The sequence below is a fragment of the Ranitomeya variabilis genome, chromosome 2 (assembly GCF_051348905.1).
Source record: "Ranitomeya variabilis isolate aRanVar5 chromosome 2, aRanVar5.hap1, whole genome shotgun sequence".
In the NCBI taxonomy this organism is placed as follows: domain Eukaryota; kingdom Metazoa; phylum Chordata; class Amphibia; order Anura; family Dendrobatidae; genus Ranitomeya; species Ranitomeya variabilis.
In genome coordinates this window covers 460,841,189-460,913,277 of record NC_135233.1, presented here as the reverse complement: position 1 = coordinate 460,913,277, position 72,089 = coordinate 460,841,189, and the positions used below count along the sequence as shown (strand labels likewise).

The 72,089-nt window shown below is 42.3% G+C and overlaps 2 protein-coding genes across 2 annotated transcripts; one reads left to right on the top strand and one right to left on the bottom strand.

Annotated features, from left to right (window-relative positions):
- The first annotated feature begins 16,781 nt into the window (after positions 1 to 16,781).
- On the top strand, positions 16,782 to 43,527 carry LOC143808957 (uncharacterized). Its single transcript, XM_077292133.1, has 11 exons — positions 16,782 to 17,045; positions 30,963 to 31,137; positions 32,433 to 32,588; positions 32,674 to 32,810; positions 37,215 to 37,354; positions 39,828 to 40,016; positions 40,104 to 40,193; positions 40,527 to 40,616; positions 40,746 to 40,868; positions 42,367 to 42,538; positions 43,505 to 43,527. Exons 1-11 carry the CDS (start codon positions 17,036 to 17,038, stop codon positions 43,525 to 43,527), a joined length of 1,305 nt encoding a protein of 434 aa, XP_077148248.1. The 5' UTR covers positions 16,782 to 17,035.
- Positions 43,528 to 44,098: 571 nt separating this feature from the next.
- Positions 44,099 to 71,284, bottom strand: LOC143806669 (uncharacterized). The gene is made up of 13 exons (XM_077287465.1): positions 71,179 to 71,284; positions 66,002 to 66,176; positions 64,552 to 64,707; positions 64,330 to 64,466; positions 50,696 to 50,835; positions 48,035 to 48,223; positions 47,858 to 47,947; positions 47,435 to 47,524; positions 46,742 to 46,864; positions 45,955 to 45,983; positions 45,653 to 45,755; positions 44,422 to 44,538; positions 44,099 to 44,325 (listed from the first exon to the last, which is right to left on the bottom strand). The coding sequence occupies exons 1-13, from the start codon at positions 71,186 to 71,188 to the stop codon at positions 44,200 to 44,202; spliced, it is 1,485 nt and encodes a 494-aa protein (XP_077143580.1). The 5' UTR covers positions 71,189 to 71,284; the 3' UTR covers positions 44,099 to 44,199.
- Between the last annotated feature and the right edge of the window lie 805 nt (positions 71,285 to 72,089).

Below are 72,089 nucleotides of genomic sequence, written 5' to 3'. Positions count from 1 at the left end.
ATTTACATACCTACTGATGCCCCACATGAAATCCATGTCACTCCAGCCTGGCACAAATGGGTTCTGGGCATCAGAACTGGCATCAAAGTGGGCAAATTGCACATTTTCACAGATTTGAATAAGTAACAGCTATTTTTAAGGGGTTAAATGCCTTTGTGCCACTAATCTAACACCTGATTTACATACCTACTGATGCCCCACATGAAATCCATGTCACTCCAGCCTGGCACAAATGGGTTCTGGGCATCAGAACTGGCATCAAAGTGGGCAAATTGCACATTTTCACAGATTTGAATAAGTAACAGCTATTTTTAAGGGGTTAAATGCCTTTGTGCCACTGATTTAACACCTGATTAACATACCTAATGATGCCCCACATGAAATGCATGTGAATACAGCCTGGCACAAATGGGTTCTGGGCATCAAAACTGGCATCAAAGTACTCAAATCACCAATTTTCATAGATTTGAATAAGTAACAGCTATTTTTGAGGGGTTAAATGCCTTTGTGCCACTGATATAACACCTGATTTACATACCTACTGATGCCCCACATGAAATCCATGTCACTCCAGCCTGGCACAAATGGGTTCTGGGCATCAAAACTGGCATCAAAGTGGGCAAATCGCCCATTTTCACAGATTTGAATAAGTAACAGCTATTTTTAAGGGGTTAAATGCCTTTGTGCCACTGATATAGCACCTGATTTACATACCTACTGATGCCCCACATGAAATTCATGTCACTCCAGCCTGGCACAAATGGGTTCTGGGCATCAAAACTGGCATCAAATTGGACAAATCACCCATTTTCACAGATTTGAATAAGTAACAGCTATTTTTAAGAGGTTAAATGCCTTTGTGCCACTGATATAGCACCTGATTTACATACCTACTGATGCCCCACATGAAATCCATGTCACTACAGCCTGGCACAAATGGGTTCTGGGCATCAAAACTGGCATCAAAGTGGACAAATCACCCATTTTCACAGATTTGAATAAGTAACAGCTATTTTTAAGAGGTTAAATGCCTTTGTGCCACTGATTTAACACCTGATTAACATACCTAATGATGCCCCACATGAAATGCATGTGAATACAGCCTGGCACAAATGGGTTCTGGGCATCAAAACTGGCATCAAAGTACTCAAATCACCAATTTTCATAGATTTGAATAAGTAACAGCTATTTTTGAGGGGTTAAATGCCTTTGTGCCACTGATATAACACCTGATTTACATACCTAGTGATGCCCCACATCAAAGTCAAATCACTTCAGCCTGGCACAAATGGGTTCTGGGCATCAAAACTGGCATCAAAGGGGGCAAATCGCCCATTTTCACAGATTTGAATAAGTAACAGCTATTTTTAAGAGGTTAAATGCCTTTGTGCCACTGATATAGCACCTGATTTACATACCTACTGATGCCCCACATGAAATCCATGTCACTTCAGCCTGGCACAAATGGGTTCTGGGCATCAAAACTGGCATCAAAGGGGGCAAATCGCCCATTTTCACAGATTTGAATAAGTAACAGCTATTTTTAAGGGGTTAAATGCCTTTGTGCCACTGATCTAACACCTGATTTACATAAGTACTGATGCCCCACATGAAATCCATGTCACTCCAGCCTGGCACAAATGGGTTCTGGGCATCAGAACTGGCATCAAAGTGGGCAAATCACCCATTTTCACAGATTTGAATAAGTAACAGCTATTTTTAAGGGGTTAAATGCCTTTGTGCCACTAATCTAACACCTGATTTACATATCTACTGGTGCCCCACATGAAATCCATGTCACTGCAGCCTGGCACAAATGGGTTCTGGGCATCAGAACTGGCATCAAAGTGGGCAAACAGCGCATTTTCACAGATTTGAATAAGTAACTGATGTTTTTAAGGGGTTAAATGCCTTTGGGCCACTGATCTGACACTTAAAATACACAGACAGTGATGCCCTGCATCAAACCCAGGTCCCTTCAGCCTGTCCCAAAAGGATTCTGGGCACCAGAACTGGCATCAAATTGGGCAAACAGCCCATTTTCACAGATTTGAATAAGTAACTGATGTTTTTAAGGGGTTAAATGCCTTTGGGCCAATGATCTGACACTTAAAATACACAGAAAGTGATGCCCTGCATCAAACCCAGGTCCCTTTAGCCTGGCCCAAATGGGTTCTGGGCACCAGAACTGGCATCAAAGTGGGCAAACAGCCCATTTTCACAGATTTGAATAAGTAACTGATGTTTTTAAGGGGTTAAATGCCTTTGGGCCAATGATCTGACACTTAAAATACACAGAAAGTGATGCCCTGCATCAAACCCAGGTCCCTTCAGCCTGGCCCAAATGGGTTCTGTGCACCAGAACTGGCATCAAAGTGGGCAAACAGCCCATTTTCACAGATTTGAATAAGTAACTGATGTTTTTAAGGGGTTAAATGCCTTTGGGCCACTAATACGACACTTAAAATACACAGACAGTGATGCCCTGCATCAAACCCAGGTCTCTCCAGCCTGGCCCAAATGGGTTCTGGGCACCAGAACTGGCATCAAAGTGGGCAAACAGCCCATTTTCACAGATTTGAATAAGTACGTGGTGTTTTTAAGGGGTTAAATTCCTTTGTGCCACTGATACCAGAGTGCATACATATAGAACAGGGAGCCCCACAATAAAACCAGGTCTCTTCAGCCTGGCCCTAATTAGTTCTTGGCATCAGAACTGTCATCAAACTGGGCAAACAGCCAATTTTAACAGATTTGAATAGGGACCTGCTGTTTTTAAGGGGTTAAATGGCTTTGGGCCACTGATCTGACACTTAAAATACACAAATAGCGATGCCCTGCATCAAACCCAGGTCCCTCCAGCCTAGCCCAAATGGGTTCTGGGCACCAGAATTAGCATCAAAGTGGGCAAATATAGTGGGTTGGTGTCGGGAATGCCTTGGTTACAGCATCAAAACCCTGTTATTAACTGGGTTACTGAGGAAATTGTTCAATGGTCCTTATCTAAGTCCTTGAAGTGTGTATCTGTGTTGTCTGTCGGTCTGGAAGCTATTCCGGAGTATCTGAAGGTCTTTGAAGACGTGTTCTCTGAAAGCGAGGCTGAGGTTCTACCGCCACATCCATCTTTTAATTGTGCCATCAATTTAATCTGTCTTGTCCTGAGCGGCTGGCCATGAAGGAGTATATTGCCGAGAGTCTTCGTAAGGGGCATATCCGCCCTTATGTTTCTCCTATGGCAGCTGGCTTTTTCTTTGTAAAGAAAAAAGATGGTGGTTTGAGTCCTTGCCTCAACTTTCGGGAACTCAACAAAATCACTGTGAGAAACACTTACCCACTTCCTCTCATTCCTGACTTGTGTAACCAGTTGTCTGGGGCCAAATGATTTTCAAAGTTGGATTTGTGGGGAGCCTATAATTGGATAAGTGTTTGAGAGGGAGACGAGTGGAAGACGGCGTTTCTCACGTGAGAAGTTCTTTTTGAGAATCTTTTTACGTCCTTCGGGCTAACAAACACCCCTGGCCATTTTTCAAAATTTTATTAATATTGTGTTTGCTGATCTGATCGGTCACTTTGCGATTATTTACCTTGACGACATCTTGGTTTACTCCCCTGACAGTGAAACCCATTTTCACTATTCGCGTACTGTCCTTCATAGACTCAGGGAAAAACTACTTTTTTCAAAATTTGAAATGTTAATTTTTTGTACAGGAGTTATCATTTTTGGGTTTGATTGTTTCCAATGAGGGGTTTCACATGGATCACAAGAAGGTGCAGGCTATTAGTGATTGGGTTCAGCCCCGTGACTTGAAGGGTTTGCAACTAGTGATGAGTGAGTATACTCGTTACTTGGGTTTTCCCGAGCACACTCGGGTGGTCTCCAAGTATTTATGTCTGATCAGAGATTTAGTTTTCCTTGCCGCAGCTGCATGATTTACAGCTACTAGACAGCTTGATTACATGTGGGGATTCCCTGGCAAACAGGCAACCCCCACATGTACTCAGGCTGGCTAGCAGCCATACATTATGCAGCTGCATCAACAAAAACTAAATCTCTGAGCAGTCACAAATACTCGGGAGACCACCCGAGCATGCTCGGGAAAGCCCGAGCAACGAGTATACTCGCTCATCACTATTTGCAACGCTTCTTGGGGTTTGCAAACTACTATCGAAAGTTCATCAAGTGTTTTTTGCAGGTAGTTAATAGTGATGAGCGAATATACTTGTTGCTCGGGAAATCTCCGAGTATTTGTGACTGCTCAGAGATTTAGTTTTTGTTGACGCAGCTGCATGATTTATGGCAATTATGGCACTTAGCCTCTCTCTTCCCACTGCCCTGTAGCGGTGGCAATGGGGTAATAGTTGGGTGGTTGATGTGACCTTTGAATTGTAAGGTCACATCAAGCCCGGCTTAGTAATGGAGAGGTGTCAATAAGACAGCTATCCATTACTAATCCTATAGATCTCCTGTAATGAATAAAAAAAAACAAAAAAACAATATACCTGTCCGTTGTTCTGTCCCACGCAGTAATCCATATCTGGGGAAAATACAGTTTGCAACCAGGACTGTGCTAAGATGCTACCAGCCCACCTGCAAACTACTGGGGAATGAGGAGATGCTGCCAGCGCAGCCTCAGTGACTAGCGGTGAAGTCACTGAGTCTACCCTCCCTGCTTGCCTGAGCCGCGCTGAACTCTGGAGCGTGGGAAAATGCCAGTTCATTTTCCCACGCTGCAGAGTTCATTGCAGTTCAAGCCGGAAGGGAGGGCAGACTATGTGACATCAGCACTAGTCTCTGTAGCTGCACTGGCAGCATCTCCTCATTCCCCAGTAGTTTGCAGCCATGGCGGTTGCATTTCAGCACCGCTCCTAGTTGCAAACTGTATTTTCCCCAGATATTGATTACTGCGTGGGACAGAACGACTGACAGGTATGGTATATTGTTGGGTTTTTGTTTTTGGTTTTTTTTAATTACAGGAGAACAAGGGCATTGTATGTATTAGCTGCATAATAAGGATGAAAAACTGTGTTTAGTGTTTTATTTCATTAAAAGACTTTATCCTGGCTGCGTCTTTATTGAACCTGTAACAACTATAGGATTAGCAATGGATAGGTGTCTTCTTGACACTTCTCCATTACTAAGCCGGGCTTGATGTGACCTTACAATATAAAGGTCACATCAACCCCCAAACTATTACCCCATATACCACCGATACAGGGCAGCGGGAAGAGAGAGGCTAAGTGCTGAAATTGGTGAATCTTAAAAATGCGACATTTCTGGGGAGGCTGAGAGCTAGTGTTTGTAGCCATGAGGGGTCAATATCCATGGCCCCTTCCTAGGCTATGAATATCAGCCCGCAGCTGTCTGCATAGCTTTTTCTGGAATTTAATTATAAGGGTACCCCATGTCATTTTTGGGGGGCCACCCTATTTTAATAGCCAGTAAACACTAAAAATACAGCTGTGGGCTCATATTCATAGCCTGGGGAGATCCATGGGTATTAACCCCTTCTTAGGCTATAAACATTGGCCTCCAGTCGCTGGCTTTCCCTCTCTGGATTGGAAAATTATGCGGGAGCCCGCAACATTTTTTCCCCCCAAAATAATCTTTTATTAATTACATACATGTCCTCTAATTTGCGCACACACACTATACTAATTGTATTGATCACTGACATATACAGTACATATCTAACTATTCTGCATCTACCTAGTGTATGTAAACCATGTCTTCTATCCTGTCGGCTCCAGCAGTGATTTTAGAGAGGCTGACAAATGAATTACCGGCTATTCTTCTATGTATCTCTCTCTGCAATATAAAGACTATATATATACATATATATACAGTGTGTATATATATATATATATATATATATATATATATATATATATATATATATATATATAACCATATGCAAGAAGAAAGAGAAGGCACTCACCGATCTAAATTTCCCAACTTTATTTCATCTTAATGTTAAAAAAATTCCATGGCCGGGGGAGTGAGGAGCGGAGTTCTTGTGAGCAGGGATAGACGACGTTCGTTTTTGGTCTTCTTGGCGTTAGATATAAATATATATATATATACACACACCCACTAGCTATTGAACCTGTTCTACGCCCGGGTGGCGAGCATTTATATTGGTATATGGTCTCCATCCTGGTATGCGCCTCTTCCATCCTGCCCCCTAATCTTGTCATGTGCTGCTACCATCTTGCACCCCCATCCTGTCATACGCTGCTCCCATCCTGCGCCCCCTTCCTGTCATGTGCAGCCCCATCCTGCGCCCTCATCCTGTTTTGTGCGCCTCCATCTTGTCATGTGCTACTCTTTTCCTGTGCCCTCATCCTGTCATGTGCTGCTCCCATCCTGCACCCCCATCCTGTCATGTGCTGCTTTCATCCTGCGCCCCATCCTGTCATGTGCTGCTCCCATTCTGCGCCCCCATTCTGTAATGTGCTGCTCCCATCCTGCGCCCCCATTCTGTCATGTGCTGCAACCATCCTGCGCCCCATTCTGTAATGTGCTGCACCCATTCTGCGCCCCCATTCTGTCATGTGCTGCTCCCATCGTTGATGGCCCCCATAAGATGCTCCATAGCATAATATGCCCCGTATGCTGATGCTGCGATTTAAAAAAAAAAAATGACAGACTCACCTCTCGTCGCTGGGCGCGGAGTGCCTAAGCAGGCGGGAACACCAGCGTACTATGGGGGTCAGGTGCTGGAGTCGCCGCTGGCTAAGGCCCCCGGTGTAACAGCGTGTCCCTCCCCCGGCCTGTGTCCCTGGACTGCTATGTAATCAGGCTTGAGTCAACAACCAGAAGGGGGAGCTTTCCCTCATGGAGGGATGGATCCCAGGACACAGAACAATAGACTCATGTGTTGGCTGATTCAATTGTGTGGTGACTTGCGAAGGGCTGGGATCGTATGCTGAGGCGAGATCCTGGTGCCCGTGTGTGTAGGATTAAAAGCTGCCACGTGGAATGGTGTTGTGTCCCTCATCTGCTGGATCCAGTAAACCCATCCCAGGATTATTTTTCTTTTCCCTGGCTTCGGATTGCCAGGTGGCGCCCCCGGATCTGCTCCCTTTGTGTGGACTCATTGTAGACTAATTACGGACGCTGCAGAATTACTTTGATTTGTGTTGTCCCAGTTCCCTGTTCCGATAAATTTTATTGGATTGATTACTGGCGTGGTGTCTCTTCCTGCTCTGTCGCATGCCCCGTCACACCCGGCACTTGCGATATTCACCTGTCCCTGTTCCACCGCCGCGCGCCACTCTGTCATCCGTGTCCTCTGGCTGTGACTGTTGAGGCAGGGGGCGCGCACTGACCACGTCATCGCGCCCTATGACCTGAACGTCACAGCCAGAGGATGCGGAAGACCCAGCGGTGGAACGGGGACAGGTGAATATAGCATGGCTCACCCTCCCCCTTCATACTCACCCCCCTGGTGCGTCTCTGCTTCTCCGTTGGAGATAGCGGTATGCGTTCAGTGCTTACTCATACCGCGATCTCCTGGGCCACAATCCTCCTCCCCGGATGCGTCACACTGTGGGATCCAGACTGTGCAGACGCGTCGCGCTTGCGCAGTCTATAAAGGCTTTGGACAGAGTGACGCTATCAGCGTTATAAAATATATATATATATATATATATATATATATATATATATATATATATATACACAATGGTGTTCAAAAGTCCTGCATAGGCGTGAAGAAAACTATATGTTTCATACTTCTGCATCTCTACAGTGAAACTGGTGGGACATATATGTTTTTGTAATCCCTCATCGTATGCCATACTCATTTTTGAATGTCCCAAGTGTATAAATTGTTATGGTATGCGCATTTTTGATAATTTTTTTTACAGCATAACCATACCTACACCAGTACAGTGTGTAGAATGGTGAACAGGTTTCTAAGTTCATTAACTTCCAATGCAAGTTCACACAGACTTAAATTTAACTTTTTAAGATTTATTATTTTTTATTTAATTCAGAGTCCTGAAAAGGGCCTTTAGAGTGCATCTTTAGCTTCTAATACTTTATTGGCCAGCCTTTGCTCTTGAGCACCAGCTTGCATCTCTGTGGCATTGAGTGAACAAGCTTCTGCAGATGTTCACGAGTGATGATGTGGTTCCAGGCCTGTATCAGAGCCTCAATCAACTCACTCTTGGTCCTTGGCTGTTTTCTAGATATCTCTAATGATACCTTGTGCCACAAATTTTCAATTGGATTGAGGTCCGGGGACTGAGCTGGCCAGTCAATAGTAGCCACCTTGTTCTTTTTTTTCCTTTCCGTTACTGTCTTAGCTCTGTGACAAGGAGCATTATCATCCTGGAAGATGTAATCCCCTGAAAAGAGGTGTTGAGCAGAAGGAAGTATTTTCTTATTAAGGATGTCTATGTATTTTTTTGCATTAACCATACCCTCCACAATATGAAGCCTTCCAACACCATTGGCTGTCATACAGCCCCAGACCATTACTTTCATCGGATGTTTCACAGAGAAGCTCAAACACTCTGGCTTGTACTCTTCATGTGGGAACCTTCTCACATAAGACTTGCCATCATTTCCTAAAATGCAAAAAGTGCTTTCATCACTAAATAGCACTTTTTCCCACTCCTCCTTCCTCCATTTTAAATATTTCAATGCCCACAGTTTTCGCCTTTGTCTTTGTATGGATGTCATCAATGGCTTCTTTCGGGCCTTGCACCCTCTCAATCCTGCTTCCAAACATCTCTTCCTAACAGTTGATGTTGCTACCTCAATATTGCACTTTTCTTGCCATTCTCGCAGAAGCTGAGGAGAGGTGAGTTTTCGATTGGCAAGGGATGTTCTTATGAGTACTCTATCCTCCCTTTTAGTTGACTTTCTGGGCCGACCAGATCTGGGCCTGTCCTGGGTAATTCCAAGCTGCTTATGTTTCTGCAAAATTCTTACGACTGTACTCTGATTACAGCCGACCTTCCTTGCTATCTGGGGGCCAGTATAACCCTCTTCATGTAGCACCACAACTCGCACACGATCCTCCGCTGACAAAAATCTGAAGGCTCCCATCATAAAACTCTACAGTATGATTCAGCTAGATAGACCAACAGATAAAACAAACAAACAAAGCAGCAGATGGGATGTAATGTGATTGGCTGCCATATCCAGGTTATGATTGGTCACAAGAACCTCATCTGTGATTGGCTAATTTTGGATCTGAAGCTGTACAATATTTAGTTGTGCTTTCAATTCCCATATTGTTGCAATAATATCAGGCAAAACTGCTTCAAAAGCTAAAAATATTACAGGGAGAGAATGCAAAATTGTATTCTGAACAAAACCATATATAATATGTCATATTAGCATTGAAGATATTTGACAGAAAACGTTTAAAACTTGAAAAATCAATTTATCCTATACCTATGCAGGACTTTTGAACACCACTGTATATATATATATACTGTATATATGTATACACACACACACACCACACATTTATTCTATGTGTATATCTCTATTCTATCGTAATCTAACCTGTCACTCTGATTAAAATGTACGTGGCTGATCATTTGCCGGCTTTTAATCTATCTATCTATCTAGAATATATATATATACATTTTGAAGAATATTACGTTTTAAAACTATGTGTAAATGATTAATAACATTTCTGTATGTAAAATCTCATGTTAAAATCGCACTGCAGTCGGATGTAGATCGGGTGTTAGGTGTGAAAAGTCAGATTGTACTCGCACAAAAAGCGCCTGACACTCACATGACACTTGCATTGCACTCGTCAGACTTTCCTAGTGTGTAAATCGCTCGTGTGTCTCCAGCCTGTGTATGTAATAGTGGTGTGAGATCAGTGGCCAAGGTCATTTAACCCCTTAAAATTCAGTTACTTATTCAAATCATTAAAATCAATGCCAACTTTGATGCCAATTCTCACGGCCAGAACCCATTTGGGAAAAGCTAAAGTGACATGAATTTCATGCAGGGCATCAAAATGCATGTAATAATGGTGTCAGATCAGTGGCCCAAAGTCATTTAACCTCTTAAAAAATCACTTACTTATTCAAATATGTGAAAATGGGCTGTCTGCCCACTTTGATGCCAGTTCTGATGCCCAGTACCCATTTGGGCCAGGCTAAAGGGACCTGAGTTTGATGCAGGGCATCACTATCTGTGAATTGTAATCGTCAGATCAGTGGCCCAAAGTCATTTAACCCCTTGAAAACACCAGTTGCTTATTCAAATCTGTGAAAATGGGCTGTTTGCCGACTTTGATGCCAATTCTGGTGCCCAAAACCCATTTGGGCCATGCTGAAGGGACCTGGGTTTGATGCAGGGCATCATTTTCTGTGTATCTTAAGTGTCAGATCAGGGGCCTAAAGGCATTTAACCCCTTAAAAACATCAGTTACTTATTCAAATCTGAAAGAATGGGCTGTTTGCCCACTTTGATGCCAATTCTGGTGCCCAGAACCCATTTGGGCCAGGCTGGAGAGACCTGGGTTTGATGCAGGGCATCACTGTCTGTGTATTTTAAGTGTTTTATCAGTGGCCCAAAGGCATTTAACCCCTTAAAAACATCAGTTACTTATTCAAATCCGTGAAAATGGGCTGTTTACCCACTTTGATGCCAGTTCTGATGCCCAGAACCCATTTGGGCCAGGCTGAAGAGACCTGTTTTTGATGTCGGGCTCCCTGTTTTATATGTATGCACTGTGGTATCAGTGGCCCAAAGGCATTTAACCCCTTAAAAACATCAGTTACTTATTCAAATCTGCGAAAATGGGCTGTTTGCCTAAATTGATGCCAGTTCTGATGCCCAGAAAACATTTGGGCCAGGCTGAAGGGACCTGGGTTTGATGCAGGGCATCACTTTCTGTGTATTTTAAGTGTCAGATCAGTGGCCCAAAGGCAATTAACCCCTTAAAAACATCAGTTACTTATTCAAATCTGTGAAAATGGGCAATTTGCCCATTTTGATGCCAGTTCTGATGCCCAGAACCCATTTGTGCCAGGCTGGAGTGACATGGATTTCATGTGGGGCATCAGTAGGTATGTAAATGAGGTGTTATATCACTGGCACAAAGGCATTTAACCCCTTAAAAATAGCTGTTACTTATTCAAATCTGTGAAAATGGGCGATTTGCCCACTTTGATGCCAGTTTTGATGCCCAGAACCCATTTGTGCCAGGCTGGAGTGACATGGATTTCATGTGGGGCATCAGTAGGTATGTAAATCAGGTGTTAGATTAGTGGCACAAAGGCATTTAACCCCTTAAAAATAGCTGTTACTTATTCAAATCTGTGAAAATGTGCAATTTGCCCACTTTGATGCCAGTTCTGATGCCCAGAACCCATTTGTGCCAGGTTGCAGTGACATGGATTTCATGTGGGGCATCAGTAGGTATGTAAATCAGGTGTTAGATTAGTGGCACAAAGGCATTTAACCCCTCAAAAATAGCTGTTACTTATTCAAATCTATGAAAATTGGTGATTTGCTCACTTTGATGCCAGTTTTGATGCCCAGAACCCATTTGTGCCAGGCTGTATTGACATGCAATTCATGTGGGGCATCATTAGGTATGTTAATCAGGTGTTAAATCAGTGGCACAAAGGCATTTAACCTCTTAAAAATAGCTGTTACTTATTCAAATCTGTGAAAATGGGTGATTTGTCCACTTTGATGCCAGTTTTGATGCCCAGAACCCATTTGTGCCAGGCTGGAGTGACATGGATTTCATGTGGGGCATCAGTAGGTATGTAAATCAGGTGTTGGATTAGTGGCACAAAGGCATTTAACCCCTTAAAAATAGCTGTTACTTATTCAAATCTGTGAAAATGTGCAATTTGCCCACTTTGATGCCAGTTTTGATGCCCAGAACCCATTTGTGCCAGGCTGAAGTGATTTGACTTTGATGTGGAGCATCACTAGGTATGTAAATCAGGTGTTGGATTAGTGGCACAAAGGCATTTAACCCCTTAAAAATTGCTGTTACTTATTCAAATCTGTGAAAATGTGCAATTTGCCCACTTTGATGCCAGTTCTGATGCCCAGAACCCATTTGTGCCAGGCTGGAGTGACATGGATTTCATGTGGGGCATCAGTAGGTATGTAAATCAGGTGTTAGATTAGTGGCACAAAGGCATTTAACCCCTTAAAAATAGCTGTTACTTATTCAAATCTGTGAAAATTGGTGATTTGCCCACTTTGATGCCAGTTCTGATGCCCAGAACCCATTTGTGCCAGGCTGAAGTGACATGGATTTCATGTGGGGCATCACTAGGTATGTAAATCAGGTGTTTGCCTTTGTGCCACTAATCTAACACCTGATTTACATACCTACTGATGCCCCACATGAAATCCATGTCACTCCAGCCTGGCACAAATGGGTTCTGGGCATCAAAACTGGCATCAAAGTGAGCAAATCACCAATTTTCATAGATTTGAATAAGTAACAGCTATTTTTGAGGGGTTAAATGCCTTTGTGCCACTAATCTTTTAACCCCTCAAAAATAGCTGTTACTTATTCAAATCTATGAAAATTGGTGATTTGCTCACTTTGATGCCAGTTTTGATGCCCAGAACCCATTTGTGCCAGGCTGGAGTGACATGGATTTCATGTGGGGCATCAGTAGGTATGTAAATCAGGTGTTAGATTAGTGGCACAAAGGCATTTAACCCCTTAAAAATAGCTGTTACTTATTCAAATCTGTGAAAATGTGCAATTTGCCCACTTTGATGCCAGTTCTGATGCCCAGAACCCATTTGTGCCAGGCTGGAGTGACATGGATTTCATGTGGGGCATCAGTAGGTATGTAAATCAGGTGTTAGATTAGTGGTACAAAGGCATTTAACCCCTTAAAAATAGCTGTTACTTATTCAAATCTGTGAAAATGTGCAATTTGCCCACTTTGATGCCAGTTCTGATGCCCAGAACCCATTTGTGCCAGGCTGAAGTGACATGGATTTCATGTGGGGCATCACTAGGTATGTAAATCAGGTGTTATATCAGTGGCACAAAGGCATTTAACCCCTTAAAAATAGCTGTTACTTAATCAAATCTGTGAAAATGTGCAATTTGCCCACTTTGATGCCAGTTCTGATGCCCAGAACCCATTTGTGCCAGGCTGCAGTGACATGGATTTCATGTGGGGTACCAGTAGGTATGTAAATCAGGTGTTAGATTAGTGGCACAAAGGCATTTAACCCCTTAAAAATAGCTGTTACTTATTCAAATCTGTGAAAATTGGTGATTTGCCCACTTTGATGCCAGTTCTGATGCCCAGAACCCATTTGTGCCAGGCTGGAGTGACATGGATTTCATGTGGGGCATCAGTAGGTATGTAAATCAGGTGTTAGATTAGTGGCACAAAGGCATTTAACCCCTTAAAAATAGCTGTTACTTATTCAAATCTGTGAAAATGTGCAATTTGCCCACATTGATGCCAGTTCTGATGCCCAGAACCCATTTGTGCCATGCTGAAGTGACATGGATTTCATGTGGGGCATCAGTAGGTATGTAAATCAGGTGTTATATCAGTGGCACAAAGGCATTTAACCCCTTAAAAATAGCTGTTACTTATTCAAATCTGTGAAAATGTGCAATTTGCCCATTTTGATGCCAGTTCTGATGCCCAGAACCCATTTGTGCCAGGCTGCAGTGACATGGATTTCATGTGGGGCATCAGTAGGTATGTAAATGAGGTGTTATATCAGTGGCACAAAGGCATTTAACCCCTTAAAAATAGCTGTTACTTATTCAAATCTGTGAAAATGGGCGATTTGCCCACTTTGATGCCAGTTTTGATGCCCAGAACCCATTTGTGCCAGGCTGGAGTGGCATGGATTTCATGTGGGGCATCAGTAGGTATGTAAATCAGGTGTTATATCAGTGGCACAAAGGCATTTAACCCCTTAAAAATAGCTGTTACTTATTCAAATCTGTGAAAATGTGCAATTTGCCCACTTTGATGCCAGTTCTGATGCCCAGAACCCATTTGTGCCAGGCTGGAGTGACATGGATTTCATGTGGGGCATCAGTAGGTATGTAAATCAGGTGTTATATCAGTGGCACAAAGGCATTTAACCCCTCAAAAATAGCTGTTACTTATTCAAATCTATGAAAATTGGTGATTTGCTCACTTTGATGCCAGTTTTGATGCCCAGAACCCATTTGTGCCAGGCTGTATTGACATGCAATTCATGTGGGGCATCATTAGGTATGTTAATCAGGTGTTAAATCAGTGGCACAAAGGCATTTAACCTCTTAAAAATAGCTGTTACTTATTCAAATCTGTGAAAATGGGTGATTTGTCCACTTTGATGCCAGTTTTGATGCCCAGAACCCATTTGTGCCAGGCTGAAGTGATTTGACTTTGATGTGGGGCATCACTAGGTATGTAAATCAGGTGTTAGATTAGTGGCACAAAGGCATTTAACCCCTTAAAAATTGCTGTTACTTATTCAAATCTGTGAAAATGTGCAATTTGCCCACTTTGATGCCAGTTTTGATGCCCAGAACCCATTTGTGCCAGGCTGAAGTGATTTGACTTTGATGTGGGGCATCACTAGGTATGTAAATCAGGTGTTAGATTAGTGGCACAAAGGCATTTAACCCCTTAAAAATTGCTGTTACTTATTCAAATCTGTGAAAATGTGCAATTTGCCCACTTTGATGCCAGTTCTGATGCCCAGAACCCATTTGTGCCAGGCTGGAGTGACATGGATTTCATGTGGGGCATCAGTAGGTATGTAAATCAGGTGTTAGATTAGTGGCACAAAGGCATTTAACCCCTTAAAAATAGCTGTTACTTATTCAAATCTGTGAAAATGTGCAATTTGCCCACTTTGATGCCAGTTCTGATGCCCAGAACCCATTTGTGCCAGGCTGCAGTGACATGGATTTCATGTGGGGTACCAGTAGGTATGTAAATCAGGTGTTAGATTAGTGGCACAAAGGCATTTAACCCCTTAAAAATAGCTGTTACTTATTCAAATCTGTGAAAATTGGTGATTTGCCCACTTTGATGCCAGTTCTGATGCCCAGAACCCATTTGTGCCAGGCTGAAGTGACATGGATTTCATGTGGGGCATCAGTAGGTATGTAAATCAGGTGTTAGATTAGTGGCACAAAGGCATTTAACCCCTCAAAAATAGCTGTTACTTATTCAAATCTATGAAAATTGGTGATTTGCTCACTTTGATGCCAGTTTTGATGCCCAGAACCCATTTGTGCCAGGCTGGAGTGACATGGATTTCATGTGGGGCATCAGTAGGTATGTAAATCAGGTGTTAGATTAGTGGCAAAAAGGCATTTAACCCCTTAAAAATAGCTGTTACTTATTCAAATCTGTGAAAATGTGCAATTTGCCCACTTTGATGCCAGTTCTGATGCCCAGAACCCATTTGTACCAGGCTGCAGTGACATGGATTTCATGTGGGGCATCAGTAGGTATGTAAATCAGGTGTTATATCAGTGGCACAAAGGCATTTAACCCCTTAAAAATAGCTGTTACTTATATAAATCTGTGAAAATGGGCGATTTGCCCACTTTGATGCCAGTTTTGATGCCCAGAACCCATTTGTGCCAGGCTGGAGTGACATGGATTTCATGTGGGGCATCAGTAGGTATGTAAATCAGGTGTTAGATTAGTGGCACAAAGGCATTTAACCCCTTAAAAATAGCTGTTACTTATTCAAATCTGTGAAAATGTGCAATTTGCCCACTTTGATGCCAGTTTTGATGCCCAGAACCCATTTGTGCCAGGCTGAAGTGATTTGACTTTGATGTGGGGCATCCCTAGGTATGTAAATCAGGTGTTAAATCAGTGGCACAAAGGCATTTAACCCCTTAAAAATTGCTGTTACTTATTCAAATCTGTGAAAATGTGCAATTTGCCCCCTTTGATGCCAGTTCTGATGCCCAGAGCCCATTTGTGCCAGGCTGGATTGACTTGGATTTCATGTGGGGCATCAGTAGGTATGGAAATCAGGTGTTAGATCAGAGGCACAAAGGCATTTAACCCCTTAAAAATAGCTGTTACTTATTCAAATCAGTGAAAATGGGCGATTTGCCCCCTTTGATGCCAGTTCTGATGCCCAGAACCCATTTGTGCCAGGCTGGATTGATTTGGATTTCATGTGGGGCATCAGTAGGTATGTAAATCAGGTGTTTAATAAGTGGCACAAAGGCATTTAACCCCTTAAAAATAGCTGTTACTTATTCAAATCTGAGAAAATGGGTGATTTGCCCACTTTGATGCCAGTTCTGATGCCCAGAACCCATTTGTGCCAGGCTGGATTGACAGGAACTTGATGTGTGGCATCACAAGGTATGCAAGTCAGGTGTCAGATCAGTGGCACAAAGCTATTTAACACCTTTAATACCATACCTCAGTGCCCACTTTGATGCCCATTTTTGTGCCAGCCTTCTAATATTTTTATCTGTTTTTAAGTGTATTCACAAGAGGGCACATGACCGCATATTATTATATACTCAGAATGGTTTATTTTTATTGAAAAACCTGAAAAAAACAGAAAAAAAAAATAGCCGAATAAGAAACTGCTGAATAAGAAACCAACTTCAGCCCGAATAAGAAACTGAACGAATAAGAAACCAACTTCAGCATCGTGCGCAGATGAGCGTGGCCGGCCGATCAGCAGTGTGCGGTGCCCGTGTGCTCCCGTGACGTCACGGAAGTCGCTGTCATTCTAGAGGTGGCGCAGACTTTTCCTTATAAATAGGGAATATTGCTTTTCTTCCCTCATTTCCACGAATAGTCGTGCGAATGAGGCCTCGGGGCAGGAGGTATAATAGATACAGCAGGAGCTTCAGTAGAACTAGAGTAGCCATACATACAGTGATAGTCAGGAGCTGCACTCCTATTAATTCAGCGTTCACTTATCCACTGTGCTAGATATAATATAGATTTATAGGTAGAGCATACATATATATATTATAGATTGTGCTGTATAACACTGTAGACGATTATATAGTTATACCTTCTGCTCCTGTGACGTCATACTGCAGCAGCAAACATGGCAAATGGTGAGTGACGGGGCTGGGGGCGGGGTGACTGGTGGGTGATGTCATCAGGGGTAACGTTTCATCACCTGATTGGATTTATAACCTTATTACTACATCTGAGCCCTGTTCTCATGGCCGGGAAAAACTTTCTACCAAGTTAAAGTTGTGCTGGAAAAGTTTTGGAAAACTTTTTTCTTTGTTGTCATTAGCAGTAAAGGAACATTTATTTCTGGGGAAAAAAAATCGATCTTTATTTTTCTGATCTTTTATGTAGAACAGTCAGAGTATATATATATATATATATATATATATATATATATATATATATATATATATATATATATATACAGTTAGGTCCATATATATTTGGACAAAGACAACATTTTTCTCATTTTGGTTATAGACATTACCACAATGAATTTTAAACAAAACAATTCAGATGCAGTTGAAGTTCAGACTTTCAGCTTTCATTTGAGGGTATCCACATTAAAATTGGATGAAGGGTTTAGGAGTTTCACCTCCTTAACATGTGCCACCCTGTTTTTAAAGGGACCAAAAGTAATTGGACAATTGACTCCAAGGCTATTTCATGGACAGGTGTGGGCAATCTCTTCGTTATGTCATTCTCAATTAAGCAGATAAAAGGCCTGGAGTTGATTTGAGGTGTGGTGCTTGCATTTGGAAGGTTTTGCTTTGAAGTAAACATGCCGTCAAAGGAGCTCTCCCTGCAGGTGAAGCAAGCCATCCTTAAGCTGTGAAAACAGAAAAAACCCATCCGAGAAATTGCTACAATATTAGGAGTGGCAAAATCTACAGTTTGGTACATCCTGAGAAAGAAAGAAAGCACTGGTGATCTCATCAATGCAAAAAGACCTGGGCGCCCACGGAAGACAACAGTGGTGGATGATCGCAGAATAATCTCCATGGTGAAGAGAAACCCCTTCACAACAGCCAACCAAGTGAACAACACTCTCCAGGAGGTAGGCACATCAATATCCAAATCTACCATAAAGAGAAGACTGCATGAAAGTAAATACAGAGGGTTCACTGCACGGTGCAAGCCACTCATAAGCATCAAGAAGAAAAAGGCTAGACTGGACTTTGCTAAAAAACATCTAAAAAAGCCAGCACAGTTCTGGAAGAACATTCTTTGGACAGATGAAACCAAGATCAACCTCTACCAGAATGATGGAAAGAGAAATGTATGGCGAAGGCGTGGTACAGCTCATGATCCAAAGCATACCACATCATCTGTAAAACACGGCGGAGGCAGTGTGAGGGCTTGGGCATGCATGGCTGCCAGTGGCACTGGGTCACTAGTGTTTATTGATGATGTGACACAGGACAGAAACAGCCAAATGAATTCTAAGGTATTCAGAGCCATACTGTGTGCTCAGATCCAGCCAAATGCAGCCAAATGGATTGGTCGTCGTTTCATACTACAGATGGACAATGACCCAAAAAGCAACCCAGGAGTTTATTAAAGCAAAGAAGTGGAATATTCTTAAATGGCCAAGTCAGTCACCTGATCTCAACCCAGTTGAGCATGCATTTCACTTGTTAAAGACTAAACTTCAGACAGAAAGGCCCACAAACAAACAGCAACTGAAAACCACTGCAGTGAAGGCCTGGCAGAGCATCAAAAAGGAAGAAACACAGCGTCTGGTGATGTCCATGAGTTCAAGACTTCAGGCAGTAATTGCCAACAAAGGGTTTTCAAGCAAGTACTAGAAATGAACATTTTATTTACAATTATTTAATCTGTCCAATTACTTTTGGTCCCTTTAAAAACAGGGTGGCACATGTTAAGGAGCTGAAACTTCTAAACCCTTCATCCAATTTTAATGTGGATACCCTCAAATGAAAGCTGAAAGTCTGAACTTCAACTGCATCTGAATTGTTTTGTTTAAAATTCATAAAATTCATTGTGGTAATGTCTATAACCAAAATTAGAAAAATGTTGTCTCTGTCCAAATATATCTGGACCTAACTGTATATATATATATATATATATATATATATATATATATGAAGCGCCCCCACACCGCCGCAGGGCCGAGGGGTACCCGGAGCCGGGCCTCTAGGTCTCAGTCTCGGGGTTGTCACGGTGGCTAGACCCGGTCCGTGGCCCTGTCCGTCAGTGGGGGACGTCCGGTGCAATAAGTGGTGTTATAACGGTGGTGTAGCGGTGCAGTTGTGGGGTGCAGGTCGCGGTAAATAACGAGGACACCAGGTTGCAGTCTCTTTACCTCTTTACTGGAGATCTCTGAGTCCTCAGTCCAGAATATGGTTCACCAGGCTGCGCAAGTCCGGCCGGTCCAATGGCACTTCCAGAGTTCTCCTCTCAGGTGGAAATCAGTGCCTTCCTTCTAGCGCTATGTGTTGTAGTCCTTCCCTGCTGTGCTCACGGAAAGTACCCCACAACGGTTGTGTCTGTTTCTTAACCCCTTAGCGACCTTTGACGCATACGCTGCGTCATGAAAGTCGGTGCCAAAACGACCTATGACGCAGCGTATGCGTCATGGAATGATCGCGCTCCTGCAGATCGGGTGAAAGGGTTAACTCCTATTTTACCCGATCTGCAGGGAGAGGGGGAGTGGTACTTCAGCCCAGGGGGGGTGGCTTCACCCCCCCGTGGCTACGATCGCTCTGATTGGCTGTTGAAAGTGAAACTGCCAATCAGAGCGATTTGTAATATTTCACCCAAAAAAACGGTGAAATATTACAATCCAGCCATGGCCGATGCTGCAATATCATCGGCCATGGCTGGAAAACCTAATCTGCCCCCACCCCACCCCACCGATCGCCCCCCCAGTGCTCCGGTGCGCGGTCCGCCCCCCTAATTCGTTCTGTCCGCTCCTCCGTCCTCCTGTCCGCTCCCCCCGTGCTCCGGTGCCCCCTCCCTGTGCTCCGGTCCCCCCCCCCTGTGCTCCGGTCCCCCCCCCCCCGTGATCCGATCACCCCCCCCTTCATACTTACCGGGCCTCCCGATGTCCGTCCGGCTTCTCCATGGGCGCCGCCATCTTCCAATATGGCGGCGCATGCGCACTGCGCCCGCAGAGTCTGCCGGCTGGCAGATTCATTTCAGAAGTATTTTGATCACTGCGATATAGCCTATCGCAGTGATCAAAATGAGAAAAAAGTAAATGACCCCCCTTTATCACCCCCATAGGGACAATAATAAAAATAAATAAAATATTTTTTTTTTTTTCTGCTAGGGTTAGGGTTAGAACTAGGGTTAGAATTAGGGTTAGAATTAGGGGTAGGGTTAGGGTTAGGGGTAGGGTTAGGGCATGTGCACACAGTGCGGATTTGGCTGCGAATCCGCAGCGGATTGCCGCGGATCCGCAGCGGATCGGCCGTGGATCGGCCGCGGATCCGCAGCGGATCCGCAGCGGATTGGCCACGGATCCGCAGCGGATTGGCCGCTGCGAATTCGTAGCAGTTTTCCATCAGGTTTACAGTACCATGTACACCTATGGAAAACCAAATCCGCTGTGCCCATGGTGCGGAAAATACCGTGCGGAAACGCTGTGTATTTTCCGCAGCATGTCAATTTTGTGCGGATTCCGCAGCGTTTTACACCTGTTCCTCAATAGGAATCCGCAGGTGAAATCCGCACAAAAAAACACTGGAAATCCGCTGTAAATCCGTAGGTAAAACGCAGTGCCTTTTACCTGCGGATTTTTCAAAAATGGTGCGGAAAAATCTCACACGAATCCGCAAAGTGGGCACATAGCCTTAGGGTTAGGGTTGGAATTAGAGTTAGGGTACCGTCTCACAGTGGCACTTTGATCGCTACGACGGTACGATCTGTGACGTTCCAGGGATATCCATACGATATCGCTGTGTCTGACACGCAGCAGCGATCAGGGACCCTGCTGAGAATCGTACGTCGTAGCAGATCGTTTGGAACTTTCTTTCGTCGCTGGATCTCCCGCTGTCATCGCTGGATCGTTGTGTGTGACAGCTATCCAGCGATGCGTTCACTTGTAACCAGGGTAAACATCGGGTTACTAAGCGCAGGGCCGCGCTTAGTAACTCGATGTTTACCGTGGTTACCAGCGTAAAAGTAAAAAAAAACAAAAAACGTACATACTCACATTTCGGTGTCCTTCAGGTCCCTTGCCGTCTGCTTCCCGCTCTGACTGTCTGCCGGCCGGAAAGTGAGAGCACAGCACAGCAGTGACGTCACCGCTGCGCTCTGCTCTCACTGTACGGCGGCACTCAGTCAGAGCGGGAAGCAGACGGCAAGGGACCTGAAGGACACCAAAATGTGAGTATGTACGTTTTTTTTTTTTACTTTTACGCTGGTAACCACGGTAAACATCGGGTTACTAAGCGCGGCCCTGCGCTTAGTAACCCGATGTTTACCCTGGTTACCCGGGACCTTGGCATCGTTGGTCGCTGGAGAGCGGTCTGTGTGACAGCTCCCCAGCGACCACACAATGACTTTCCAACGATCACGGCCAGGTCGTATCGCTGGTCGTGATCGTTGGTAAATCGTTATGTGAGACGGTACCCTTAGGGTTGGAATTAGGGCTAGGGTTGGAAATAGGGTTAAGACTAGGCTTGTGGTTATGGTTAAGGATAGGGTTAGGGTTGTGTTGGGGTTACAGTTGTGGGTAGGGTTGGGATTAGGGTTAGGATTAGGGTTGGATTTAGGGTTACGGGTGTGTTGGGGTTAGGGTTGTGGTTAGGGGTGTGTTGGGCTTAGGGTTGTGATTAGGGTTATGGCTACAGTTGGGATTAGGATTAGGGGTGTGTTGGGGTTAGTGTTGAAGTTAGAATTGAGGGGTTTCCACTGTTTAGGCACATCAGGGGTCTCCAAACGCAACATGGCGCCACCAATGATTCCAGCCAATCTTGCGTTCAAAAAGTCAAATGGTGCGCCCTCCCTTCCAAGCCCCGACGTGCGCCCAAACAGTGGTTTACCCCCACATATGGGATACCAGCGTACTCAGGACAAACTGGGCAACAACTATTGGGGTCCAATTTCTCCTGTTACCCTTGCAAAAATAAAAAAATACTTGCTAAAACATAATTTTGAGGAAAGAACAATTATTTTTTATTTTCACGTCTCTACGTTATAAACTTATGTGAAACACTTGGGGGTTGAAAGTGCTCACCACACATCTAGATAAGATCCTTTTGGGGTCTAGTTTCCAAAATGGGGTCACTTGTGGGGTGTTTCTACTGTTTAGGGACATCAGGGGCTCTGCAAATGCAACGTGACGCCCGCAGACCATTCCATCAAAGTCTGCATTTCAAATGTCACTACTTCCCTTCCGAGCCCTGACGTGCGCCCAAACAGTGGTTTACCCCCACATATGGGGTACCAGCGTACTCACAACAAACTGGGCAACAAATATTGTGGTCCAATTTCTCCTGTTACCCTTGTGAAAATAAACAATTGCTTGCTAAAACATCTTTTTTGAGGAAAGAAAAATGATTTTTTATTTTCACGGCTCTGCGTTGTAAACTTCTGTGAAGCACTTGGGGGTTGAACGTGCTCACCACACATCTAGATAAGTTCCTTGGGGGGTCTAGTTTCCAAAATGGGGTCACTTGTGGGGGGTTTCTACTGTTTAGGCACATCAGGGGCTCTGCAAACATAACATGATTCCCGCAGACCATTCCATCAAAGTCTGCATTCCAAATCATCACTACTTCCCTTCCGAGCCCCGCCATGTGCCCAAACAGTGGTTTACCCCCACATATGGGGTATCAGCGTACTCAGGAGAAACTGGACAACAACTTTTCGGGTCAAATTTTTCCTGTTACCTTTGGGAAAATTAAAAAATTCTGGGCTAAAAAAATATTTTTGAGGAAAGAAAACACATTTTTTATTTTCACGTCTCTGCGTTATAAACTTCTGTGAAGCACTTGGGGGTTCAAAGTGCTCACCACACATCTAGATAAGTTCCATTGGGGGTCTAGTTTCCAAAGTGGTGTCAATTGTGGGGAGTTCCTACTGTTTAGGCACATCAGGGGCTCTGCAAACGCAACGTGACGCCCGCAGAGCATTCCATTAAAGTCTGCATTTCAAAACGTCACTACTTCCCTTCCGCTCCCCGACGTGTGCCAAAACAGTGGTTTACCCCCACATATGGGGTATCAGCGTACTCAGGAGAAACTGCACAACAACTTTTGGGGTCCAATTTCTCCTGTTACCCTTGGGAAAATAAAAAATTGTGGGTTAAAAAATCATTTTTGAGGAAAGAAAAATAATTTTATATTTTCATGGCTCTGCGTTATAAACTTCTGTGAAGCACTTGAGGGTTCAAAGTGCTCACCACACATCTAGATTAGTTCCTTAGGAGGTCTAGTTTCCAAAATGGGGTCACTTGTGTGGGAGCTCCAATGTTTAGGCACACAGGGGCTCTCCAAACGCGACATGGTGTCCGCTAATGATTGGAGCTAATTTTCCATTCAAAAAGCCAAATGGCGTGCCTTCCCTTCCGAGCCCTGCCGTGCGCCCAAACAGTGGTTTACCCCCACATATGGGGTATCATCGTACTCAGGACAAACTGGACAACAACATTTGGGGTCCAATTTCTCCTATTATCCTTGGGAAAATAAAAAACTCCGGGCTAAAAATCATTTTTGAGGAAAGAAAAATATTTTTTTATTTTCATGGCTCTGCGTTATAAACTTCTGTGAAGCACCTGGGGGTTTTAAGTGCTCACTATAAATCTAGATTAGTTCCTTGGGGGGTCTAGTTTCCAAAATGGGGTCACTTGTAGGGGAGCTCTAATGTTTAGGCACACAGGGGCTCTCCGAACGCAACATGGTGTCCACTAACGATTGGAGCTAATTTTCCATTGAAAAAGTCAAATGGCGCGCCTTCCCTTCCAAGCCTTGCCGTGCACCCAAACAGTGGTTTACCCCCACATATGAGGTATCGGCGTACTCAGGAGAAATTGCCCAACAAATTTTAGGATCCATTTTATCCTGTTGCCTGTGTGAAAATGAAAAAATTGAGGCTAAAAAAATTTGTTTGTGAAAAAAAAGTACTTTTTCATTTTTTACGGATCAATTTGTGAAGCACCTGAGAGTTTAAAGTGCTCACTATGCATCTAGATAAGTTCCTTGGGGGGTCTAGTTTCCAAAATGGGGTCACATGTGGGGGAGCTTCAATGTTTAGGCACACAGGGTCTCTCCAAACGCGACATGGTGTCCGCTAACGATGGAGATAATTTTTCATTCAAAAAGTCAAATGGCGCGCCTTCCCTTCCGAGCCTTGCCGTGCACCCAAACAATGGTTTACCCCCACATATGAGGTATCGGCGTACTCAGGAGAAATTGCCCAACAAATTTTAGGATCCATTTTATCCTGTTGCCCGTGTGAAAATGAAAAAATTGAGGCAAAAAAAATTTTTTGTGAAAAAAAAAGTACTTTTTCATTTTTACGGATCAATTTGTGAAGCACCTGGGGGATTAAAGTGCTCACTATGCATCTAGATAAGTTCCTTGGGGCGTCTAGTTTCCAAAATGGGGTCACTTGTGGGGGAGCTCCAATGTTTAGGCACACGGGGGCTCTCCAAACGCGACATGGTGTCCGCTAAAGATTGGAGCCAATTTTTCATTGAAAAAGTCAAATGGCACTCCTTCGCTTCCGAGCCCTGCCGTGCCCACAAACAGTGGTTTACCCCCACATATGAGGTATCAACGTACTCAGGACAAATTGGACAACAACTTTTGTGTTCCAGTTTCTCCTTTTACCCTTGGGAAAATAAAAAAATTGTTGCTAAAAGATCATTTTTGTGACTAAAAAGTTAAATGTTCACTTTTTCCTTCCATGTTGCTTCTGCTGTTGTGAAACACCTGAAGGGTTAATAAACTTCTTGAATGTGGTTTTGAGCACCTTGAGGGGTGCAGTTTTTAGAATGGTGTCACTTTTGGGTATTTTCAGCCATATAGAACCCTCAAACTGACTTCAAATGTGAGGTGGTCCCTAAAAAAAATGGTTTTGTAAATTTTGTTGTAAAAATGAGAAATCACTGGTCAAATTTTAACCCTTATAACTTCCTAGCAAAAAAAAAATTTCTTTCCAAAATTGTGCTGATGTAAAGTAGACATGTGGGAAATGTTATTTATTAACTATTTTGTGTCACATAACTCTCTGGTTTAACAGAATAAAAATTCAAAATGTGAAAATTGCAAAATTTTCAAAATTTTCGCCAAATTTCCATTTTTTTCACAAATAAACTCAGAAATTATCGACCTAAATTTACCACTAACATGAAGCCCAATATGTCACGAAAAAACAATCTCAGAACCGCAAGGATCCGTTGAAGCGTTCCTGAGTTATTACCTCATAAAGGGACACTGGTCAGAATTGCAAAAAACGGCAAGGTCATTAAGGCCAAAATAGGCTGGGTCATGAAGGGGTTAAGTTCCCTCACAACTCGATTAATTGATGTTCTTCTCTTATTCCACCCCTCCCTGTTATTCAGGTTGGAGCGGCACCCGTTTGTCGGGTAGGCCTGGAGTTCTTCCGGGACCCTAGCGACGCCCCTCTCCCGCAATTGCCTCCCAAGACTTCATAGGTGATATGTGGTAGACAGCCCGCCTGAGACTGACTGTCCTGCCGCTGTTTGGAGTATGGCTTGAAGCTGTATTCTATTCCACTCCCTCGGCGTTCCGGCCACCGGTAATGCGCCTCAGTAAGGTGCTGCCTCTTTCAACAAAACCCCTACTGGTATTTCTCCTTTCTCTTGATCTCGTTTCTCACTCAGCACAATCTATCTCGCTTCTAGTCCTTTCCTGAGTCCCGCCGCTTCCAGGAGCTGGCGCGGACCCGTTACGTTCTTTCCAATGCCAAGCCTCTGCCAGGATCCCACCCCTGGCAGAGACCCTACTGTCTCTTCCTCCACAACACCCTCTGCCACTAGGTGTTGCTTCGTTCAATCCAGTCAGCGTTCTGTCTAACTTCCTGCCTGACCCCCAGTTTACCCACTATGGTGGGGAGTGGCCTAATGAATAGCACCCTTAGCTCCCCCCGGAGGCCCAGCTGTGAAACATATTGGTGTCTGTGATACCTGATTGGAGAAACTCCTTCAGTTCCATCGAACGTACCATGGCTCCCCTTAGTGGCGGAGCCACAGTACTGCAACGACCAGGACTCTGGGGCGCTGCATATATATATATATATATATATATATATATATATATATATACAGTCATGGCCAAAAGTATTCACACCCCTGCAATTCTGTCAGATAATACTCAGTTTCTTCCTGAAAATGATTGCAAACACAATTCTTTGGTATTATTATCTTCATTTAATTTGTCTTAAATGAAAAAACACAAATTGGAATGAAGCAAAAGGCAAAACATTGATCATTTCACACAAAACTCCAAAAATGGGCCAGACAAAAGTATTGGCACCCTCAGTCTAATACTTGGTTGCACAACCCTTAGCCAAAATAACTGCGACCAACCGCTTCCGGTAACCATCAATGAGTTTCTTACAATGCTCTGCTGGAATTTTAGACCATTCCTCTTTGGCAAACTGCTCCAGGTCCCTGATATTTGAAGGGTGCGTTCTCCAAACTGCCATTTTTAGATCTCTCCACAGGTGTTCTATGGCATACAGTGCTTTCTCTCAAACCATTTTCTAGTGCTTTTTGAAGTGTGTTTTGGGTCATTGTCCTGCTGGAAGACCCATGACCTCTGAGGGAGACCCAGCTTTCTCACACTGGGCCCTACATTATGCTGCAAAATTTGTTGGTAGTCTTCAGACTTCATAATGCCATGCACACGGTCAAGCAGTCCAGTGCCAGAGACAGCAAAGCAACCCCAAAACATCAGGGAACCTCCGCCATCTTTGACTGTAGGGACCGTGTTCTTTTCTTTGAATGCCTCTTTTTTTTCTCCTGTAAACTCTATGTTGATGCCTTTGCCCAAAAAGCTCTACTTTTGTCTCATCTGACCAGAGAACATTCTTCCAAAACGTTTTAGGCTTTTTCAGGTAAGTTTTGGCAAACTCCAACCTGGCTTTTTTATTTCTCGGGGTAAGAAGTGGGGTCTTCCTGGGTCTTATACCATACAGTCCCTTTTCGTTCAGACGCCGACGGATAGTACGGGTTGACACTGTTGTACCCTCGGACTGCAGGGCAGCTTGAACTTGTTTGGATGTTAGTCGAGGTTCTTTATCCAACATCCGCACAATCTTGCATTGAAATCTCTTGTCAATTTTTCTTTTCCGTCCACATCTAGGGAGGTTAGCCACAGTGCCATGGGCTTTAAACTTCTTGATGACACTGTGCACGGTAGACACAGGAACATTCAGGTCTTTGGAGATGGACGTGTAGCCTTGAGATTGCTCCTGCTTCCTCACAATTTGGTTTCTCAAAGTCCTCAGACAGTTCTTTGGTCTTCTTTCTTTTCTCCATGCTCAATGTGGTACACACAAGGACACAGGACAGAGGTTAAGTCAACTTTAATCCATGTCAACTGGCTGCAAGTGTGATTTAGTTATTGCCAACACCTGTTAGGTGCCACAGGTAAGTTACAGGTGCTGTTAATTACACAAATTAGAGAAACATCACATGATTTTTCGAACAGCGCCAATACTTTTGTCCACCCCCTTTTTTATGTTTGGTGTGGAATTATATCCAATTTGGCTTTAGAACAATTCTTTTTGTGTTTTTTCATTTAAGACAAATTAAATGAAGATAATAATACCAAAGAATTTGTGTTTGCAATCATTTTCAGGAAGAAACTGAGTATTATCTGACAAAATTGCAGGGGTGTGAATACTTTTGGCCATGACTGTATATATATATATTAGTGTTATGAGAATGTCTGTGATTGATGCCCATTCTCCAGTTCAAGGAGTTCATTAAAGTATTTTTTTTGTGGTTTTAGAGCTTTATATACCATTCAATGTGGTGTATACATAGTTTGAATGGTTTTGAACTACAAGTCCCAGCATTCCTTGCAAGGGCATATGGGAATTTGTCCAGTAGGTTGCAAACATCTGATGTGCATACAGGTTTTATAATGCGTTCTTGTCACGTTACCCTACAGCTGGTGCCAGGTTGGGTCCTGGCAGCGCCACCTGAGGTCTGTGGGGGGGGGGGGGGGGGTCAGAGCCCCCATTTTCTGATGGCAAAGAAACTAACAGAAGTCCTTGGTGTGCAGTCTCTGGTTGTCTCAGGCTGGTATCTTACGCTCTCCTGAGTTCCTGGAATGTTGGCAGGAGGCCGAGCAGCTGGGGCTCACTTTCCCGGCAGCTTTGTTCTGACCACTGATCCATCCTACAGGTCTATATTGTGCTGAGCTTAATATGAAGGGGCACATTTTACACGTGTCCGCCTCTGCTGTGGGGTCCTGAGACCTTGAAATGTAGGAAAATATTGTAAACAACTTTAGGGCAGAGGTTCATCCAGAATTTAATTGTTGTAAGGAGATCACTGGCTAGTATCATTTATTTTGACATTTTCACTCCCTATTAAGTATAGGGGTCTTAGGGCATCTGATATTGATGACCTAATTATAGGATAAGTTATCAACAGGGGCATAACGACCACAGTCGCAAAGGTCGCAACCGGGCCCTTTGCGGGGGCCCAGCAATGTCTTCAATCAGGATGGGTGGTATATATACCAGGATGGGGGATATACACTGCTCAAAAAAATAAAGGGAACACTAAATTCCCACATCCTAGATATCACTGAATGAAATATTCCAGTTGTAAATCTTTATTCATTACATAGTGGAATGTGTTGAGAACAATAAAACCTAAACATGATCAACGTAAATCACAACTAATATCCCGTGGAGGTCTGGAGTTGGAATAATGCTCAAAATCAAAGTGGAAAATGAAGTTACAGGCTGATCCAACTTCAGTGGAAATGCCTCAAGACAAGGAAATGATGCTCAGTAGTGTGTGTGGCCTCCACGTACCTGTATGATCTCCCTACAATGCCTGGGCATGCTCCTGATGAGGCGGCGGATGGTCTCCTGAGATATCTCCTCCCAGACCTGGACTAAAGCATCCGCCAACTCCTGGACAGTCTGTGGTGCAACGTGACGTTGGTGGATGGAGCGAGACATGATGTCCCAGATGTGTTCAATCGGATTGAGGTCTGGGGAACGGGCGGGCCAGTCCATAGCCTTCATCTTGCAGGAACTGCTGACACACTCCAGCCACATGAGGTCTGGCATTGTCCTGCATTAAGAGGAACCCAGGGCCAACCGCACCAACATATGGTCTCACAAGGGGTCTGAGGATCTCATCTCGGTACCTAATGGCAGTCAGGCTACCTCTGGTGAGTACATGGAGGGCTGTGCGGCCCTCCAAAGAAATGCCACCCCACACCATTACTGACCCACTGCCAAAACGGTCATCCTGAAGGATGTTGCAGGCAGCAGATCGCTCTCCACGGCGTCTCCAGACTCTGCCACGTCTGTCACATGTGCTCAGTGTGAACCTGCTTTCATCTGTGAAGAGCACAGGGCGCCAGTGGCGAATTTGCCAATCCTGGTGTTCTGGCAAATGGCAAGCATCCTGCATTGTATTGGGCTGTGAGCAGAACCCCCATCTGTGGACGTCGGGCACTCAGACCATCCTTATGGAGTCGGTTTCTAACTGTATGTGCAGACACATGCACATTTGTGGCCTGCTGGAGGTCATTTTGCAGGGTTCTGGCAGTGCTCCTCCTGTTCCTCCTTGCACAAAGGCTGAGGTAGCGGTCCTGCTGCTGGGTTGTTGCCCTCCTACGGCCCCTCCACGTCTTCTGGTGTACTGGCCTGTCTCCTGGTAGCACCTCCAGCCTCTGGACACTATGCTGACAGACACAGCAAACCTTCTTGCCACAGCTTTCTTGATACGCCATCCTGGATGAGCTGCACTACCTGAGCCACTTGTGTGGGTTATAGAGTCCGTCTCATGCTACCACGAGTGTGAAAGCACAACCAACATTCAAAAGTGACCAAAACATCAGCCAGAAAGCATTGATACTGAGATGTGGTCTGTGGTCCCCACCTGCAGAACCACTCCTATATTGAGTGTGTCTTGATAATTGCCAATAATTTCCATCTTTTGTCTATTCCATTGGCACAACAGCATGTGAATTTAATTGTCAATCAGTGTTGTCTGCTAAGTGCACAGTTTGATTTCACAGAAGTTTGATTTACTTGGAGTTATATTCTGTTGTTTAAGTGTTTATTTTTTTGTGCAGTGTACATACCAGGATGGGAGATATACATACCAGGATGGGGGCTATACATACCTGGACGGGGGCTGTACATACCAGGATGGAGGCTAAACATACCAGGATGGGGGACATACATACCAGGATGGGGGATATATGTACCAGGATGGGGCCAGGAAGGGGAACATATATACCAGAATGGAGGACATATATATAACAGGATGGGGTATATATATATATATATATATATATATATATATATATATATATATATATATATATATATATATATATATCAGGAGGAAGGAGATATATACCAGGATAGACGACATAAATATATACCAGGATGAGGGGCACCCCCTGGTCCAAATCTTGAACCGGGGCCTATAGGACTCTATTGACATCACTGGTCATCAATATCAGTTCGGTGAGTGTCTGACACTGGATACCCTTTTGACTAGACTCGGCTGAGGTGCAGTTTTCAGCATTGGCCACCCCACATTGAATGGCGCTGTGCAGTGCCGATCTGTTCAGCATACCCATTTAGCAGCCATCGGCGCTCATAACAGTGAATCCTGGTGGATATAGATGGCATATTTTATTATCATAAGCCTAGGGAAACCCTTTCATGTCTAAAGGTCCCCATACACATAAGATGAAAAATTGTCTGAAGTTTGGGTAATGGGGCATTGGGCTCTAGTCATTTAGGTAAATTTTAAGAGGAAATCTGTCCCTTTAACATTTTAACATTTTTTTTTTCTTTTTTCCTTGCAGAGGTGAGACAAACAATGACTCAGTTTTGGGAAGAGCATTCCCGGGATGCTACAGTAGAAGAGATGATGCTCGACTCAAGTGCTGCACTCTTATCGCAAGAGGAGAAGCCGGAGATCATCTCGCTGCTGCCGTGCTTAGATGGATTGAATGTTCTGGAGCTCGGGGCTGGGATAGGGTAAGAGGAGGAATCTGTTCTTTGGTGTACGACGAGTCAATCTCTGCCTTTGCAAAATCTGCCCGATCATTAGATTTCTAATGTATAGAATAAAAATGGTTGGACTACTGTTGATGTCCTCTGCTGAATATTGCCTTTTGCAGGATCAGATTGCACAAGTGAACACAAACCCTTAAAGGGGGTTTCCAGTTTACAAAGTTTTTTTTTTACCTCTACATTGGATAGTTGATAATTTTTAGATTAGTGTGAATCCCACTTCTTGGTCCCCCATTGATTGTCAGAACCATGGACTTATATCTATGTTTTTTTCTTGGATCACGACCATGGCAGGATGAGTTGACTGGACAGACCAGTCTCATGTGCTCCCTTTTGGCCAGTTTAATACAGCCTCTTATTTTTCTTATGCATGAAAAACGATCCAATTTTATTCAGTGTGTCAGATGCGTTTTTGGTCAGGGTGTCAAGTTTTTACAATCCTTTTTGCATCCGTTTTTCACGTATAAAAAATTGCATCTTCTCCTATCCATTAAACAGTAAAATAAAACAGCGCATAGATGACATCTGTTTGCTATAATTTTTTTTCACAGAGCCATTGACTTGCATTGGGTCTAAAAATTATCACCAATCCAGTGCAGAAGTAAGGTTTTTTGGAGACTGAACAACCCTTGTAGAAGGAATGTTTAATCAGAAAATGACCTATTGTTTAAATCAGGTTTTTTGTGTTAAATGTATTTTTTAGTCATTTTTGGCAGTGTTTTTTTTCTATATCACAATATGTTTTAAAAAATAATAAATATAAATCTTGCAATTTTCACAATGGCAACTAGGGGTTTTTAGACTCTATAACGTCCTGTTGTTTCAGGAAATGCATATGTACATTAGCTGCAATGAACAGACTCTGACCTTATTGAAGCGCCCCATGAGCATGTTCCAATGTCATTGTGAAGGGAAGAGGAGTTGTGAAAGCGCCTATCATTGTGATTGACGAATCCTGTGTTATCTGCTGTCCGTAGACAAGTTATCTGTCATTGTACCTGTCTCTGATGATAAGGAGCCTTCTGAAAACTCTTCCTGAAAGAACAGGAAGTAGGAGTCTAAAAAAGCCCCAGTGGTCAATATGAAAATTGGAAGATTGCTAATTTTGTTTATTAATAAAGTTCATAATATGAAGGAAAGAAAAAACATTGTCAATTTTGAAAAAAAAAATTAGGTCATTTTGTGAAGATACATTCTTCTTAAGGGACTTACATTTTCTCTTATTAATCTTTTTTATTCAAACCAAACATTTTCTCCAGTCGTTATACAGGACACTTGGCCAAGTTGGCAAGCAATGTGACCGCGGTGGACTTCATGCAGAACTTTATCGACAAGAATCGTGAAGACAACGGTTACCGTGGGAACATTACCTTTCTACAAGCTGATGTCACTCTTCTGGACTTTCCTAACAACATGTGAGTTGTGACGTCAGATCAATACGACACCATGATGGACGTCCAAGGAACGTTCAGATTTTCATGCCGCCCTTCTTCTCCTCAGTTTCGACTTCGTCTTCTCAAACTGGCTCTTCATGTACCTGACGGATGAAGAGTTGGTGGTCTTGATTGAGAAGATGTTGGGATGGCTCAGACCGGGTGGCTATCTCTTCTTTAGAGAGTCCTGCTTTTTTCAGTCAGGTGAGTACAGAGCATTAGAGTCAGAGCGAGGACCCGGCCCATCGGCTGCGTTAGTAATCTGTGGCCGCCGGATGGGAGATCTGAGAACCGCCTCCTTGACTCCATCAGTGACTCTTTCTTTGATTAGCCGGCCTGGGGTGATGTCATCATTGTGGTATGACGCACATGTGACATTGCGCAAGGCCAGCTAATCAAAACAAGAGCCATGGATGCCGTCAGTAAGGAAGCGGTTCTCAGGGATGCCTTCCCTCTCCAACAGCTTACAGACATGGTCGATAGACCGGGTCCCATGCATCGTTTCACACAGACTCTAACAGTCATACAGTATATTAGATGATTTTATCATTGGCGACTTGATTGCCCATCCGAATTCCCACATGACACAACTTGAAGTTTCTAGTCCACTGATCTAAAATGTGTAAAAAGAGAGGAATAAGGCCGGCGTCACACTCAGCGTATGAAAATACGGTCCGTATTTTACGGCCGTAATACGCAGAAATGTTCCCAAAATAGTGATCCGTATGTCATCCATAGGCAGGGTGTGGCAGCGTATTTTGCGCATGGCATCCTCCGTATGTAATCCGTATGGCATCCGTACTGCGATATTTTCTTGCAGGCTTGCAAAACCGACATCTAATGGATTTATGGGCTCAAATGTTCGGTAAAACATATATACAGTATATATATATATATATATATATATATATATATATATATATCATTGAGACATATATATATATATATATCTATATTTATTTCAGCACGATATAGCAGAAAAGCCGGTAATTCAATTGCCGGCTTTTCATTTCTCCTTCACAAACCCCACAGGATATGAGACATGGTTTACATACAGTAAACCATCTCATATCCCTTTTTTTTTTTGCATATTCCACACTACTAATGTTAGTAGTGTGTATGTGCAAAATTTGGGCGCTGTAGCTTGTAAAATAAAGGATTAAATCGCGGACAAAATTGGCGTGGGCTCCCACGCAATTTTCTCCGCCAGAGTGGTAAAACCAGTGACTTAGGGCAGATATTAATAGCCTAGAGAGGGTCCATGGTTATTGGCCCCCCCTGGCTAAAAACATCTGCCCCCAGCCACCCCAGAAAAGGCACATCTGGAAGATGCGCCTATTCTGGAACTTGGCCACTCTCTTCCCACTCCCGTGTAGTGGTGGGATGTGGGGTAATGAAGGGTTAATGTCACCTTGCTATTGTAAGGTGACATTAAGCCAGATTAATAATGGAGAGGCGTCAATTCTGACACCTATCCATTATTAATACAATAGTACAAAATGGTTAAGAAAACACACATTATTACAAAGTCCTTTAATCAAATAAAGACACAGGGTGTTGTAATATTTTATTAGACTCTTAATCCACCTGAAGACCCTTGTCACCTGAAACAAAGTTAAAAAAAACCCAACAATATTCCATACCTTCCGTCGTTCTGTCCCACTAAGTCTTCCTCGGTCTGGGACTCCATGCAAGATCTCACCTCATGGAGTAAGGATGATTCCTAGAAAGGTCAGAAATCATCCCAGAACTACATGGGAAGACCTGGTCAATGACCTGAAGAGATCTGGGACCATAGTGTCAAACATTACTGTTAGTAACACACTATGCCATCATGTATTAAAACTCTGCAGGACACACAAGGTTCCACTTCTCCCGCCAGAACATGTCCAGACCCAATTGAAGTTCGCCAATGACCGTCTGGATGATCCAGAGGAGGCATAGGAGAAGGTCATGTGGTCAGATGAGACCAAAATAGAACTTTTTGGTGTCAACTTCACTCTCCGTGTTTGGAGGAAGAAGGATGAGTACAACCCCAAGGACACCGTCCCAACTGTGAAGCATGGTGGGTGAAACATCATACTTTGAGGGTGTTTTTCTGCAGAAGGGGAAAGGACGAATGCGCCGTATTAAAGGGAGGATGGATGGGGTCATGTATGGAGAAATTCTGTCCAACAACCTCTGTCCCTCAGTAAGAGCGTTGAAGATGGGTCGTTGGTGGGTCATCCAGCATGACAATGACCCAAAACACACAGCCAGGGCCACTAAGGAGTGGCTCCATAAGAAGCATTTCAAGGTCCTGGAGTGGCCTAGCCAGCCTCCAGACCTGAACCCAATAGAAATTTTTTGGCGGGAGCTGAAACTCAATGTTGACCAGCAACAACCCCGATACCTGAAAGATCTGGAGAAGATCTGTATGGAGGAGTGGGCCAAAATCCCTGCTGCAGTGTGTGCAAACTTGGTCAAGGACTGCAGGAAACGTTTGACCTCTGTAATTGCAAACAAAGGTTTCTGGACCAAATATTAAGTTCTGATTTTCTATTGTATCAAATGCTTATTTCATGCAATAAAATGAAAAAGAATTATGTAAAAATCATACAATGTGATTTTCTGGTTTTTTTTCAAGTGTACATACGATAAAAATTACAGACCTCTTAGTAGGTGGGAATTTTTCCCACGCTCGAGTTCATATGAGGACATCCAGCAGAGGGCGCATCACCGCGACTCAAGGTAACTACAGGACATTCCCCTGCATTCCATTCATTCACCAAGTTTTACAGACAGGAGCGACTGCATTAACAGAGCTCCTGGGTGTAAAATGATTTAACCCCTTCAGATGGATTTACATCATGGGACGTGACCTGAACGACGGAAGGTATGGGATATTGTTGTTTTTTTATTGTTCCTTTTTTACAGAACGAGGGTCTTCAGGTGGATTAAGAGTATAGTAAAATATTAAAACACCCTGTGTCTTTATTTCATTAAAGTACTTTGTAATAATGTGTGTGTTTTATTAACCATTTCATACTATTGGATTAATAATGGTTAGGTGTCATAATTGACGCCTCTCCATTATTAATCTGGCTTAATTTCACCTTACAATAGCAAGGTGACATTAACCCTTCATTACCCCATATCCCACTGCTACACGGGGGTGGGAAGAGAGTGGCCAAGTGCCAGAATAGGCGCATCTTCCAGATGTGCCTTTTCTGGGTTGGCTGGGGGCAGATGTTTTTAGCCAGGGGGGGCCAATAACCATGGACCCTCTCTAGGCTATTAATATCTGCCCTCAGTCACTGGCTTTACCACTCTGGCGGAGAAAATTGCGCGGGAGCCCACTCCAATTTTTTCAGAGATTTAACCCTTTAATAGCTAGAGGGCCCAAATTTTGCACATACACACTACTAACATTAGTAATGTGGAATATGCAAAAATAAAGGGATATGAGATGGTTTACTGTATGTAAACCATGTCTCATATCATGTTGGGTTTGGGAAGGAGATAGCAAAAGCCGGCAATTGAATTGCCGGTTTTTATGATATCTAGCGCTGTATGAAATATAAATATATATATATATATATATATATATATATATATATATATATATGTGTATCACTGATATATATATATATACCTATTCTATGTGTAGACATTTATTCTACCTATTCTATTCTGTCAGTGTGATTTTACTGTACACCGCACTGAATTGCCGGCTTTTCTCTATAACACCGGTGCGTATTTCACGCAAGACACACTGCTGGTCCATGTGTAATTTTTTTTTTCTCGCCCCCATAGACTTTCATTGGCGATTTTTTTTGCGCAATACGGTGACAAACGCAGCATGCTGCGATTTTCTACGGCCGTACAAGACCGTATAATACGGATCAGTAAAATACGGCAGATAGGAGCTGGGCCATAGAGAATCATTGTACCGTATGCAATCCGTATTTTCTGCACCTCTCATACGTCCGTAAAACTCGCTAGTGTGACGCCGGCCTTACAGCCAGGATCTGCCGCTAACAATCGCAGGTAGAGCGGTGCTCCGCCCACGACTATTAACCTGTTGAATGCCGTTGTCAGTCTCTGATAGCGGCATTTAACATGCTCAGATGTGCATGCGTGTCATTCCCTCCGCCCTTGTTGTGTCCGTGATGTGATCGCGGTTCGCCGGACGGTTTTGTCATGACAGCCCCCTGGGGGGTCTGCTGATGAACTCTGTGCCCGTCATTATTGACCTCCTTTGAAACCTTGCCTGTGGCTGGACTTCAAAGGAGACCATGATTTCTGCTTTATACAGCGATTGGACGATTGCATCTTCAAGTCCATGGTTACGACCACTGACATCGTGACAGTTAGTTAGCTGTGTCTAGTGGTCGTAACCATGGATACCTAAGGTCCTGCAATGCCTGCACATGAAGAAAGAGACAGAGCGAATCAGAAAAACTATACGACATTTACTAATTTTATTATTATAACATCTACTACATGTTGGGATAGGATCCTGGAGATGGGAATACCCCTTGAAAAGAATCAGAGTCTGTGCACACACTGCGTTTTTTGATGCTTTTTTTTGTGCAGACATTAATGGATAATATTCTTTGCTTTCAGGGGACTGTGAACGGACATTTAACCCTACGGTGTACCGTACTCCCGCTCAGTATAATCACCTCCTCACATCTGTCACCTCAAAGTCTGGAGACAACGGTTTTGAGATTGTAATGTCCAAGTCTGTGCAGACCTATATAAAGGTGAGACGGCAGCATCTACTTATATTTCTTGCTATTGTGGTCACACAGCCAATAGTATCTGTCCATGTACAAAGTGCCACGTGTCGTAGCGCTTTACAAATAGACAGCACATGGGGTAAAATGGATGGGCCGTGAGAATTTAAAGGCGTTATACTCATCACCATAAGGGTAAGTTCACACCAGACGTTTTTTAAGTGTTTTTTTTTTCTGCAGCAAATCCTGATCTCCTGGCAGGAAAGAAGCTGTTTTTTTTTGAGTTTTTTTTTGCGGTGCTTTTGGCATGCTAGATTTGTCTCTCGTGCATGCCGATATAGTTTAGTGTTGAAAAAAAAAGTCCTGTTCTATAGAATCGAATTTTGGCACAAAAAACGCAGCAAAACCTGATACCTGCGTTTCTTCACCGACCATTCATTTCAGTTGGTGAAAAACGCTGAAAAAAACGTTGAAAGAAGTGACATGCTCCATTGTCCAAAAAAATATGCAATGCACAAAATACGGATGACAAAAAAACAGTGTGTGCATGAGGTTTCTGAAATCTGGTAGGCTTTGCTGGTACTGTGAAACACAGCTGAAAATTTGCATACAAAAAAAGCATAAAAATCACTGCAAAGACACCTAGTGTGAACTTAGCCTAAATGTGTAAAATTGCAAAAGTTCTTGTAAAAATAACAACTTTGCAATTTACTTGTCATTAAAAATCCTCTTGGTTTTCGGAGAAAATAGAACATTTTAATGTTATTATGTACAGCTTTCTGCTTACTTTACCAGCCTCCTCTGCAGTGGTGGCCAGTCTCCTAGGTGCTCAGTGCTAACCAGCTCTTTCCAATAGAGCTTGTAAGTGCTGCTCTGATCATGGCCAGATTGCTGCAGATTTGGCTCTGTTTGCAGCATGGAGGAGCGCACAGTTCGGACCAGCGGTGCAACAACACAAACTGTCAATCAATCAGGAGTGCATTGTTCTCCGGAAAGCAGGAGACCAGGATGTAGTGTGCTTTTGATTGAGAATGTGGGACAAACCTTTTAAAGGAGATCTGTCACCGGACTTTACAATACAGACTGCATAATATACTGAAAAAGATATCTTAGACCTGATGAGGCTGGTGTACCTACTTTGAATTTCCACATCAAATTGGTTGTGTAATTTTGATCTTAGAAGGGGCATTTTATGTGATTAGGTAGAATGTTGATTTTAGTTTTCAGCATGAAAAGTTTCAAAAATGACTATAAAGAAATTCTAAGCTGGGTTTTCAAAGTAAGTACACCAGCCCCATTGGGCGTAAGAGATCTATTTAATAACGTCTTGCAATTTGGTGATAGAAGTCCTTTAATCAGCTAATATATATGATCACAAACTATCTCCTATAAAGCATGCATTGCTACAGACTTTGGGACCCCACCTATTCTCCGGATGGGACGGCGGTCCATTGATTGTAACCCAGAAATTGTACATTAATCTTTTATGCTGTGATTAGGTGATTAATGTATTTAGTTGGAGAACCAATTTTAAAGGGAAACTGACAGCTGCAAAAAACAAACAAACATTGCTAGCTGGACACGAGAGGCGGATTTTATATCAATACTTCTTTTTTATTTGCGGATTTCATCATTTACATTTAATTAAATTTGTAGCACATCTGCCACAAAATTCACATGTAAAGTGTAGATGTTGCTGCAGATTTCACCGTGAAATTTATTATTATTATTATTATTATTATTATTATTATTTATTTATATAGCACCATTGATTCCATGGTGCTGTACATGAGAATGGGTTACATACAAATTACAGATATCACTTACAGTAAACTAACAATGACAGACTGGTACAGAGGGACGAGGACCCTGCCCTTGCGGGCTTACATTCTACAGGATGGTGGGGATGGAGACAATAGGGTGAGGGTTGCAGGAGCTCCGGTGTTGGTGAGGCGGTAGCCCCGGTAGTGATGAGGAGGCAGCGGGGTCAGTGCAGGCTGTAGGCTTTCCTGAAGAGGTGGGTTTTCAGGTTGGCGGTTGCAGTAGCTCCGATGGTGTTGAGGTGGCCGTGTGGTCATTACAGGTTGTCTTTGAAGAGATGGGTTTTCAGGTTCCGTCTGAAGGATCCGAATGTGGTTGATAGTTGGACGTGTTGGGGCAAAGAATTCCAGAGGATGGAGGATATTCGGGAGAAGTCTTGGAGGCAGTTGGGTGAGGAGCGAATAAGTGTGGAGGAGAGAAGGAGGTCTTGGGAGGACCGGAGATTAGGTGAGGGAAGATATCGGGAGATTAGTTCAGAGACATATGGAGGAGACAGGTTAGGGATGGCTTTAATTTGAGGCCAGATCCACAATAAACTGTTTCTGTCTGGAGTGAATCTATTTCACTTTTCCATGTGTTTTTTTTCTTTTTTTTATGCATTTACTTACTATACTCATATCTTGTATCACTGCCATCATACGAATTCTCTTCTACGTTGTGTATTATCTATGCTCTACAGATTAAGAAGAACCAGAACCAAGTCTGCTGGATGCTGCAGAAAGTCCCACGAGACGCCGATGGGCACCAGGGTTATACGACGTTTCAGCAGTTCCTTGATAACCAGCAGTATTCTCGGAGAGGAATACTCCGATATGAGAAGATATTCGGGGACGGCTTTGTGAGCACTGGAGGACTGGAAACCACCAAGGTAAGGCCAGTGCAGAAGAAGAATATTAGGGGCTTGGGTGATACTGTCCCTAAGATGCAGGAAATCATCTGTTTTCTTCACTTGCAGGAGTTTATTGCCATGCTTAATCTGGTCCCTGGGCAGCGGGTCATTGATGTAGGCTGTGGCATCGGCGGAGGAGACTTCTATATGGCCAAGGTAGAGCCACATCGTTACATTCATTCATGTGCCCTTTATACATCCATGTCATCATCATTCTTTGGCAGTATTTTGCCACCCTTTCTGTTGTCTTCTTATCTTCATTATTTTATGTCTCTTATCGGCCTCCTCTTGCTTTTATTGTTTCTTGATTTTAATAATTTTTTATGTTTTATTGCCTAGTTTTGTACCTCAATAAAACATTTTATTGTTTATATACATTTATTTGATTTGTGCTAATTTTGGAGTAAAACTTCTAAACATAGCCAACGTTTTGGATACTTTTATGTTTTTTGAAGGTTTTTATTTATTTATTTATTTTACTCTCGACAGACGTATGGAGTTGACATCCTCGGGATGGACCTGTCGTCTAACATGGTGGAGATTGTCATGGAGAGAGCTATCATGGAGAAGACTCCAAAGGTGAGTCATGAGACTGATTCCGTTGGGTTGGATAGGTTGGAGAATATCAGCGCCTGGAAGATGATGCAACTTGATATCCGTAATCTGATTATTATTAAGATGTATAAATGCCTCTTCTCATTCCCACAGGTGCAGTTTGAAATAGGAGATGCTACAAGAAGGATCTTCACCGACGCGTCATTTGACGTGGTGTACAGCCGGGACACCATCCTGCACATCAACGACAAGGAAGCACTTTTCAGTAAATTTTTTGTAAGAGCCAATAAAAACTTGAGTGACTTTGAAATGCAGATTTACAATCTCCTGTTTGTCGCCTTTGGTGCTTTAGACCCCTTGTTTGTCCTAAAACCTGTTATTGGGGAATCAAAGGAAGCTCACTGCAGAAACTTCAATCATTCCTTTCCAGCTGTTATATATTATTATCAGATCTGATAATTGGGGAATTGCTATTGCAATTTTCTTTCCCTTACCCCAAAAGTCAATCTATATTCTTTAAAGAGTAAGGGTACTGTCACACAGTGCAATTTTGATCGCTACGACGGCACGATCCGTGACGTCGCAGCGTCGTATGATTATCGCTCCAGCGTCGTAGACTGCGGTCACACTTTGCAATCACGGCGCTGGGGCGATGCCGAAGTCCCCGGGTAACCAGGGTAAACATCGGGTTACTAAGCGCAGGGCCGCGCTTAGTAACCCGATGTTTACCCTGGTTACCAGCGTAAACGTAAAAAAAACAAACAGTACATACTTACATTCCGGTGTCTGTCCCCCAGCGTTCTGCTTCTCTCCACTGTGTAAGCACCATAGCCGGAAAGCAGAGCGGTGACGTCAGACGTCACCGCTGTGCTCGCTTTCCGGCCGGCAGGCGCTCACAGTGCAGAGAAGCTGAGACGCTGGAGGACAGACGCCGGAATGTGAGTATGTACTGTTTGTTTTTTTTACGTTTACGCTGGTAACCAGGGTAAACATCGGGTTACTAAGCGCGGCCCTGCGCTTAGTTACCCGATGTTTACCTTGGTTACAAGCGAACACATCGCTGGATCGCTGTCACACACAACGATCCAGCGATGTCAGCGGGTGATCAAGCGACGAAAGAAAGTTCCAAACGATCTGCTACGACGTAGGATTCTCAGCAGGGTCCCTGATCGCTGCTGCGTGTCAGACACTGCGATATCGTAACGATATCGCTAGAACGTCACGAATCGTACCGTCGTAGCAATCAAAATTGCACTGTGTGACAGTACCCTAAGTAACTAAACTTTAATTTTTTTAAATAATTTGGTCCAGTATGGAAAGTTAGGAATCTTTCCAAAACACTTTGTTAGGGGATTTGACTTCATTCCTCTAAAAAAATATTGCATGTTATTGGCCTACAAACCCGGATTTTCCCCAGTCTATTTGCCTGCCTTCGGCTGCATCGATATTATAACATACGCATTTGGAGTACAGATGCTGGCAGTGATGGCTCAGCTCCTGCAGCTGCACAAATGCTGAGCTGACCAATCACTGCCATCATCTGTACCCCAAATATCATTGCATTTAAAGGCAAATAGACTGGGGAAAAGTTAGGGGGTGAGAGCCACTTACATGCAATTTTTGTTTACAGGAATTATGAAAAATCCCCCTAATAAAATGATTTCCAAATTTTCATAACTTTCCACTATGGACAAAAGTATTAAAATAAATGAAAAATACTCAATAAGAATTGTAGATGTTACTTTTCCATTATTGTGATTTTTTTTTCTTATAGTCTTGGCTGAAACCCGGAGGGAAGCTCTTAATCACAGATTACTGCTGCGGTGATCGGCCTTGGTCTCCAGTGTTTGAGGAGTATGTGAAGCAGAGAGGATATATTCTGTACACACCCAAGGAGTATGGCCAGGTAAGTCAGATGGTTGTGGGTACATCTGTTACAGAATATAGTAGCTCTGGGGACCCAACTTCACCTGCGGGAAGTTTTACCATCTTAGCTGCCTTAACATCAACCCACAGGACCCCTTTAAGCAGCATCGGTCCCCACTGACGAACATAAACTTTATGCACCAAACACCTTTAAAGACTTTGCCTTTAACATGGGTGGCCAGGGCCACGGACCGGGTCGCCGCCACCGTGACATCCCCCTTAAGTACCGGACCCGGTACTGAGTACCCCACGGCTCTGGTGGGCGTTCCAGTAACATCATCATTTAGCACAGCACTGAATTTCGATAAAGTTTAAAAAAAGGTTATGAATTTCTTATAAAAAAAAAAAAGAAAACTATACAAGTTTGGTATGAAGACCACAAACCAACCCCCCCCCCTCCAAAAAAAAAAAAAAAAAAACGATGGTGAGTTTCTTTTTATTCCACTACATATTGGATTTTGTTTCCTGTTTTTCGATAAATTAAATGGAGAAAATGATGGTTTCATTCAAAACTATATAAATCCTCCTCTGTCAAAAAAGGCCTTCACATGTATCTACTTTTTTTTGACAGAGGAGGATTTATATAGTTTTGAATGAAACCATCATTTTCTCCATATATTTATTGAAAAACAGGAAAACAAAAATCCAAATGTAGCGGAATAAAAAGAAATTCACCATCGTTTTTGGGGGGTTTAGTTTATGGTGTTCATACCAAACTTGTATAGTTTTCTTTATTACAATAAATTCATAGCTTTTTTAAAAAACTTTATTAAGATTAATAACTTTAAAAACAATTTTTGGTTTGTGTCGCCATTTTCTGAAATGTGAAACTTTTTTCTATTGAAGGAGTTGGATGAGGGCTTTTTTTTTCCATGACGAGCTTCTGATTTTATCTATACTATTTTGATCACTTTTTATTACGTTTCTTGGAGTCGCGCAAAGACCAAAAATGGCAAATTTGAAGTTTAATTTTTTTGTCTTTACAGTGTTTACCATAAGGGTAAATTAATATTTTCAAGGATCAAACTTTTACAGACTGGATGATAACAAACATGTTTTATTTCTCTTAACTGGGAATATAAATATTTAGATTCTTTTTTCTTTATTTTTACATCCTGTAGAGAACTTGAAATTGTGATCCTGTTATTGGTAAAACATTGCAGCATTTTGCAGAAATGATGATCTCCTATGGAGCCCAGACTGTGTGTGGGGTTCACAGTGGGGTACAGAGATGGTTGCGGTGGGGGTGTAGCGCAGGGGTGTGCTAGAACGGTCACATGAAGCGATCGATCTAATTAAATGGCGCTGTCAGAGATTGAAAGTGGTATTTAAGTGGTTTAAGCGCAGCGATTGGAGCCAGCTCTGGTCTTTGCTTTTAGAGCCAGGTACCGGCTGTATGACACAGCTGGCACCTGTCGTTAATGAAGCAGGCTCAGCTCCTGAGCCAGCTTCATATACAGGCATGTCACAAGTCAGGAAGTGGTTATGTTTTTTATGTAAGTAATGATTTATCATCCCTTGAACCATAAAGTTTTAAGGTTTGTGTAGCACTACACTCTACCAGACTCTACAGGTGTATGTTCTGTTTTAAAATTTTAGAAATGTAAAAGTCAAAAATAAAATGCAAACATTCTGGTACAAATTTTCAGGGCTCCGGTTGGAGCCGATAGACGGGCAGCAGTTATGATATGAGATCCAGTGGTTTCTCCGCCAGGAACAAGCCCCAGCGCTGATCGCCCAGACTGCAACGATGAAGCTTTTCCTTCCAGCCTTCAATAATGTAGTTGTAATCCTCTTCGGAAAAGCTCTACATGAGCGAGGAGAGAAAGACATAGCGTAAGTGATCGTACATCCCTACAGCTCACGTAAGACTTATATATATATATATATACAGCTCCATTACCTCCAGGAAGTCCTGCTTTATCTCCTGTGTACGCGCCAGCTCCTTGTTCAGAACTTGTACAAACTGTTCTGTCCGATCCAAAGCCTGAACTTTCACAAAGCCGACTTTCTCCAAGAACTGCGGAGGGATACGAAGGGTTACAAGGAGACTAAACAGCGGGGCACATTCACTATCATGAGTGCTACTCGTGTTAGAGCGTTTTGCTGCAATTTTTCTGAGTTTTTGACCTAGTATTTATTTAAAGCCCCATTTGCGCCTCACTAGAAAAAAATGGAATTTCCATACAGTGATGGGGTTAGGCTAAGCTGGAATCGGATGTGATTTCATAGGGGAAAGTTACCCGGCTAAATGCGGCAGAATCCTGGAGCAATTTGATGTACTTTAAAAAATAACAAAAAAAACATGTATCACAAGTAGAGATGAGTTGATCTGTTGAAAGTTAATTGAATTTCCCTTGAAATTTTACAAAAAAATCAGATTCTTTTGAATCCAGTTTTTTTGCAATTTTCTCTGTGCATTTTCAGAAAAATAGCAGCCAACTGACCATCATTTTGCTGAATTGTAGAGGGCTGGAAATTTAAAAAAAAACAACTAAATAAATAATACTAACCACACCTCTTATAAATCCTGCTATAGCCTGATGTCTGGTCTTTTGTTTGTCGTTCCCCAGTGCATGAATTCCTCATCCAATTCCGTAAAGGCTTTTGATGTCACGTCAAAATTTGTGCACCACCCAAGGTGCTTGACTAGGTGTTGGGCGACACATGTTGTGATAATGTGCGTTGTGACGTCAGAGGCCTATTCGGAATAAGGGGGCATCGGAAAGAAGAGGCCACATGTCGCGGATGGTGATAGGGCAGATGAGACATGCAGTGAGTATTCATTTTTTTATTTATTTACTTTAAACTCTATGTTTAATAGGCTAAAAGGTCTATAAAGACCCCAAAGAGTAATAAAGAACATTATATTCACATTGCTCGAATTTGGCATTTATTCAATCTGGCAAACTGGGAACTTGACAGATTTGCTGATCCCTATTCATAATATTTCCCATTGAATTGAACAGGCGCCATGTTATACCACATCCCATCTGTAGTGGCCGCCTGCTGCTTTCCCCAGTGATGCCTATTGTCCAGATGAGAAAAGTTTTTTTTTTTTACTTTAAAATACCGGTATTAATATTATAACTACTATATTCTGTAACAGATGTACCCACAACCATCTGACTTACCTGGCCATACTCCTTGGGTGTGTACAGAACATATCCTCTCTGCTTCACATACTCCTCAAACACTGGAGACCAAGGCCGATCACCGCAGCAGTAATCTGTGATTTAGGGCTTGTTTCCACATGCGAGAATCACGTCCGTGTCTCGCATGTGGAAACCAAGCTCTGGCGCCGGCACTTTGGAGCGGAGCGTGCAGCTCCATGTGTTCCTATGCGGCTGCACGCTCTGCTCCGGAGTGCAGACACCAGAGCTTGGTTTCCACATGCGAGACACGGACGTGTTTCTCGCAAGTGGAAACAAGCCCTAAGAGCTTCCCTCCGGGTTTCAGCCAAGACTATAAGAAAAAAAAATCACAATAATGGAAAAGTAACATCTACAATTCTTATTGAGTATTTTTCATTTATTTTAATACTTTTGTCCATAGTGGAAAGTTATGAAAATTTGGAAATCATTTTATTAGGGGGATTTTTCATAATTCCTGTAAACAAAAATTGCATGTAAGTGGCTCTCACCCCCTAACTTTTCCCCAGTCTATTTGCCTTTAAATGCAATGATATTTGGAGTACAGATGATGGCAGTGATTGGTCAGCTCAGCATTTGTGCAGCTGCAGGAGCTGAGCCATCACTGCCAGCATCTGTACTCCAAATGCGTATGCGTATGCTATAATATCGATGCAGCCGAAGGCAGGCAAATAGACTGGGGAAAATCCGGGTTTGTAGGCCAATAACATGCAATATTTTTTTAGAGGAATGAAGTCAAATCCCCTAACAAAGTGTTTTGGAAAGATTCCTAACTTTCCATACTGGACCAAATTATTAAAAAAAATTAAAGTTTAGTTACTTACTCTTTAAGGAATATAGATTGACTTTTGGGGTAAGGGAAAGAAAATTGCAATAGCAATTCCCCAATTATCAGATCTGATAATAATATATAACAGCTGGAAAGGAATGATTGAAGTTTCTGCAGTGAGCTTCCTTTGATTCTCCAATAACAGGTTTTAGGACAAACAAGGGGTCTAAAGCACCAAAGGCGACAAACAGGAGATTGTAAATCTGCATTTCAAAGTCACTCAAGTTTTTATTGGCTCTTACAAAAAATTTCCTGAAAAATGCTCCCTTGTCATTGATGTGCAGGATGGTGTCCCGGCTGTACACCACGTCAAATGACGCGTCGGTGAAGATCCTTCTTGTAGCATCTCCTATTTCAAACTGCACCTGTGGGAATGAGAAGAGGCATTTATACATCTTAATAATGATCAGATTACGGATATCAGGTTGCATCTTCCAGGCGCTGATATTCTTGGGTGTCTGCTTATCACCCGATTTTTCTGTATCCACATGCCGGACATCTGACTTGGACTCTCATGTAAGACCTCATGGTTGATTGAGGTTTGGGTGACGACTCAGCTCCTTCTGCTATTTAGCTACATAGACTGACTATTTGGCGTTATATCACCCTTTAGGTCTCTATAGGTTTATACCTTATTATTGTTCGTCTATTCATCCAGACTCTAATTTAGGGGTGTTTTCGCTACCATGTATGATTATATTTATGGGGGCTCTCTTGATTGAGCCGTCATGACATTTTGAGGTATTATACCTGATGTTTAATTGAGTCCGTGGCATGATATCTGTGATACAGTTACTTGGGGTCTTTTCTCCTATTTGATCTATAATATAATATACATGGTTGTGCGAGCCACTTTGTAGTCCATTCTTTTTCTTTTTTCAGTTCTAGATATTCTCCAACCTATCCAACCCAACGGAATCAGTCTCATGACTCACCTTTGAAGTCTTCTCCATGATAGCTCTCTCCATGACAATCTCCACCATGTTAGACGACAGGTCCATCCCGAGGATGTCAACTCCATACGTCTGTCGAGAGTAAAAAAAATAAATAAATAAAAACCTTCAAAAAAACATAAAAGTATCCAAAACGTTGGCTATGTTTAGAATTTTTACTCCAAAATTAGCACAAATCAAATAAATGTATATAAACAATAAAATGTTTTATTGAGGTACAAAACTAGGCAATAAAACATAAAAAATTATTAAAATCAAGAAACAATGAAAGCAAGGGGAGGCCGATAAGAGACATAAAATAATGAAGATAAGAAGTCACACAAAGGGTGGCAAAATACTGCCAAAGAATGATGATGACATGGATGTATAAAGGGCACATGAATGAATGTAACGATGTGGCTCTACCTTGGCCATATAGAAGTCTCCTCCGCCGATGCCACAGCCTACATCAATGACCCGCTGCCCAGGGACCAGATTAAGCATGGCAATAAACTCCTGCAAGTGAAGAAAACAGATGATTTCCTGCATCTTAGGGACAGTATCACCCAAGCCCCTAATATTCTTCTTCTGCACTGGCCTTACCTTGGTGGTTTCCAGTCCTCCAGTGCTCACAAAGCCGTCCCCGAATATCTTCTCATATCGGAGTATTCCTCTCCGAGAATACTGCTGGTTATCAAGGAACTGCTGAAACGTCGTATAACCCTGGTGCCCATCGGCGTCTCGTGGGACTTTCTGCAGCATCCAGCAGACTTGGTTCTGGTTCTTCTTAATCTGTAGAGCATAGATAATACACAACGTAGAAGAGAATTCGTATGATGGCAGTGATACAAGATATGAGTATAGTAAGTAAATGCATAAAAAAAAGAAAAAAAAACACATGGAAAAGTGGAATAGATTCACTCCAGACAGAAACAGTTTATTGTGGATCTGGCCTCAAATTAAAGCCATCCCTAACCTGTCTCCTCCATATATCTCTGAACTAATCTCCCGATATCTTCCCTCACCTAATCTCCGGTCCTCCCAAGACCTCCTTCTCTCCTCCACACTTATTCACTCCTCACCCAACCGCCTCCAAGACTTCTCCCGAATATCCTCCATCCTCTGGAATTCTTTGCCCCAACACGTCCAACTATCAACCACATTCGGATCCTTCAGACGGAACCTGAAAACCCATCTCTTCAAAGACAACCTGTAATGACCACACGGCCACCTCAACACGATCGGAGCTACTGCAACCGCCAACCTGAAAACCCACCTCTTCAGGAAAGCCTACAGCCTGCACTGACCCCGCTGCCTCCTCATCACTACCGGGACTACCACCTCAACACCATCGGAGCTACTGCAACCCTCACCCTATTGTCTCCATCCCCACCATCCTGTAGAATGTAAGCCCGCAAGGGCAGGGTCCTCGTCCCTCTGTACCAGTCTGTCATTGTTAGTTTACTGTAAGTGATATCTGTAATTTGTATGTAACCCATTCTCATGTACAGCACCATGGAATCAATGGTGCTATATAAATAAATAATAATAATAATAATAATAATAATAATAATAAATTTCACGGTGAAATCTGCAGCAACATCTACACTTTACATGTGAATTTTGTGGCAGATGTGCTACAAATTTAATTAAATGTAAATGATGAAATCCGCAAATAAAAAAGAAGTATTGATATAAAATCCGCCTATCGTGTCCAGCTAGCAATGTTTGTTTGTTTTTTGCAGCTGTCAGTTTCCCTTTAAAATTGGTTCTCCAACTAAATACATTAATCACCTAATCACAGCATAAAAGATTAATGTACAATTTCTGGGTTACAATCAATGGACCGCCGTCCCATCCGGAGAATAGGTGGGGTCCCAAAGTCTGTAGCAATGCATGCTTTATAGGAGATAGTTTGTGATCATATATATTAGCTGATTAAAGGACTTCTATCACCAAATTGCAAGACGTTATTAAATAGATCTCTTACGCCCAATGGGGCTGGTGTACTTACTTTGAAAACCCAGCTTAGAATTTCTTTATAGTCATTTTTGAAACTTTTCATGCTGAAAACTAAAATCAACATTCTACCTAATCACATAAAATGCCCCTTCTAAGATCAAAATTACACAACCAATTTGATGTGGAAATTCAAAGTAGGTACACCAGCCTCATCAGGTCTAAGATATCTTTTTCAGTATATTATGCAGTCTGTATTGTAAAGTCCGGTGACAGATCTCCTTTAAAAGGTTTGTCCCACATTCTCAATCAAAAGCACACTACATCCTGGTCTCCTGCTTTCCGGAGAACAATGCACTCCTGATTGATTGACAGTTTGTGTTGTTGCACCGCTGGTCCGAACTGTGCGCTCCTCCATGCTGCAAACAGAGCCAAATCTGCAGCAATCTGGCCATGATCAGAGCAGCACTTACAAGCTCTATTGGAAAGAGCTGGTTAGCACTGAGCACCTAGGAGACTGGCCACCACTGCAGAGGAGGCTGGTAAAGTAAGCAGAAAGCTGTACATAATAACATTAAAATGTTCTATTTTCTCCGAAAACCAAGAGGATTTTTAATGACAAGTAAATTGCAAAGTTGTTATTTTTACAAGAACTTTTGCAATTTTACACATTTAGGCTAAGTTCACACTAGGTGTCTTTGCAGTGATTATTATGCTTTTTTGTATGCAAATTTTCAGCTGTGTTTCACAGTACCAGCAAAGCCTACCAGATTTCAGAAACCTCATGCACACACTGTTTTTTTGTCATCCGTATTTTGTGCATTGCATGTTTTTTTGGACAATGGAGCATGTCACTTCTTTCAACGTTTTTTTCAGCGTTTTTCACCAACTGAAATGAATGGTCGGTGAAGAAACGCAGGTATCAGGTTTTGCTGCGTTTTTTGTGCCAAAACTCGATTCTATAGAACAGGACTTTTTTTTTCAACACTAAACTATATCGGCATGCACGAGAGACAAATCTAGCATGCCAAAAGCACCGCAAAAAAAAACTCAGGAAAAAACAGCTTCTTTCCTGCCAGGAGATCAGGATTTGCTGCAGAAAAAAAAACACTTAAAAAACGTCTGGTGTGAACTTACCCTTATGGTGATGAGAATAACGCCTTTAAATTCTCACGGCCCATCCATTTTACCCCATGTGCTGTCTATTTGTAAAGCGCTACGACACGTGGCACTTTGTACATGGACAGATACTATTGGCTGTGTGACCACAATAGCAAGAAATATAAGTAGATGCTGCCGTCTCACCTTTATATAGGTCTGCACAGACTTGGACATTACAATCTCAAAACCGTTGTCTCCAGACTTTGAGGTGACAGATGTGAGGAGGTGATTATACTGAGCGGGAGTACGGTACACCGTAGGGTTAAATGTCCGTTCACAGTCCCCTGAAAGCAAAGAATATTATCCATTAATGTCTGCACAAAAAAAAGCATCAAAAAACGCAGTGTGTGCACAGACTCTGATTCTTTTCAAGGAGTATTCCCCCCTCCAGGATCCTATCCCAACATGTAGTAGATGTTATAATAATAAAATTAGTAAATGTCGTATAGTTTTTCTGATTCGCTCTGTCTCTTTCTTCATGTGCAGGCATTGCAGGACCTTAGGTATCCATGGTTACGACCACTAGACACAGCTAACTAACTGTCACGATGTCAGTGGTCGTAACCATGGACTTGAAGATGCAATCGTCCAATCGCTGTATAAAGCAGAAATCATGGTCTCCTTTGAAGTCCAGCCACAGGCAAGGTTTCAAAGGAGCCACCCAAAAACCAAAACACAAGGATCCCTAAAATGTAACCTTTATTAGTTATAAAAGCTAAAATCAGTTTGCTCCAATATAAGAGACAATAATATTAGGAGAAAAATTTCAAAAGATTAAAAACTAACTTACCCTATCAGGTGTCCTAATTACTGCACCCTACCTGACAGCGGAGGTTGGCACCCTAAGTTTCTGCGGTAGGCGCCCCCACTCCTCGACGGCTGGCCCTAATAGCCCTACTTACACCCTATATTCCCTAGTAGAGACCTAATCGTTCTCAGAAAAAATGAAATAAATATAAAAAAACAAAAAAATGCACAAATAAACTAGAAAAAAGCAAAAAATTGAACTCAGCAAAAAAACAAAATTGTTTTTATCATATTAGACAAAAAAGGTCCCTAGTAGGGCATAGCACAACAAAATTATTGGATAACAAATGCCAATATCTTGTTTAAATGAAAAATATCAATGTCTCGTTTATCCAACAAATATATAAGCGGGCCACTTCATCTCACACTGATCCATATAATCATGTATATCCCGGGTTTTCAAACAATCAAATAGTACCCAAAAAGATATAATGTCCTTAATAGGACTACAGCCCACAAAAACAAAAACATCCCCGCAGGGGACCACCAGAGCAGATGGAGCAGTCAAAAAATTATAATAACACTCCACAGTATATTACTGTAGCATATGTTTCTACTCATCTGCATCCCAGAAGCGTTGTGGGTCCTGTGGTCATCCAGCTCCGCTGGTCTCCTGCCGGGATATTCACCCTAGATTGCCCGACGCGTTTCCCCCCCGTGAAAATCCTGGGGGTTCATCAGGGGACATGGAACAATGCCACAAAAAGAGATAGAGATGCAGGAGCGTATTCCATACCGTTGCCGTGTTATATGCCTGTCAGCTTCCTCCACGTGGGGATAGGCCACGCCCTCTCCTCGCGCACCCGGAAGTGTGTCATTGGAACGCACAAGCGCCTGATATGACGCTCCAAACAGGAAGGCATACCGAGGGAATCACCCTCACTGGATACCTCTGCGCCTGCGTGTAGTCACATACGACAATGCGTCACTGGAACGCACCTGCGCTTCAGCTGCCTCACGTGAGGCCGTTTCCTCGGTACACGTCACATGACCTATTACCCTAATCTTCTGAATCAACTAATTAACTCTAAACACATGCAAAAGATACCTGAGGCTTTTAAAAACTCCCTGCCTGGTTCATTACTCAAAACCCCCATCTTGGGTAAGACTAGCGACCTGACAGATGTCAAGAAGGCCATCATTGACACCCTCAAGCAAGAGGGTAAGACCCAGAAATAAATTTCTCAACAAATAGGCTGTTCCCAGAGTGCTGTATCAAGGCACCTCAATGGTAAGTCTGTTGGAAGGAAACAATGTGGCAGAAAACGCTGTACAACGAGAAGAGGTGACCGGACCCTGAGGAAGATTGTGGAGAAGGACCGATTCCAGACCTTGGGGAACCTGAGGAAGCAGTGGACTGAGTCTGGTGTGGAAACATCCAGAGCCACCGTGCACAGGCGTGTGCAGGAAATGGGCTACAGGTGCCGCATTCCCCAGGTAAAGCCACTTTTGAACCATAAACAGCGGCAGAAGCGCCTGACCTGGGCTACAGAGAAGCAGCACTGGACTGTTGCTAAGTGGTCCCAAGTACTTTTTTCTGATGAAAGCAAATTTTGCATGTCATTCGGAAATCAAGGTGCCAGAGTCTGGAGGAAGACTGGGGAGAAGGAAATGCCAAAATGCCTGAAGTCCAGTGTCAAGTACCCACAGTCAGTGATGGTGTGGGGTGCCATGTCAGCTGCTGGTGTTGGTCCACTGTGTTTCATCAAGGGCAGGGTCAATGCAGCTAGCTATCAGGAGATTTTGGAGCACTTCATGCTTCCATCGGCTGAAATGCTTTATGGAGATGAAGATTTCATTTTTCAGCACGACCTGGCACCTGCTCACAGTGCCAAAACCACTGGTAAATGGTTTACTGACCATGGTATTACTGTGCTCAATTGGCCTGCGAACTCTCCTGACCTGAACCCCATAGAGAATCTGTGGGATATTGTGAAGAGAAAGTTGAGAGACGCAAGACCCAACACTCTGGATGAGCTTAAGGCCGCTATTGAAGCATCCTGGGCCTCCATAACATCTCAGCAGTGTCACAGGCTGATTGCCTCCATGCCACGCCGCATTGAAGCAGTCATTTCTGCCAAAGGATTCCCGACCAAGTATTGAGTGCATAACTGAACATTATTATTTGATGTTTTTTTTGTTTGTTATTAAAAAACACTTTTATTTGATTGGACGGGTGAAATATGCTAATTTATTGAGACAGGTTTTTTGGGTTATCAGGAGTTGTATGCCAAAATCATCAGTATTAAAACAATAAAAGACCTGACAAATTTCAGTTGGTGGATAATGAATCTATAATATATGAAAGTTTAATTGTAATCATTACATTATGGTAAATAATGAAATTTAACACTATATGCTAATTTTTTGAGAAGGACCTGTATGTGCAAAATTTGGGCCATCTAGCTATTAAAGGGTTAAATCTCTGAAAAAATTGGAGTGGGCTCCCGCGCAATTTTCTCCGCCAGAGTGGTAAAGCCAGTGACTGAGGGCAGATATTAATAGCCTAGAGAGGGTCCATGGTTATTGGCCCCCCCTGGCTAAAAACATCTGCCCCCAGCCAACCCAGAAAAGGCTCATCTGGAAGATGCGCCTATTCTGGCACTTGGCCACTCTCTTCCCACCCCCGTGTAGCAGTGGGATATGGGGTAATGAAGGGTTAATGTCACCTTGCTATTGTAAGGTGACATTAAGCCAGATTAATAATGGAGAGGCGTCAATTATGACACCTAACCATTATTAATCCAATAGTATGAAATGGTTAATAAAACACACACATTATTACAAAGTACTTTAATGAAATAAAGACACAGGGTGTTTTAATATTTTACTATACTCTTAATCCACCTGAAGACCCTCGTTCTGTAAAAAAGGAACAATAAAAAAACAACAATATCCCATACCTTCCATCGTTCAGGTCACGTCCCATGATGTAAATCCATCTGAAGGGGTTAAATCATTTTACACCCAGGAGCTCTGCTAATGCAGTCGCTCCTGTCTGTAAAACTTGGTGAATGAATGGAATGCAGGGGAATGTCCTGTAGTTACCTTGAGTCGCGGTGATGCGCCCTCTGCTGGATGTCCTCATATGAACTCGAGCGTGGGAAAAATTCCCACCTACAAAGAGGTCTGTAATTTTTATCGTATGTACACTTGAAAAAAAATCCAGAAAATCACATTGTATGATTTTTACATAATTCTTTTTCATTTTATTGCATGAAATAAGCATTTGATACAATAGAAAATCAGAACTTAATATTTGGTCCAGAAACCTTTGTTTGCAATTACAGAGGTCAAACATTTCCTGCAGTCCTTGACCAAGTTTGCACACACTGCAGCAGGGATTTTGGTCCACTCCTCCATACAGATCTTCTCCAGATCTTTCAGGTATCGGGGTTGTTGCTGGTCAACATTGAGTTTCAGCTCCCGCCAAAAAATTTCTATTGGGTTCAGGTCTGGAGGCTGGCTAGGCCACTCCAGGACCTTGAAATGCTTCTTATGGAGCCACTCCTTAGTGGCCCTGGCTGTGTGTTTTGGGTCATTGTCATGCTGGATGACCCACCAACGACCCATCTTCAACGCTCTTACTGAGGGACAGAGGTTGTTGGACAGAATTTCTCCATACATGACCCCATCCATCCTCCCTTTAATACGGCGCATTCGTCCTTTCCCCTTCTGCAGAAAAACACCTTCAAAGTATGATGTTTCACCCACCATGCTTCACAGTTGGGACGGTGTCCTTGGGGTTGTATTCATCCTTCTTCCTCCAAACACGGAGAGTGAAGTTGACACCAAAAAGTTCTATTTTGGTCTCATCTGACCACATGACCTTCTCCTATGCCTCCTCTGGATCATCCAGACGGTCATTGGCGAACTTCAATTGGGTCTGGACATGTTCTGGCGGGAGAAGTGGAACCTTGTGTGTCCTGCAGAGTTTTAATACATGATGGCATAGTGTGTTACTAACGGTAATGTTTGACACTATGGTCCCAGATCTCTTCAGGTCATTGACCAGGTCTTCCCATGTAGTTCTGGGATGATTTCTGACCTTTCTAGGAATCATCCTTACTCCATGAGGTGAGATCTTGCATGGAGTCCCAGACCGAGGAAGACTTAGTGGGACAGAACGACGGAAGGTATGGAATATTGTTGTTTTTTTTAACTTTGTTTCAGGTGACAAGGGTCTTCAGGTGGATTAAGAGTCTAATAAAATATTACAACACCCTGTGTCTTTATTTCATTAAAGGACTTTGTAATAATGTGTGTGTGTTTTCTTAACCATTTTGTACTATTGTATTAATAATGGATAGGTGTCAGAATTGACGCCTCTCCATTATTAATCTGGCTTAATGTCACCTTACAATAGCAAGGTGACATTAACCCTTCATTACCCCATATCCCACCACTACACGGGAGTGGGAAGAGAGTGGCCAAGTTCCAGAATAGGCGCATCTTCCAGATGTGCCTTTTCTGGGGTGGCTGGGGGCAGATGTTTTTAGCCAGGGGGGGCCAATAACCATGGACCCTCTCTAGGCTATTAATATCTGCCCTGAGTCACTGGTTTTACCACTCTGGCGGAGAAAATTGCGCGGGAGCCCACGCCAATTTTGTCCGCGATTTAATCCTTTATTTTACAAGCTACAGCACCCAAATTTTGCACATACACACTACTAACATTAGTAGTGTGGAATATGCAAAAAAAAAGGGATATGAGATGGTTTACTGTATGTAAACCATGTCTCATATCCTGTGGGGTTTGTGAAGGAAAAATGAAAAGCCGGCAATTGAATTACCGGCTTTTCTGCTATATCACGCTGAAATAAATATATATATATATATATATATATATATATATATATATATATATATATATATATGTCTCAATGATATATATATATATATATATATATATATATATATATATATATATACTGTATAAATGTTTTACCGAACATTTGAGCCCATAAATCCATTAGATGTCGGTTTTGCAAGCCTGCAAGAAAATATCGCAGTACGGATGCCATACGGATTACATACGGAGGATGCCATGCGCAAAATACGCTGCCACACCCTGCCTATGGATGACATACGGATCACTATTTTGGGAACATTTCTGCGTATTACGGCCGTAAAATACGGACCGTATTTTCATACCCTGAGTGTGACGCCGGCCTTATTCCTCTCTTTTTACACATTTTAGATCAGTGGACTAGAAACTTCAAGTTGTGTCATGTGGGAATTCGGAGGGGCAATCAAGTCGCCAATGATAAAATCATCTAATATACTGTATGACTGTTAGAGTCTGTGTGAAACGATGCATGGGACCCGGTCTATCGACCATGTCTGTAAGTCTGTAAGCTGTTGGAGAGGGAAGGCATCCCTGAGAACCGCTTCCTTACTGACGGCATCCATGGCTCTTGTTTTGATTAGCTGGCCTTGCGCAATGTCACATGTGCGTCATACCACAATGATGACATCACCCCAGGCCGGTTAATCAAAGAAAGAGTCACTGATGGAGTCAAGGAGGCGGTTCTCAGATCTCCCATCCGGCGGCCACAGATTACTGATGCAGCCGATGGGCCGGGTCCTCGCTCTGACTCTAATGCTCTCTGTACTCAACCACCAAACCACCATAAGATAGGAAATCACCAGAGATTACCACAGCATTAGGATTCATAATATGCCTTTATTAATTTGTATTGGCAATACATATAGGATAATTAAGTGTTAAAATATTTCATACAAGAGATTAGCAATTAATAATAAAAAACCGCAGGTAAAATACAATTTAATATATGGTACCCAAGACCCCCAGATGAACAGGTAGCATCCCTTAAAAATACACTAACATGCCTCTACTCGCTGTGTTATACATAAAAAGAAAAAAAGGAAAAAAGAGGGATGTCCAAAATTATATAAAAAATAAAAAATATGTAAGAAAGAAAAAATGGAATAAATATGTGTCCAATGTCAAAAATTAAAAAACAGTGCAAAAAATCACATACAAACTACATCAAATCTCCACTCAACAACTGTGATGGTGTGAAAATTAATCACTGTGGGAAATATCAATTGAAAATTGGTCATATAAAGTGGTAACAACCTTTTTTTTATATATAAAGTGTCTAAGTGCATGAGGTGACGATATCACAGCGAGGTAGGTCTGATGTATATAAAGTGCCCTTGTGTGCAGGATGATTTTATATCAAATAAATTATACCTGTAGCATCTATAATTGCCAAATGGCCGTGGTAGTCCGAGGATTATTTATCCATAGGAAACAGTAGTGCATCGTATATCTATGTGCTTATTTATATACTGGTGGCTGGGTGACACTATTAACATCAATTGAACACCTATAAGCCAACCAGTTAAAACCAAGGCAACACAGCACTACCGAAAAAAAAAAAAAAAAAAAAAAAAAAAAAATTTTTTTAGACTACCTGTGATGAGGGTTGGGTCCAGGACCTGCGTGCGCCCGACGCGCGTTTCGGATATCTATTCCTTCGTCAGGGGTTGATAGATATTGATCCCACAGGGGTTTTTATAGGTGTCTCACTGAACACTGCCGCCCGGTTAATGCCGGCGCATGCGCAGTCAGGAGGCCGATGCCTTCCGGCTTCCGCGTCACATGGTTCGTCACCACGGGAACGGAGTACCCGGCGCGACCAGGCAACCAAGGACGCCGAACGCCGGAACACACAGACGCAGACCGCGCACGCGCACAACAGGGCTGCAGCGTGGGTGAGACTTGTATGAGCTTACATACAGAAACCACCGATAATGGCTATTGGAGGCGGACTGTGCCGGGGCCAGAAAAAGCATACTGGGGGGATAAAATCCTCAGCTACAAATCAAGTGTGTGACAGACTTTTAAAATAAGGAAAAAGAAAAAAATATATAAAATGTACTAGATACATACAATAAAGAAATATTCAAAATTAATTCATTAAGCATTACCAAAATAAGGAAGATTATGTGGAGATTATATATAAAAAACAAAAAACACTGTATCCATATTATTATCTACCTGGCCGTTACCAAGTTTCATCTCCTGCAAAAACTATATGTATAAATAATCAATACTATAAATGAGAGAACACATAAATATATATATATACATGCACATATGTTAATTTTTACACAGTCATTACTGTGTCAACAATAAATGCATATTAGCAGATATATGGCACGGCATTAGTACATGAAATTAATCTCTTTTTTATCTTCAATTTCCATATAGATGGAGGCAAGCACCATTCAAGATCCTGTCGGAGGAACCCGGCACATGATCTAAATCCACCAAAAGTAAGTATATACTGCTGAAATTAAATTAAAATAATTAGTCCACCAAGAAAAAACATATATTGCTAAAATACAAATAATAATAAAAATTAATAGGGGATCATAATATCATCACATATTAAAAATAAAGTCTCTTTAAAATATTAAAACCATTAAAATATTACTAAAATATTAAAAGGTTACAGGGTACAAAGGATAAAAATGGTTATAGAAAAGGTGCAAAACTGAGGTTCTCATTTAACCCTTTTGGTGTTACAGTATCCAAGGTCCATATCCATTTTGTTTCTTTTCTTGCCAGGGCCAAACTGATCTCACCACCTCTCTCATTTTTTTGTAACATGTCTATGCCAGTTACTTTTAGTAGGGAGGCATCACATCCGTGATGTAATTTAAAATGTTTTGGGATCGTTTTTAGGGATTGAATGTCCTCCGTTTCTTTGGCTGCTAAAATTCCCAAGACATGTTCCCTGGTACGTACTTTAAGTTGTCTTGTTGTCATTCCTATATATACCAGGGAACACGGGCATGTGGCATGATATATAACCGCTTTTGAATTACAATTAATCGTCTTTTTGATTTTATATAGGGTAGTACCATTGTAATTACAAAAGGTGTTCGATCTTTTAATGTTACTACATGCCACGCATTGGCCACAAGGTTTGCAACCTGGCATAGCCTTTGTATTATTGAGAAAGGATGGAATTTCTGCTCTATACTCGTAGTGACTTCTCACTAATTGATCTTTAAGATTTCTTGATCTACGGTATGTGATGTTGCAACTTGCCCCGATGTATTGTGACAGAATAGGGTCAGCTCTTAATATGGCCCAGGATTTGTTGATATATGACCTCATTAGTTCTGTTTGGCCATGATATTGTGTAATGTACCTCACTATCTTATTTGATTTGTGAGGTTTCATGCCATACAGGGCCTGATGTCGGGTTACATATTTCGCACGGTTATATCCTTTTTTAACTGACCGTTTACTGTATCCTCTTTCAAGAAATCTCTGTTTCATGTCATTAGCTTGTTCTTCAAAGTCTACCTCATTTGAACATATCCTCCGTAGGCGAAGGAATTGGCCTATTGGGATGGAATTAATCATAGGAGGAGGGTGTGATGAGGAAGCGTGTAATAATGCATTCACTGCTGTGGACTTACGAAAGATGTTTGTATACAAGCATCCATTTTCGTCCCTATGTATTCCTACATCTAGAAATTCCATAAATTCCATGTCGCATTTGTATGTAAGCTTGATGTTAAGCTTATTATGATTTAATTGTTCCATGAACGTATGGAGTGAGTCCACAGTACCTTGCCAGACAAAAAATATGTCGTCGATGAACTGCACCCAGATAGGGATGCGGTCCATCGCCAACTCAGTAGTGACATGAAAAAGGTCCCTCTCCCACAGCCCCAGGAACAGATTTGCGTATGAGGGCGCAAATGATGCACCCATTGCTGTTCCCTGGAGCTGCAGGTAAAGGGACCCCTTAAAATAGAAAAAATTTTTTGAAAGCGAGAATTCTAACATCTGTACTATGAATTGTCTCATATGTATAGGTATAGGTGAGGATTTCAAAAAGTATTCGGCTGCGCGAATGCCATCACTATGGCGAATATTAGTATACAAACTTTCTACATCACAGGATACTAAAAATGTATCCTTCCCGATATATAGGCCATCAATCTTTTTTAGAAACTCATTAGTGTCTTTAATAAATGAGGGTAGATCCTCCACCAGGGGTTGTAGTTTCGAGTCAATGAATTTATTAATTTTCTCCAGGTAATTGCCGCATCCCGATATAATAGGTCTACCGGGTGGTATTTTTTGATTTTTGTGTACCTTCGGTAATATATAGAAGGTTGGTACCGTTGGTTCTGACACCTGAAGGGCTGTAAATAGTTCTTTCGAGATAACCTCTTTTTCAAGAGCATCCTTAAGGATTACCGAAAGTTCATTACTAAATTTTCCCAGGGGATTGAATGTCATTTTCCTATAGTATGTGTTATCCTTCAGTTGGCGAAAAACCTCGGATTCATACATCGCCAACTGAAGGATAACACATACTCGAAACTACAACCCCTGGTGGAGGATCTACCCTCATTTATTAAAGACACTAATGAGTTTCTAAAAAAGATTGATGGCCTATATATCGGGAAGGATACATTTTTAGTATCCTGTGATGTAGAAAGTTTGTATACTAATATTCGCCATAGTGATGGCATTCGCGCAGCCGAATACTTTTTGAAATCCTCACCTATACCTATACATATGAGACAATTCATAGTACAGATGTTAGAATTCTCGCTTTCAAAAATTTTTTTCTATTTTAAGGGGTCCCTTTACCTGCAGCTCCAGGGAACAGCAATGGGTGCATCATTTGCGCCCTCATACGCAAATCTGTTCCTGGGGCTGTGGGAGAGGGACCTTTTTCATGTCACTACTGAGTTGGCGATGGACCGCATCCCTATCTGGGTGCGGTTCATCGACGACATATTTTTTGTCTGGCAAGGTACTGTGGACTCACTCCATACGTTCATGGAACAATTAAATCATAATAAGCTTAACATCAAGCTTACATACAAATGCGACATGGAATTTATGGAATTTCTAGATGTAGGAATACATAGGGACGAAAATGGATGCTTGTATACAAACATCTTTCGTAAGTCCACAGCAGTGAATGCATTATTACACGCTTCCTCATCACACCCTCCTCCTATGATTAATTCCATCCCAATAGGCCAATTCCTTCGCCTACGGAGGATATGTTCAAATGAGGTAGACTTTGAAGAACAAGCTAATGACATGAAACAGAGATTTCTTGAAAGAGGATACAGTAAACGGTCAGTTAAAAAAGGATATAACCGTGCGAAATATGTAACCCGACATCAGGCCCTGTATGGCATGAAACCTCACAAATCAAATAAGATAGTGAGGTACATTACACAATATCATGGCCAAACAGAACTAATGAGGTCATATATCAACAAATCCTGGGCCATATTAAGAGCTGACCCTATTCTGTCACAATACATCGGGGCAAGTTGCAACATCACATACCGTAGATCAAGAAATCTTAAAGATCAATTAGTGAGAAGTCACTACGAGTATAGAGCAGAAATTCCATCCTTTCTCAATAATACAAAGGCTATGCCAGGTTGCAAACCTTGTGGCCAATGCGTGGCATGTAGTAACATTAAAAGATCGAACACCTTTTGTAATTACAATGGTACTACCCTATATAAAATCAAAAAGACGATTAATTGTAATTCAAAAGCGGTTATATATCATGCCACATGCCCGTGTTCCCTGGTATATATAGGAATGACAACAAGACAACTTAAAGTACGTACCAGGGAACATGTCTTGGGAATTTTAGCAGCCAAAGAAACGGAGGACATTCAATCCCTAAAAACGATCCCAAAACATTTTAAATTACATCACGGATGTGATGCCTCCCTACTAAAAGTAACTGGCATAGACATGTTACAAAAAAATGAGAGAGGTGGTGAGATCAGTTTGGCCCTGGCAAGAAAAGAAACAAAATGGATATGGACCTTGGATACTGTAACACCAAAAGGGTTAAATGAGAACCTCAGTTTTGCACCTTTTCTATAACCATTTTTATCCTTTGTACCCTGTAACCTTTTAATATTTTAGTAATATTTTAATGGTTTTAATATTTTAAAGAGACTTTATTTTTAATATGTGATGATATTATGATCCCCTATTAATTTTTATTATTATTTGTATTTTAGCAATATATGTTTTTTCTTGGTGGACTAATTATTTTAATTTAATTTCAGCAGTATATACTTACTTTTGGTGGATTTAGATCATGTGCCGGGTTCCTCCGACAGGATCTTGAATGGTGCTTGCCTCCATCTATATGGAAATTGAAGATAAAAAAGAGATTAATTTCATGTACTAATGCCGTGCCATATATCTGCTAATATGCATTTATTGTTGACACAGTAATGACTGTGTAAAAATTAACATATGTGCATGTATATATATATATTTATGTGTTCTCTCATTTATAGTATTGATTATTTATACATATAGTTTTTGCAGGAGATGAAACTTGGTAACGGCCAGGTAGATAATAATATGGATACAGTGTTTTTTGTTTTTTATATATAATCTCCACATAATCTTCCTTATTTTGGTAATGCTTAATGAATTAATTTTGAATATTTCTTTATTGTATGTATCTAGTACATTTTATATATTTTTTTCTTTTTCCTTATTTTAAAAGTCTGTCACACACTTGATTTGTAGCTGAGGATTTTATCCCCCCAGTATGCTTTTTCTGGCCCCGGCACAGTCCGCCTCCAATAGCCATTATCGGTGGTTTCTGTATGTAAGCTCATACAAGTCTCACCCACGCTGCAGCCCTGTTGTGCGCGTGCGCGGTCTGCGTCTGTGTGTTCCGGCGTTCGGCGTCCTTGGTTGCCTGGTCGCGCCGGGTACTCCGTTCCCGTGGTGACGAACCATGTGACGCGGAAGCCGGAAGGCATCGGCCTCCTGACTGCGCATGCGCCGGCATTAACCGGGCGGCAGTGTTCAGTGAGACACCTATAAAAACCCCTGTGGGATCAATATCTATCAACCCCTGACGAAGGAATAGATATCCGAAACGCGCGTCGGGCGCACGCAGGTCCTGGACCCAACCCTCATCACAGGTAGTCTAAAAAAATTTTTTTTTTTTTTTTTTTTTTTTCGGTAGTGCTGTGTTGCCTTGGTTTTAACTGGTTGGCTTATAGGTGTTCAATTGATGTTAATAGTGTCACCCAGCCACCAGTATATAAATAAGCACATAGATATACGATGCACTACTGTTTCCTATGGATAAATAATCCTCGGACTACCACGGCCATTTGGCAATTATAGATGCTACAGGTATAATTTATTTGATATAAAATCATCCTGCACACAAGGGCACTTTATATACATCAGACCTACCTCGCTGTGATATCGTCACCTCATGCACTTAGACACTTTATATATAAAAAAAAGGTTGTTACCACTTTATATGACCAATTTTCAATTGATATTTCCCACAGTGATTAATTTTCACACCATCACAGTTGTTGAGTGGAGATTTGATGTAGTTTGTATGTGATTTTTTGCACTGTTTTTTAATTTTTGACATTGGACACATATTTATTCCATTTTTTCTTTCTTACATATTTTTTATTTTTTATATAATTTTGGACATCCCTCTTTTTTCCTTTTTTTCTTTTTATGTATAACACAGCGAGTAGAGGCATGTTAGTGTATTTTTAAGGGATGCTACCTGTTCATCTGGGGGTCTTGGGTACCATATATTAAATTGTATTTTACCTGCGGTTTTTTATTATTAATTGCTAATCTCTTGTATGAAATATTTTAACACTTAATTATCCTATATGTATTGCCAATACAAATTAATAAAGGCATATTATGAATCCTAATGCTGTGGTAATCTCTGGTGATTTCCTATCTTATGGTGGTTTGGTGGTTCAGTCCCTTTTATCAGTGGTTTACACTGTAGTCCTCACAACTGCACCTTGATTACATAGGACATATCACGTGGTTATTTTTTCTATTTTTAGGTCGATTTATGGTCTATATATAGGTGCTTGTTGTGTATCTTCTAATTGCTCTCTGTACTCACCTGACTGAAAAAAGCAGGACTCTCTAAAGAAGAGATAGCCACCCGGTCTGAGCCATCCCAACATCTTCTCAATCAAGACCACCAACTCTTCATCCGTCAGGTACATGAAGAGCCAGTTTGAGAAGACGAAGTCGAAACTGAGGAGAAGAAAGGCGGCATGAAAATCTGCACGTTCCTTGGACGTCCATCATGGTGTCGTATTGATCTGACGTCACAACTCACGTGTTGTTAGGAAAGTCCAGCAGAGTGACATCAGCTTGTAGAAAGGTAATGTTCCCACGGTAACCGTTGTCTTCACGATTCTTGTCGATAAAGTTCTGCATGAAGTCCACCGCGGTCACATTGCTTCCCAACTTGGCCAAGTGTCCTGTATAACGACTGGAGAAAATGTTTGGTTTGAATAAAAAAAGATTAATAAGAGAAAATGTAAGTCCCTTAAGAAGAATGTATCTTCACAAAATGACCAAATTTTTTTTTTCAAAATTGCCAATGTTTTTTCTTTCCTTCATATTATGAACTTTATTAATAAACAAAATTAGCAATCTTCCAATTTTCATATTGACCACTGGGGCTTTTTTAGACTCCTACTTCCTGTTCTTTCAGGAAGAGTTTTCAGAAGGCTCCTTATCATCAGAGACAGGTACAATGACAGATAACTTGTCTACGGACAGCAGATAACACAGGATTCGTCAATCACAATGATAGGCGCTTTCACAACTCCTCTTCCCTTCACAATGACATTGGAACATGCTCATGGGGCGCTTCAATAAGGTCAGAGTCTGTTCATTGCAGCTAATGTACATATGCATTTCCTGAAACAACAGGACGTTATAGAGTCTAAAAACCCCTAGTTGCCATTGTGAAAATTGCAAGATTTATATTTATTATTTTTTAAAACATATTGTGATATAGAAAAAAAACACTGCCAAAAATGACTAAAAAATACATTTAACACAAAAAACCTGATTTAAACAATAGGTCATATTCTGATTAAACATTCCTTCTACAAGGGTTGTTCAGTCTCCAAAAAACCTTACTTCTGCACTGGATTGGTGATAATTTTTAGACCCAATGCAAGTCAATGGCTCTGTGAAAAAAATTATAGCAAACAGATGTCATCTATGCGCTGTTTTATTTTACTGTTTAATGGATAGGAGAAGATGCAATTTTTTATACGTGAAAAACGGATGCAAAAAGGATTGTAAAAACTTGACACCCTGACCAAAAATGCATCTGACACACTGAATAAAATTGGATCGTTTTTCATGCATAAGAAAAATAAGAGGCTGTATTAAACTGGCCAAAAGGGAGCACATGAGACTGGTCTGTCCAGTCAACTCATCCTGCCATGGTCGTGATCCAAGAAAAAACATAGATATAAGTCCATGGTTCTGACAATCAATGGGGGACCAAGAAGTGGGATTCACACTAATCTAAAAATTATCAACTATCCAATGTAGAGGTAAAAAAAAAACTTTGTAAACTGGAAACCCCCTTTAAGGGTTTGTGTTCACTTGTGAAATCTGATCCTGCAAAAGGCAATATTCAGCAGAGGACATCAACAGTAGTCCAACCATTTTTATTCTATACATTACAAATCTAATGATCGGGCAGATTTTGCAAAGGCAGAGATTGACTCGTCGTACACCAAAGAACAGATTCCTCCTCTTACCCTATCCCAGCCCCGAGCTCCAGAACATTCAATCCATCTAAGCACGGCAGCAGCGAGATGATCTCCGGCTTCTCCTCTTGCGATAAGAGTGCAGCACTTGAGTCGAGCATCATCTCTTCTACTGTAGCATCCCGGGAATGCTCTTCCCAAAACTGAGTCATTGTTTGTCTCACCTCTGCAAGGAAAAAAGAAAAAAAAATGTTAAAATGTTAAAGAGACAGATTTCCTCTTAAAATTTACCTAAATGACTAGAGCCCAATGCCCCATTACCCAAACTTCAGACAATTTTTCATCTTATGTGTATGGGGACATTTAGACATGAAAGGGTTTCCCTAGGCTTATGATAATAAAATATGCCATCTATATCCACCAGGATTTGCTGTTATGAGCGCCGATGGCTGCTAAATGGGTATGCTGAACAGATCGGCACTGCACAGCGCCATTCAATGTGGGGTGGCCAATGCTGAAAACTGCACCTCAGCCGAGTCTAGTCAAAAGGGTATCCAGTGTCAGACACTCACCGAACTGATATTGATGACCAGTGATGTCAATAGAGTCCTTTAGGCCCCGGTTCAGGATTTGGACCAGGGGGTGCCCCTCATCCTGATATATATTTATGTCGTCTATCCTGGTATATATCTCCTTCCTCCTGATATATATATATATATATATGCCCCATCCTGTTATATATATGTCCTCCATTCTGGTATATATGTTCCCCTTCCTGGCCCCATCCTGGTACATATATCCCCCATCCTGGTATGTATGTCCCCCATCCTGGTATGTTTAGCCCCCATCCTGATATGTATAGCCCCCGTCCAGGTATGTATAGCCCCCATCCTGGTATGTATATCTCCCATCCTGGTATGTACACTGCACAAAAAAATAAACACTTAAACAACAGAATATAACTCCAAGTAAATCAAACTTCTGTGAAATCAAACTGTCCACTTAGGAGGCAACACTGATTGACAATTAAATTCACATGCTGTTGTGCAAATGGAATAGACAAAAGATGGAAATTATTGGCAATTATCAAGACACACTCAATATAGGAGTGGTTCTGCAGGTGGGGACCACAGACCACATCTCAGTACCAATGCTTTCTGGCTGATGTTTTGGTCACTTTTGAATGTTGGTTGTGCTTTCACACTCGTGGTAGCATGAGACGGACTCTATAACCCACACAAGTGGCTCAGGTAGTGCAGCTCATCCAGGATGGTGTATCAAGAAAGCTGTGGCAAGAAGGTTTGCTGTGTCTGTCAGCATAGTGTCCAGAGGCTGGAGGTGCTACCAGGAGACAGGCCAGTACACCAGGAGACGTGGAGGGGCCGTAGGAGGGCAACAACCCAGCAGCAGGACCGCTACCTCAGCCTTTGTGCAAGGAGGAACAGGAGGAGCACTGCCAGAACCCTGCAAAATGACCTCCAGCAGGCCACAAATGTGCATGTGTCTGCACAAACAGTTAGAAACTGACTCCATAAGGATGGTCTGAGTGCCCGACGTCCACAGATGGGGGTTCTGCTCACAGCCCAACACAATGCAGGATGCTTGCCATTTGCCAGAACACCAGGATTGGCAAATTCGCCACTGGCGCCCTGTGCTCTTCACAGATGAAAGCAGGTTCACACTGAGCACATGTGACAGACGTGGCAGAGTCTGGAGACGCCGTGGAGAGCGATCTGCTGCCTGCAACATCCTTCAGGATGACCGTTTTGGCAGTGGGTCAGTAATGGTGTGGGGTGGCATTTCTTTGGAGGGCCGCACAGCCCTCCATGTACTCGCCAGAGGTAGCCTGACTGCCATTAGGTACCGAGATGAGATCCTCAGACCCCTTGTGAGACCATATGTTGGTGCGGCTGGCCCTGGGTTCCTCCTAATGCAGGACAATGCCAGACCTCATGTGGCTGGAGTGTGTCAGCAGTTCCTGCAAGATGAAGGCATTGAAGCTATGGACTGGCCCGCCCGTTCCCCAGACCTCAATCCGATTGAACACATCTGGGACATCATGTCTCGCTCCATCCACCAACATCACGTTGCACCACAGACTGTCCAGGAGTTGGCGGATGCTTTAGTCCAGGTCTGGGAGGAGATCTCTCAGGAGACCATCCGCCGCCTCATCAGGAGCATGCCCAGGCATTGTAGGGAGATCATACAGGTACGTGGAGGCACACACTACTGAGCATCATTTCCTTGTCTTGAGGCTTTTCCACTGAAGTTGGATCAGCCTGTAACTTCATTTTCCACTTTGATTTTGAGCATTATTCCAACTCCAGACCTCCACGGGATATTAGTTGTGATTTATGTTGATCATGTTTAGGTTTTATTGTTCTCAACACATTCCACTATGTAATGAATAAAGATTTACAACTGGAATATTTCATTCAGTGATATCTAGGATGTGGGAATTTAGTGTTCCCTTTATTTTTTTGAGCAGTGTATATCCCCCATCCTGGTATATATACCACCCATCCTGATTGAAGACATTGCTGGGCCCCCGCAAAGGGCCCGGTTGCGACCTTTGCGACTGTGGTCGTTATGCCCCTGTTGATAACTTATCCTATAATTAGGTCATCAATATCAGATGCCCTAAGACCCCTATACTTAATAGGGAGTGAAAATGTCAAAATAAATGATACTAGCCAGTGATCTCCTTACAACAATTAAATTCTGGATGAACCTCTGCTCTAAAGTTGTTTACAATATTTTCCTACATTTCAAGGTCTCAGGACCCCACAGCAGAGGCGGACACGTGTAAAATGTGCCCCTTCATATTAAGCTCAGCACAATATAGACCTGTAGGATGGATCAGTGGTCAGAACAAAGCTGCCGGGAAAGTGAGCCCCAGCTGCTCGGCCTCCTGCCAACATTCCAGGAACTCAGGAGAGCGTAAGATACCAGCCTGAGACAACCAGAGACTGCACACCAAGGACTTCTGTTAGTTTCTCTGCCAAGGCAGAAAATGGGGGCTCTGACCCCCCCCCCCCCCACAGACCTCAGGTGGCGCTGCCAGGACCCAACCTGGCACCAGCTGTAGGGTAATGTGACAAGAACGCATTATAAAACCTGTATGCACATCAGATGTTTGCAACCTACTGGACAAATTCCCATATGCCCTTGCAAGGAATGCTGGGACTTGTAGTTCAAAACCATTCAAACTATGTATGCACCACATTGAATGGTATATAAAGCTCTAAAACCACAAAAAAAATACTTTAATGAACTCCTTGAACTGGAGAATGGGCGTCAATCACGGACATTCTCATAACACTAATATATATATACAGTCATGGCCAAAAGTATTCACACCCCTGCAATTCTGTCAGATAATACTCAGTTTCTTCCTGAAAATGATTGCAAACACAAATTCTTTGGTATTATTATCTTCATTTAATTTGTCTTAAATGAAAAAACACAAAAAGAATTGTTCTAAAGCCAAATTGGATATAATTCCACACCAAACATAAAAAAGGGGGTGGACAAAAGTATTGGCGCTGTTCGAAAAATCATGTGATGTTTCTCTAATTTGTGTAATTAACAGCACCTGTAACTTACCTTTGGCACCTAACAGGTGTTGGCAATGACTAAATCACACTTGCAGCCAGTTGACATGGATTAAAGTTGACTTAACCTGTGTCCTTGTGTGTACCACATTAAGCATGGAGAAAAGAAAGAAAACCAAAGAACTGTCTGAGGACTTGGAAACCAAACTGTGAGGAAGCATGAGCAATCTCAAGGCTACAAGTCCATCTCCAAAGACCTGAATGTTCCTGTGTCTACCGTGCACAGTGTCATCAAGAAGTTTAAAGCCCATGGCACTGTGGATAACCTCCCTAGATGTGGACGGAAAAGAAAAATTGACAAGAGATTTCAACGCAAGATTGTGCGGATGTTGGATAAAGAACCTCGACTAACATCCAAACAAGTTCCAGCTGCCCTGCAGTCCGAGGGTACAACAGTGTCAACCCGTACTATCCGTCGGCGTCTGAACGAAAAGGGACTGTATGGTATAAGACCCAGGAAGACCCCACTTCTTACCCCGAGAAATAAAAAAGCCAGGTTGGAGTTTGCCAAAACTTACCTGAAAAAGCCTAAAACGTTTTGGAAGAATGTTCTCTGGTCAGATGAGACAAAAGTAGAGCTTTTTGGGCAAAGGCATCAACATAGAGTTTACAGGAGAAAAAAAAGAGGCATTCAAAGAAAAGAACATGGTCCCTTCAGTCAAAGATGGCGGAGGTTCCCTGATGTTTTGGGGTTGCTTTGCTGTCTCTGGCACTGGACTGCTTGACCGTGTGCATGGCATTATGAAGTCTGAAGACTACCAACAAATTTTGCAGCATAATGTAGGGCCCAGTGTGAGAAAGCTGGGTCTCCCTCAGAGGTCATGGGTCTTCCAGCAGGACAATGACCCAAAACACACTTCAAAAAGCAATGGAAAATGGTTTGAGAGAAAGCACTGTATGCCATAGAACACCTGTGGAGAGATCTAAAAATGGCAGTTTGGAGAACGCACCCTTCAAATATCAGGGACCTGGAGCAGATTGCCAAAGAGGAATGGTCTAAAATTCCAGCAGAGCATTGTAAGAAACTCATTGAAGGTTACCGGAAGTGGTTGGTCGCAGTTATTTTGGCTAAAGGTTGTGCAACCAAGTATTAGACTGAGGGTGCCAATACTTTTGTCTGGCCCATTTTTGGAGTTTTGTGTGAAATGATCAATGTTTTGCCTTTTGCTTCATTCCAATTTGTGTTTTTTCATTTAAGACAAATTAAATGAAGATAATAATACCAAAGAATTTGTGTTTGCAATCATTTTCAGGAAGAAACTGAGTATTATCTGACAGAATTGCAGGGGTGTGAATACTTTTGGCCATGACTGTATATATATATATATATATATATATATATATATATATACTCTGACTGTTCTACATAAAAGATCAGAAAAATAAAGATCGATTTCTTTCCCCAGAAATAAATGTTCCTTTACTGCTAGTGACAACAAAGAAAAAAGTTTTCCAAAACTTTTCCAGCACAACTTTAACTTGGTAGAAAGTTTTTCCCGGCCATGAGAACAGGGCTCAGATGTAGTAATAAGGTTATAAATCCAATCAGGTGATGAAACGTTACCCCTGATGACATCACCCACCAGTCACCCCGCCCCCAGCCCCATCACTCACCATTTGCCATGTTTGCTGCTGCAGTATGACGTCACAGGAGCAGAAGGTATAACTATATAATCGTCTACAATGTTATACAGCACAATCTATAATATATATATATGTGTTCTGCCCTTCCTAATGAAGGACAGGGGTTCGTTTCAAGCATTAAAAGGTTAACTATTATTATAGTTTAGTTTTGCTGTGTTATAGCACCACCCAGTGGTGGATAAATTTATAACCTGTGTTTTCCATGAATAATAGAATGTTGCATTGTGGGTTTCAGCAAAGCATCATGGGATTGGGGAATTCCCCAGCCTTTTCTCTTGTATTTTCTGTTCACTCATGTTATTCAGCTGTGTTGGAACTACTTCATTTACCTGTCACCCTGGTTAGTTTATCCGGTAAGATTGCTATCCTTGTTCTTGTAATATATTGTTCTATAGAATGTGATTACTGTATAGCAACTAGTACCCGGGAAATCTATTATCTGTGAGTTACTGTATGTAGCTGCATGTAGAAGTTGCATCATCCTGTATGCTTTCCCTGTTAGTACTAGTATCAGTTGTGCTGTTATGTGCCCAATACTTACTCAAATCATTTGTATTCTTATAGTTTTACCGCATTTCAATACCTGTTACCAATAAACAAGTTAGACTACAGAAAACAGTCTGCTTACTTTGGAAGACAGAAGTGGTTTATGCTGTATGTTGGATCACACACCGTATCAACGTGTATGAAGACAGAACAGTAAAACGGAGACTTAATACCAGCGGAGGCCAGTAAAACGGAAGCTAGGCGCCGGGATTACAGTAAAGGGAGGCTAGACGCCAGCGATAGCAAATACCACCTACGCAGCCGCTTGTACCACACCGCACTGCCTGCAGATACCGCAGCGGCCGCCATACAGTCACAAGTACCGAGAGTGCAGC

Bases quoted from the DNA above. Each gene is read 5' to 3' on its own strand.
- LOC143806669 (XM_077287465.1), bottom strand. The intron at 47,948-48,034 runs GTAAGGCCAGTG...CTTCACTTGCAG, and splicing joins GAGGACTGGAAACCACCAAG to GAGTTTATTGCCATGCTTAA. The intron at 45,756-45,954 runs AGGGCTTGTTTC...AAACAAGCCCTA, and splicing joins AAACCCGGAGGGAAGCTCTT to AATCACAGATTACTGCTGCG.
- LOC143808957 (XM_077292133.1), top strand. The intron at 40,017-40,103 runs GTAAGGCCAGTG...CTTCACTTGCAG, and splicing joins GAGGACTGGAAACCACCAAG to GAGTTTATTGCCATGCTTAA. The intron at 40,869-42,366 runs GTAAGAGCCAAT...TTTTTCTTATAG, and splicing joins CACTTTTCAGTAAATTTTTT to TCTTGGCTGAAACCCGGAGG.